Raw genomic sequence first — 69,277 nt, forward strand, 5'->3', positions numbered from 1 at the left:
AGTGGGGGGCGCCTGGGTGGCTCAGTCAGTTAAGCATCTGACTCTTGGTTTCGGCTCAGGTCATGACCTCAGGGTTGTAAGACTGAGCTCCAGGTCAGGCTCCCTGCTCGGTGGGAGTCTGCTTTAGATTCTTTCCCTCCCCTTTGGCCCCTCCCCCTGCTTGCACTCACTCTCTCTCTAAAATAAACAAATCTTAAAAAAAAAGGGGGGGGGCAATAAGAAAATTTAAAGAAATATAATCAGAGCATACCTTTTGGCTCTTTGGTGAACAATATTTGTTAGTGATAGAATTATAAACAGTGATATCGTTATACCAGAAGGATGAGAGATAGAGAGTACAAGAGAGCTAAATCCTCAACCATTATTTCAGGATGTCAATAGGTAATATCTAATGTTGATACATCAAGGAATAGGTAAAGGAGCTCATTACTTAGAAAATAGCTGAAAAATTTAAAAATGGTTGCCTCCAGAGAACAGGAAAGGAGGGTGAAGCTGGAGACTGCTGCTTCTCATTACAAGCCCTTCAGTGCTATTTAATTATTTTTAGTTAGCACGAGACTTAGTGTCAGAAGTTTTCCTGAGCATCTGCCCTGTGTTAAGTATTTTACACACATTCAAACCTCATGCAAACCTCACAAGAACAAATACTTCTCTGGTGCTTCTCTGTGCCAGTATTAAGCACTTCACATTTATTAACAAATTCAGTCTTTGCAATAACTTTATGAAGTGGTTAATTTTATTTTCCTCCTTTAACATAGGAGGACACTGATACACAGAGGGCAAGAAACTTGCCTGAGATCACACAGCTGAGAGTGGCGGTGCTGGGATCTGAGCCCAGGGAACCTAGCCCCTAACCTCTGCATCCTGCGTGCCTTCTCACAAAGCCAAGGCACAGATATCTCAACTTTGGAGATGAGGGAATGTGGGGAAGACAAAGCCACTTTCCTAAGATCACAAAGACAGTGTGATGTGGGACCTGGTTTGACCATGAGTTAGATTAACCTTAACACCTATGCTTGGGCTCTCTGTGGCATCGTGCGAACCTGTGTTTAAACAAATGCTATTGTTCACCACTGCTATTCAACATGGTGCTGGAAGTTGTAGCCAGTATGAGAAGGTAAGAAAAGAAAATTAAAAATATACTAATCAAACAAGAAATAAAATGGTCTATATTTGCAGATGACATGATGCTCTACACAGAAAATCCCAAGGAGTCCACACACACACACACACACACACACACACACACACACAAACCCAACAACTAGAATTAATAAATAAGTTCAGTAAGGTCAGAGGATACAAGACAAACATACAAAAATCAATTGTATTTCTAGGTACTCACAATGAACACATGGAAACCAAAATTAAAAATATAGTATCATTTACAATTGCTCAAAAAATGAAACAGGTATAAATCTAAATCTAAAAATAGTATGTACAGAAATTATATGCTGAAAACCATGAAATCAAAGACCTAAGTAAACAGAGGGACACACCATGTACATGAATTAGAAGACTCAGTATAAAATACAGATGTCAGTTCTCCCCAAAGTAATACACAAGTTTGACATAATTCCTGTTTGGTCTTTTGTGTTGTCTGTTTTGCTAAATCTGGCAACACTACCATGGTGCCTGCCCTCATGGAGTTTATAATCTAGTTGAAGGAGAAGACAAAAAGTCTTCAAGCAACAAAATAATAAATAAAGGAAAAACGGCTCTATGAGACAGAATATAGGAGACTGACCGTAGAGAAGGATAGTCAGAGAATGCCTTTCTGCCACAGTGACATGCGGAGTCATGAAGTGTATGGAGTCTATAAAGTAAGGATGATCAAAGGAAAAGAACAGAGCAAGGGCTCTAATGTGGGGGATGAGTCTGGAGTGTTCCAAGAATTAGAAGAAGGGCAGTGCAGCTGGAAAAAGTGAGCAAGACAGAAGAATGACTGAAGGGAGAAGTCTGGAGGGAAAAGTAGGAGTCAAATCCCACAGGACCCTGAAGAGACACAATAAGGTACTTCACACTTGGAAAACAATTGAGGAGGAATAAAGTGATCTGATTCACATTTTTCAAAGATCACTCTGTGCAGAACGCTTTGGAGAGGAGCAAGGATGAAGGCAAACAAACAAACAACACAAAAAACTGGGTTGAAGACCACTGTAAGAAATAATACAGGGAAGAGAAAATGGTGGTGGCTTTGGCTAGGGTGGTGGCAATTAAAGAGAAAGGTATGGGTGGATTTTGGAAGTAGAGTCAGCAGGGCCTACTAATGGATTGGGGAAAAAAAGAGGACAAGGGAAAGTGGGGGAATCAATCAGTTGACCAGTTGAGAGAACAATGATGCTGTTTGCTAAGATGGTAAGATCACAGGAGACATGGCTAAGCAGAGGAGAGGACGTGGGAAATCAAGCTTTCAGTGTTGGACATATTAAGACTGAAACTGCTGATGGACAACCAAGTAAAAATGCCAAGGAAGCTCTCTGCCCAAAGGAGATGTGTGGGATAGAGGTTGAAAAAGGCATCTTTAGTATATACATCAGTGGCTCTTGACGCTGAGTATTCAATAATTTGCCCATAGAGCTTTTTAAATGTACTGCTGCCCACACCCTACCACCAAATATATATATATCACTTTACACCCATCTGATTAGTTTTATACGTAAAAGTCAGAAAATTACAAGCACTGAAAAGACGTAGGGAACACAACCCTCAGAAATCACCGGTGGGAGGTGAAGTTTTGCTCAATGAATCCAGAAAGCAAGGCAATGGCATCTAGAAATCTTTAAAAAATGTTCATGTCCAGGAATTTCACTGCTAGGTATAGTCCATAGAGGAACTTCTCTTGCTTGTGTACAAGGAGACATATACAAGGATATTTCCCTTTGGCAACAGGAAAAAAAGGGGGGGGGACTACTTAAATGTCTATTATCAGGGAATGGATAAATAAAAAATGGTATAGTCATACTATAGAATACTATCCAGCAGTTAAAATCAATAAACTAGATCAATGTATACTATCGTAAATAGATCTCAAATATATAGAAGTCAACCAAAAAAAGGCAAATTTGCACAATGATACATAAAGTATGATGTCACTGACTGAGAGACATGATTTTTAGAAGTACGGGTTCTGGAACTAGTGCAGAAAGGAGAGGGGATATATTTGGGACCAGAGCAATCTTTGATCTTTTGTTCAAACTCAGCATTTGGTTTAAACTCTCCCCACTTCTTTCTGACACTATTCTTACCACTGCCTTCCTATTTTCTCTTCCAATGCCTTCTCTCTCTCTCCCTCCTTGTCTGTCTGTCCCTCCCCCCCTCTCTCCTAGAATCCTCTAATCTAGGGTCAATGAGTGGGTTTCAGAGAAACTATAAACCCCCTGACATTCTAAGTAAAATTTTGCATTTATGAGTATTTTTCCCGGGGAATGGGTCCATAGCTTTCATCAGATTCTCAGAGAAGTCAGCATCCCATAAGAAGATGAAAATTCAAGAGTAAAAAATTTTCGTAGAATACATGTAGCTCCAATACAGTTTCCTTGGTCTATCTTGCTCTGGGAGTAAGAATTATTTCTCATCAGAAGAAAAAAAATAAAAGAGAGAAAATGTAAAGTGATTTGTTCTGACCCTGTTTCCACTAGCCCTGTGCCCTGGGATAAAGTGCCCTGTCTTTGGAAACATAAACATCTCTATCCTTCCTGCGTGCAAGGCCTCCCATCCATCATTCCAGTCAGGCTCTGGGCAGCAGAGGCCAGCTTTCTTTGCTGCCATTCATGACCCTCTCCATCAGATGTCAGGGTCTGGCTCTGGCCAGCTTGTTGACAACTATGAAGATTTTTCTAACCCAGTCAAACAGCCACCGCACCATCGGAGCTTTCCAGAGCTGGAGAAACTACAAGAGACTAGGAAGGGACAACCAGTTTTGTATAGGATGCTCCCACACAGTGCCCAAACCCACAGGTCGAGGGACCTACAGGGGCTCCGCAAGGCCTGGAGACCCTGGGATCTAAGTGGGCTTCTCTGTAACCCAGCATCATAGAGTCCCATAGTACTATGCTCTAAACTCATAAAGCAACAGGGAAAACCACTGAGATGGGAACAATTAACACACACACCTGGGGTCAGCAGAGGGGCAGCCAGGCAGCTCTGTGGATCTTGGCTGGGCTTGTTCACATGTCCGGGTGTCAGCTGGCTGTCAGCTGATCTGGACTGCCTCTGCTGGGTCCTTTCAGCAAGGTATAAGAGACAGCAAGTGCTGAGCCGATTTGAAGCCTTTGCTTACATCACATCTGCAAATACCCCATTGACTAAAGCAAGTCACAGGGCTGAGCCCAGAGTCAAGGGCAGCGCTGATCACCCTCCTCACAGTGGGCAGGCATTGCAAGCCAGGGGAGAGCCTGTATCTAGAGGTCAGGCTCTGCCTCTTACCAGGGATATCTTCTAAATTCTGAGCAAATAATATGCTACTTTCTCACCTATCTGGTTAATGAAATCTTTTTTCTTTTAATGTGGTAATATAGAGTCCACAACGAGTTGGAGAAATAGGTACCTTAACATACTATTGGTGGGATATTACCTTTTTAAAGGACAATTGTATCATATTTTTCATGGTAGATTGCAAAAATGGCCTGAAATTCTTCTCCTGCCCTTTTCGATGTGACTTCGCAACTCCTCCCGCCAAGAATGTGGGTTAGTCATATGACTTGCTTAGGCCAAAGGAATGATAGCAAATGTGACACACAGCAGTTTTAATAGCACTTGTACATTGGGAATTGCCAATTCCACTGTGCTTGGAAGCCACTATGTGATGAGCCCGAGCCAGCCAGCCTGCTATGGGATGAGAGGCCATGTGGAGGAAAATCAAGGTGCCTCAGTGGACTCGTGTGGACAGACACAAGTCCAGCCGAGATCAGCCACGCCTGGCCTAGAACAGAAAAACCACCCAGCAGAGCCTGGCCCAAATAGCCAAATCCCAGAATTCCAGAATGGGCAGATAAAAGATGCTAATTCATTTCATCATATTCTCCTAAGGGTGCCTTCCAGAAGTAGAGTCATCATGAAGCTTCATTCAACTATCATGTGTAAGATTGTTCTAAGCACTGACGATATATCAATGAAAAGAAGATGAAAAATGTTCCTGTCCTCATGAAGCTTGCATTCTAGGGTTAATAATAACGAAGTACAATATGTTGTCTGAGCAAGAGTAATAAGCACTCTGGGGAGCAATAATAACATGTCACCATGTTCCAGGCACCATTTAAATGAGGGGAGGGGGGACTGAGAGGGGATGAGCTATTACACAGAAAGCCAGAGAAGGTTACATTTGAATAACAATCTGAAGGAGGTGAGGGAATGAGCTTCCTTGATATCTATAGGAAAAGTCTTCTGGGGAGAGGGAACAGCAAGGGCAAAGGTAGGCTTGCAAAAATGGGCTAGAGTCAGGGCAGAGGGCAAGATTCGAGGTCAGAGATGTGAAAGGTGTGAGGCAGGGATGGGCTGTGTAGGTCTAATAGGTGCTATCAGGAGTCTTTTGTAAACTCCTGTACACTTCTCATTTTTTTAACCAAGTGTGTGTGTGTTCCTTTCAAAACAATAATTTTAAAGAACTATATAGAGCAAAAACAAATAGTGATCCTGAGCCGCACTCCCAGATTCCAATATTAATGGACCCTACATGCATTTTATCATAATCCTTGGCCATGCATTCTTAGAACTCCAGGAAGCCTGCAGGAGAGTCCTGTCATTTTTGGGCACAGGCTGCCCTCTGCTGTTAGCTTTTGGACTGGCACCCACAAGAATCGCTTCAAGGAGCAGGATCACTGTCCCAGTGGAAAAAAAACAACCCATTCACAGAAGCCCCCGGCTTCCTTACCAGGAAGCCTGACTATGTCAGAAAGCCCTTGAAAGACAGGCTAGGAGAAGATATCTCCCAATCTTTACACATTCATTTTCCATCCATATATTTAACTTCTTAAAGGACTCAAAATGTACCCACTTGTTCATTGAATCCTCTGCAAACCCCCATGGGGCAAGCTGTGTTTTTGTAGGTGAGAGAATGGAGACTGGGGGGCTGTGAAACATGCACTCCGTCTCATTAGCCAGTGCATGGTAAAACCAGGTTGAAAGTCAGGGCCTCCCAAACCCCCTTCCAGTCTGGCTGAAACCCAACACAAGGTAGGTGGCTTGCTCAAAGTCACAAAGGTGAATCAGAGGGACGCCTGGGTGGCTCAGTTGGTTGAGCGTCTGGCTCTTAATTTCGGCTCCGGTCATGAGGTCAGGATCGTGAGATGGAGCCCCACATAGGGCTCCATGCTCAGCAGGGAAGTGTGCTTAAGATTCTCTCTTGCTCTCCCTCTGCCCCGCCCCCTCACTCATGCACGCTTTCTCTCAAATAAGTAAATAAATCTTTGAAAGAAAAACAAACAAATGTGAAGCAGCAAATCCAGGATAAAAATCTGTGAGTTGTTATCACCACAACCAAGACTCCCCCTTGTGGTCCCTCCTGCCCTGCTCTGCATCCCCATCTGATTCTCTCCCCTCCCAACCTCCACTCAGGAAGGATATATGGATAGCTGAGGGTTGGATGGTGGACTCGAGGCCAAGGATGACACAAAGGAAACGGGGAATAGATAAACATGAGCCATCCTCGTGGATGCCAGATGGGACAGATAAGAGTGGGTGGGTTCATCAATGCTGAGGAACTGTGTTAAGCCCCCGTCGAACACAGACACCAGTGGGAGAAAGAAAATGAGGAACTGACTGAGAGTAACTGGAACTGACTGAGAAAAGCTAGAATTAAAAGAATTTAGTTCAAATTGACTAAGATTACTTTCCCACCTTCCACACAGTGGGACTCAGAATAGAAACCAAGCTGGGGTATCAAAATCAAAGGAGGTGACGTGTTTGCACACTGGAGGGTTGTAGCCTGAGAAATGTGTGCCCACTAAAGATAAGAGAAACAGCACTGAAGTTGAACTCAAAAGACCTCATTCCAGTCCTGCCTTTCCCACTGAGATGGAGGTGGTTTAAGACAAATCCCTTAACCTTGCAGTTTTGGCTTCTTTGACATTCACGACAGCTCTCCAGGGGGGCTCTGCTGAGGATCCAGGAAGGGGTCTGCTGAGGATCCATGAAGCAGGGAATGTAACCCTGCCTGAAAACACGATACATTGTGACAAGCCACCAAACGGCAAATATGACCCTTCTCAAAAAAAAAAAATAAAATAAATCACATGACCCCACTCTAAAGTAGGTGGTAACCAAAGGACTTTTTTGTTTACTAAAAGCAAGCTATTTGTATCCTTCTAAACTGGTCTCTGGCAAATGTGAAACCAGTAGTGATAAATGGCTGTGGTTTACAAGTTTGGATACAAAAGCTAGGAGGGATCTAACTTGTCAGATCTTGAGATAGAGGAAGAGAGGACAATTCTCAAGGAAGGTGAAGGAGAGAGGGTGGCTGGAGCCTGATGCTCTGGAAGCTTAGGCCAAAGAGAAACAACTTGGAGACACGTTGCGGAAAGCATTTTTTGAAGTTGTGTGTGTATGAAGTGTCGTGCAAAACTCTCTGTTGTTTCCCTACGAAATCTTCAGTAAGATCTGCATTGCTTACTAATGCTTAGGGAAGTGCAATTTCTCTTTCAGGGGATGTAAAGAAACCCCAAGTCCGGCTTTAACTGTATCACAAGGTGAAAACTGAAGTGATCCATAAGGAGAAGCCAATATACAGACTGTGGGGACATCCTTGGCCTCAGGAAGTTCAAAACTACAGAGAATGGGACATCTTTATTGCAGAAATCATTAAAATTTAATCTGATAAATATGCTAAAGACTATTCTAGAAATACACACAAAGTATTATATATACACACTGGAGGGAGTAACTAGCTCTACCTGAGAAATCCAGGAACATTTCACAAGGTAAAATGTTAGTTGGACAGATGGAGAAGTAGAGGAAATCATCCTGTTAGAGCTAACAGAATCTGTCTCAAAATGGTCATGTCTCTCTTGACTGCTCTGGATAACACAGAAAAAGAGGGCAGAATCTTAGGAAAGTGTATTGGCTGAAGTGAATGAATAGGCAATAAATTAGAGCACTAAAAAAGAAAATACAGGGGGCGCCTGGGTGGCTCAGTTGGTTAAGCGACTGCCTTCGGCTCAGGTTATGATCCTGGAGTCCTGGGATGGAGTCCCGGGATGGAGTCCCGGGATCGAGTCCCGGGATGGAGTCCGGGGATCGAGTCCCGGGATCGAGTCCCGCATCGGGCTCCCTGCTCGGCAGGGAGTCTGCTTCTCCCTCTGACCCTCCTCCCTCTCATGCTCTCTGTCTCTCATTCTCTCTCTCTCAAATAAATAAATAAAATCTTTTAAAAAAAAGAAAATACAGATGAAAAAAGAAATCATGATCCACATAACTATGAGATTAGATTAACAACATGAAGATTTTACAGTGAAAAGGTTTATGTTGATAATGACAAAGTTACAACCCACATGAAGATTTAAACATCATAAATGTTTATTTACCGGGGGCATCTGGGTGGCACAGTTGGTTGAGTGTCTGAATCTTGATTTCGGCTCAGGTCATGATCTCAGGGTCATGAGATCAAGCCCTGTCAGGCTCTGCGCTCAGCGGGGCGTCTGCTTGAGATTCTCTCTCTCCCTCTCTCTGCCCTTCTCCCCCTCCCCCAAATAAATTAATTTTTAAAAAACAAGCTTTGATTCTTTTGATTGGGAGAATGGTATTTAGACACCATGATATGGGTACTAGGTATGTTCATTGTTAGTTACTGGGGTGTCATTACTTCAGAGATAGACAAACAGACATATACACAGTACATCTATTTCTAGCATTTATCTACCAATATTTAAAACCATGACTTCACACTGATGGATCCAATCCCAATCCAACACCACTGGGTGTATTCTAGCCTTTCCTTCTTCCACATTTTCCCCTTTTCTAACAGTGAGAAACTTATCTCTCATTATCCACAATCCATTTCTTTATTAAGATAAACATAAAATAGTTTCAGAACTGTTAATATTTTAAAAACCAGAGATTTTGGGGTGCATGGGTGGCTCAGTCAGTTAAACATCTGACTCCTGATTTCGGCTCAGGTCATGATCTCAGGGTCGTGGGATAGAGCCCCGCGTGGGGCTACATGCTGGGTGTGGAGCCTGCTTAAGATTCTTTCTCTCCCTCCCCCCAGCCCCTCCCCCCAGCTCATGTGTTCGCTCACGCGCTCTCAAAAATAAATAAATAAATAATTTTTTAAAAACAGATATTTTGAGGAGTTCTGTTTCTGAAACATAAAAAGTTTTTTTTTTTATTTAATAAAAACAGAGGAAAAGGAGAGCCCAAAATACACACTGAAGAAAGGTCCCACAGGTATAAAAACAGATTTTTCCAGCAGACTGACAAGAAACCCCAAGTTCACAGATGAGAACTCTCATCCCTGTTCAAGCCGAAAGAGAATCTCACATTCAAATGCTGGTTTAGCAGATCCTAAAATTTTCAGTTCAAAATTATTTTGCCTCATGAATTTGAAACTACTGGTCACATTGTCTTCCAGGGGCTTCCAGATTTATCTTTCCTACCTCCTAACTTTTCTCTCATAGTATCTTTTCTTTCCTTTTTGTTCTTTTTATGCAGCATGCTGGGACAAACCATCACAGATGTTATGTTCAATGGTGTCTTTTCAATGATTTAATGTATCTTGAATTTTTTATAGCAGTGTGCTCTTTTTAAGATCTTTAATGGTTGCTTCTCATGTCAGCCTGTAAAATGTTTTTTGAATGTTATTTCTTGTCTAATGACTATTAAAATATGAGTTTTGCTTATCTTAAGGTCTTTCTTTTCCATATTTCTTATTTTCCCATTTCCTTGTGTCTTGATTTTTCAGTTTATTCAAATTGCTCCCAACCTCTTAATAATGTTATTTCCCAAATATCTGGTGATTCCGAAGGTGTCTTTATCTTTCAGCTGACAAAAAGAATAACCTAGAAGCTCCAAGAAATTCTAAGAAATAAAAAATGTAAAACCAGTTACCCATAGAAGAAAAAAATATTCCTATCATCCGACTATTTAACATTGAATATCAGAAGGCAGAAAAGCAATGTCTGTGAACTTCCAAAAGAAAATTATGTGGAATCTAGACTTTAAGCTCTAGTCCAGCCTAAGAAGAAAACCAGTGCCATGAAAGAAATAGCACCAATTTCATGAAAGAGGAAAAAAAAACCCTAAAAATAATTAGTTGAAGAAGTAAAAGAAAACATTAAAATCATTTAATTGATAGTTTCAGAAATATTCTATAAGAGTGGTGCCTGGGTGGCTTAGTCGGTTAAGCGACCAACTCTTGATTTTGGCTCAGGGGGTAATCTCAGCATAGTGAGAGGGAGCCCCGAGTCCAAGTCCAGCTCTGTGCTCAACAGGGAGTCTGCAGTGCCCCTCTGCCACTCCCCCACTCTCTCTCTCTCTCAAATAATAAATAAATCTTTAAAAAATATATACCCAACAAGAAATCACTTACATTAAAAAGTCACGTTAAAAAAAATTAGTAATTTAATTACTTAGAAATTTTAAAAAACAGGACGCCTGGGTGGCTCAGTCAGTTAAGCATCTGCCTTCGGCTCAGGTCATGATCCCGGGGTCCTGGGATCGAGTCCGACGTTGGGCTCCCTGCTCAGCGGGGAGCCTGCTTATCCCTCTGCCTGCAGCTTCCCCTGTTTGTGCTCTTTCTCCCTCTCTCTGGGGGTCCTGGGGCAGATGTCTTTACGTATAAAGAAAGTGGAGTTAGGAATCTCAGTCGGAAATACGATCAATCTTAGAAAAGTCACAAAGACATGCTTCTTGGGTTGTGGGCAGGGGAGGAGGTGGGGAAGGAAATTAGAAATTCCAGGACAAATAAATAATTTTTTTTTTTAAAGAAATTTTTAAAACTGGGGCACCTGGCTGGCTCATTCAGAAGAGCATGGAGCTCTTGATGTCAGGGCCATGAGTTCAAAGCCCCACACGTAGAGAGGACTTAAAAATAAATTAACTTTAAAAAAAAAAAGATTTTAAAAACCATGCTTGCTATCATTTAGGATATCTCAATATAAGGACAGCATAACATCATGGAGTAAAGTCTGAATTTATGATCTCAGAGATCAAGCTGAGAGACTCCCAGAATGAATCACAAAAGGACCAAAAGATTGAAAGTCTAAGGTAAACCCAGTTCAGAGAAATAGAGAATAAATATAGAGATTCCACCATTGGTCTATCAGTAGCTCGAGAAGGAAGGAACAGAGAGAACAGAGGGGATAAAATAAGAAAGGAAATAATGTGAGAAAATGTTCTGCCAGGTGGAAAAATATAAATCTATGAATAGCCAAACTATGCACAAAATGTAACAAAGTTATTTTTTCAGACATTTAAGAATTTAGAAAACTGACCTCTTATAAAGCCGGGGGCGTGGGAGGGTGGCAATGGGGAGGGGCAGAGGGAAAGAGAGAAAGAATCTGAAGCCGACTCCATGCTGAGCATGGAGGCCAATGTGGGGCTCAATCTCAGGACGCTGAGATCACAACCTGAGCCAAAATCAAGAGTCAGAAGCTTAACCGACTGAGCCACCCAGGTGCCCCTCAGAGTACAAGAAGGGGAACTCCTGGCCATCTGTGCAGCACCTCGTTTACACCCAAGCTGGGCGTCCTAGGAGTTCTGGGGCAGATGTCTTTACATATAAAGAAAGTGGAGTTAGGAATCTCAGTCGGAAATACGATCAATCTTAGAGAAGTCACAAAGACATGCTTCTTGGGTTGTGGGCAGGGGAGGAGGTGGGGAAGGAAATTAGAAATTCCAGGACCAAAAAAAAGCCATATAAGAAAGTTAGGATCAAATTTGAAGCCAACTAAAGTGTGAGGCGATTCTGAGCAACTGATTCTGAGGATTCTATGTGTCTGTTGCACCCTGATACCCTGGAACACTAAGCTTCGAGCCTGCAGTTTCACAACATAAGATTGTGTTTTCTCTTCAATTTGTCCTATCATACCTACTTGGCTCTGCAATGAAAGATATTTATGTTATCATAACATTATAAGTGGTGTTTATTCATTTTCAATTTCTGTGCTAAACCTATTAGCAAAATGTAAATGTTATCAACGTTGCGATACACAGAATTTGGGAGGCAGACGGAAGTAAAAAATTGTTAAGAGCACTACCTTTGCACAGCTTTGATAGTACCAAGAGATACTGTCTAAAGATAACAGAAGAAGAAATTAAATTTTAAAGATCATATTTATAGGAATGATCGCTACAAGAACTACAAATAAAAAGGTAGCTAGTTAGATTTGGGGGTGGGATTTTAAATAAGATCATTCCTTAACTTTCAAAATCGAGCATCAATAAATACTGCCTGTGTATGATAAACAAAAAAGTAAAAGTATAAAATTATTAAGTTAAGAAAGCAACAACTAGAATACTTAAAAAGGGAAATGGTTAAGGAGCGCCAGGGTGGCTCAGTCGTTAAGCATCTGCCTTCGGCTCAGGTCGTGATCCCAGGGTCCTGGGATCGAGCCCCACATCGGGCTCCCTCCCCGGCGGGAAGCCTGCTCTCCCTCTCCCACTCCCGCTGCTTGTGTTCCTCCTCTCTCTATCTCTGTCAAATAAATAAATAAAATCTTAAAAAAAAAAAAAAAGGGAAATGGTTAAAAAATAGATTATTCTGGGGAGTGGAATGAGAGGTGGAAGTGAAAGACTTTCGCTTTTCCTGTTATGCCTTTCTGTATTGCTCAGCTTTTTTTCTCATATTTGTGTTCTAATTTAGTAATGATTTTTTAATGTGTTAAAATATTAGGGCAACCACTGAAAAATGGAGTAAGAACTATAATTTCCAAAACCCAATATGGAAAAAATGAACCAAAGAAACTCAATCAATGTAACAATATGCAGGAGAAAGGGGGGGGGGGGGGCGGCAGGCAAAGAACAAGGAATTACAATAAATAGAAAATATAAAACAGGATGGAAAAAAAGGGAAGCAAAACTCTTAAAAGGTAAATTGATCAAAAGGTAAATCTATTGCACTAAAGGAGAGAAATACATTAATTTAAGAAATAAATTTACAAAGGGTTTGGATATATTATGTATGCCATGTTAACAGCAATAAAATTAAATTGGGAATTCAGGGAGGCCCTTAGGAGAAGAGGGAACAGAGGGTTGTATTTGTATATTCTTGGGGCCACAGGAGTGAGGTGAGCAGAAATCATAACTGAGTCCAGCCAAGTACAGCAGGGAGTCTCCTGTGACTGAATGGGGCCAGCCCATGTCCGACCACTCCATTAAAGAGTGTTACTGTCTCTGAATTGTGTCCTCTCCCAAACCACATTTTCAAGCCCTAGAGCCCAGGACCTCAGAATGTGGCTGTATTTGGAGATGGGGGTCTTTAAAGGGGTGAATAAGTTAAAATGAGGTCATTAAGGTAACCCTAATCCAATATAGCTGGTGTCCTTGTAAGAAAAGGAAGACCATGTGAAGATGCAAGGAGACAGGACTCTCAGAAGAAACCAACTCTGCCAGCACCTTGATCTCAGACTCCAGAGCCATGAAAACATAAATATCTGTTGTTTAAGCCCCTCAGTCTATGGTAAGTTTGTTAGGGCAGCCCTAGCAAACTGATACAGAGGGTCTCCTCTTCTTGTTAATGATACTACAATTACAGAAGTCACATGCCAATAAAGTGGAGAGAATAAACAGTGATTATAGGCAGAACTGTATATGGGTCTATCCACTTCGGCAGAGGGTCTGGGGCATAGTTTGGGAGGTTTTTGTGCTGTTAGCAAAGGATAGGAGTGGGAGATGGGCTTGGAATTGGGCTGAGGTTGTAGCCCTGTTTATCTTTCACTGACACGGTCATAACTTAGGTAGCAAATGCTGGTAAAGCCAGGTTGCCTAATTCTGTTACCTGATGGCCACTGATCAGTGGCAGGCAACACCAGCACAAGTAAAAATCTGGGCTCAGTCTCCTGATGTGTTTGTGAACTGGCTTTCTAGCAGTCAGACAGTTCTCTTATTTGCTTTTCTTATCCCTTGCTGTCACTAGGAAAGACTGGGCCTGATTTTAAAATTCGGACAATGGAAGGGAGTCAACAAACTACATCAGTAATCTCCAATTAAAAGACAAAGACTCAAAGTAAGGAGAGGCTAATCAATGGACCAGAATAGAGTCCAGCAAGACTTACACATATTCAATCCACTCATTTTCAACAAAGGTGCCAAGTCAATGCAAAAGAAAGAGAATTTTTAACAAATGATGCTGGAACAAATGAACAGCCATACAGGAAAAAAATATAAAAGAATCTCCACCTCTGCCTCACTGCATATGTAAAAATGAATTTGAAATGGACCATACACCAAAATGCAAAAGGCACAAAGCCCCACCTTCTTAAAAGGTGAAATACTTGAACAGAAACTTCACGTGCCAATATGCACATGAAAAGTGCTCACTGTCATTAGGGAAAAGGAAAAGACAGAGACTCTTTAAGTCCTGCTACCCAGCTATGGGCTGTCCATTCCTAAAACAAAAATATCTCCCTTAAAAAACTGGGGGAAATAAAAGAGATGGAAAGCAAGCACGCTCATTCATCATTAAGAATGCTAATTGGCACAGTTTTTTGGAGAGCAATTAGGCAGAATTTAACATCATATTACCTGCAAAGTAAAATGCATGCTTTGACCCAGCACTATCGATTGTAGGGATAATCTAAAGAAAACTCCTCCAACACCCCCACACACAAAGGCACATTTACAAAAGTGTTTGCTGCAGATTTTTATGGAAGAGTAAAAATTTGGAAACTCCGTAAAATGCCCACTAGTATGGGGAGCGGTTGAGTAACTTATGGTGCCTCCACTGTTCATGTGATGGATGTAATCGTTAAAATAACAAGGCAGACCTGTATTTACCGACATGGAGAGATCTCTGAGATATATAGACCTATTCCTAAGTGAAAAAAGGAAGTCACCAAACAATGCAAATGGTTCTATTTACATCATTAGAGACTTACACAAAGGTGAACGTTTTTGTAAGTAAAGGCAAAGGTAAATTTCAGGAAGGATACACCTGGGAACCTAAGAGTGTTTGCCTCTGTGCACATAAGGTGTAAGGATACTCGCCATCACTTTTTACTCGATATGAACTGTTTATAACTGGGATGAGTTTACCTGTTATCCACGTAATTAAAAAAAATAATAAAAGCTGCTTTTTAAAGTACCGAATATTAATTATCAATGAAACTAACATGTATAGGGTGGTTTTGCCCCAAATTCTGCTAAAAGCCTTACATACATTATCTCACTAATCCTGCAAAATGGGCACTTATGCTCATTACTTAAAGAAGTGGAAGCTTAGAAGGTTTTAGGGGCACTCAGTGGCACCTTAAAATCATCTGAGGAGCGTTTCTGTTTCGGTTTTTTTTTAATTCTGATGGTTGGACGTCATCTTGGATCCACAGGACCAGAATCTCCGTAGGAGGGGCCCAAGCATCGGCAGTTTGCAAAAGCTCCAAGAGGTGATTCTAATGTGCAGCCAGTGTGGAGAGCCAATGGTTGACATCATTCTCACTGCTAGGTCACATTGCTAGCAAATGATACAGCATGGCAACACTGCCCCTTCCAACACAGAGAATTACAGGTATAGACAGATGTAGACGTAGACGGTCCAGGCATAGGTCTAGGTGCAGGTATAGATACAGATACAAAGATGATTAGACGTAGGCATACATATACATATTGAATATATCTATTCTTTCAATTACGGATGAAGAGCACCTCGAGTATAAAATGCACTGTGCATTGTCCTCTGTTCCTGCTCCTTCCGGTTCGCCCATCCTCTGTGTCTGCCTTCTGCAGTGGTCACCGAAACTCCTGAGGGGTGATACGTGAAATATTTAACAGTCAGACAGCACAGGCACTGACCCATCAGAATGGACCCTGGACTTAAAACCAGAGCAGGATTCAGGCTTTCACCATTTGGTCACTGGCTCCTGAAGAGGTGAAAGTTTTCCCCAGGGAAAGCAGCTGTGAAATGCCACTCAGCAGGCTCAAAACAGTAGCTGTTTACTAACCGGTATGGAAATAGTTCCCCATTTTAACAACCACTCCAGTAGTGCCAGCGTCTAGCTGTGCACAGACCGAGGTCTGAATGGTGGTGGTGGTGTTGGTGGTGGTGCTGAGGGTTTTTCAAAGGTTGTTCTCAGACGGTCTGCCTGCCAGGCAACTATTTCAACTACTTCCACCCAAAGACTTGCTTCTTGAGCACTGGGAGGAAAAGAACAAGGCTGGCAAACAGTCTGTGATCCACACTGGGCTGCCCCCACCAGCTGTTGTGTGCCTGGCAGCCCCCTGCTCCCAGCCCCTCTCATTCCCAGCTCCAAGGGGGTCTGTCACTTCGCTGATTACTGCCATGTTTCCGTCCTGAAGTGGCAGCTCCAGTTGTGTTTCCCAGATAATTTCCAAGATGCTAATTGCCACCTGCTGATTTCCTGTAAACACTGCACTTTACACATGTGATTAATCAGAAAGCTGTGGACGTTCTGAAGGAGCGTGTGTGCCTGCGTGTGTGTGCGCGCCCGTTTCATTACTGTGGTGAATTTAAATCACAGGCGATGTTTGCTCACAAAGCCGTATTAGCGAAACGGCAGGGAAAACAAAATTACAAAACACCATAAACTGCAAGTTCACAGACTGTGTAAACAATTCGAGTCAGTCCGACAACTCGCTGAGTCAGTTCTGGAACAGAGCAGCAGGCACGGAGCATCTCCAAAGGAGACTTGGAATCATAGGTGCTTGTGTTTCTCGGAGAAACCAAAACTAAAAACATTTTCAAATCCTCAGTCTTCCACTGACTACTCGTAAGATCTGTACAAAGTACCTGAACCTTCAAGCTGCCCTTCCCTCATCTGTCAATCAAATGGAGGTAACTTCTAAGTCATCCAAGATAACACAGAAAATACTTATTTTGCATATTAGTCAGAATTGTTTGGGTTGTTAGTGACAGAAATTTAATTCAAAGTGGCTTAAGCAAAGCAAGAAATGGAATGGCTCAAAAAATAAAGACCAGGGGCTCTGACTTCAGGTGCTGTTGGATCTAGATGCTCAAATAATGACTTCGGAACTCTATGACACCCTCCCCATTTGGGGTCCTGCTTTCCTCTGTGTGGGCCTCTTTCTCAAGCAGACTCTATTTATGGCAAGCTGCTACACTAACCAACAGCTCCACACATATATCTTATCTTCCCAACAACCCTAGAGAACTGGTATGGACAGCACCTCCCTTGGAAAATGACCCACTAGCCCATTCTCAAATCACACAGTTTGGGTGTGGTCAAGTACGTACTTACTTAGACCCTACTCAAACTCCAGAGATAGGCACAGAACCAGACACATACATGAAGACACAGCTGGACCTCTGGCCTCAAAACCAAACAAGACAGCTCGAAGGATAGCCAGTCTCACTTGACAGTATTTGTAAAGGGAAAAATCAGGGGTTCGGACATCAGGATCTGAGTTCCAGGACTGATACTCAGTCTTCCATCTCCAAGGCTGTCATTCAGAATAGGAGAGAGAGAGAGTCTCCAAGATATACAAAAACTAAAGGAATTTGTGAACACTAAACCAGCCCTGCAAGAAATATTAAAGGGGACCCTTTGAGCAGAGCGAGACACCAAAAGTAACAAATACCAGAAAGGAACAGAGACAATCTACAGGAAGAGCGACTTTACAGGTAATACAATGGCACTAATTTCATATCTTTCTATAATTACTCTGAATATAAATGGACTAAATGCTCCAGTCAAAAGACATAGGGTATCAGAATGGATAAAAAACAAGACCCATCAATATGCTGCTTACAAGAGACTCATTTCAGACCCAAAGACAACTCCAGATTGAAAGTGAGGGGGTGGAGAACCATTTATCATGCTAATGAACATTAAAAGAAAGCTGGAGTAGCCATCCTCGTATCAGACAAACTAGATTTTCTTTTTATTCTATTTTTTAGAGATTTTATTTATTTATTTGAGAGAGAGAACAAAATATGGGAGGGGCAGAGGGACAAGCAGACTCCCCGCTGAGCAGGGAGCCCGATGTGGGGCTTGATCCCAGGACCCTGGGATCATGACCTGAGCTGAAGGCAGACACTTAACCAACTGAGCCACCCAGGCGCCCCAGACAAACTAGATTTTAAACTAAAGACTGTAATAAGAGATGAAGGACACTGTATCCAATATATGACAATTCTATGACTGATTTTCCCCATTTTACTCTTAATACTTTGAGTAAAAGGATTATGTCTTATACTTATCCCACTAGTGCCTAGCATGGTGCCTCATAGATATACAGAAAAAATTGTTGACTACTAAATATTCATATATAGTTGAAATTTTTTCATTATTGTATTGCTCAGTGGAGTGAAAGGAACTGGAACATTTTAACAGTTGTTATTCTGTCAGCTGATCTGACCGTCATTAATTAACCAGTGGGAGAGGTGATTTTTAATTTGTGAAAAGGAAAACTATTTCACCTAGTTATGGCTTGGTTAATAAATCATATTTGAAAATACTGTGTCCACAATAGGCACACCAATATACTCAACCTTTTCATGTCCACTTTTCAATTTTTAAAGAAATGGATAAAATTTTCAGGGCATTAAAGAAATGAGAAGTAACTGGCATTACTAGGAAATTCTCTAGCTTGGATTTTTTTTTAACGTAGCATAGGCATAGATAGCACTTCTTGGATCTATTTAATGTATAGTTAATGTTTACTTTTGTGGTAACCTTACTTTTGGCCAATGGTATTTAAAGCAAGCTATAACCCGTGGTTGCCGGCCAAAGGGCTTGTGGATCGGCACCATGGACAGAGGAATGGCGTGGAAAAAGTCACTCTACGGCAGCTTGTACAACGACAAATGTGATATCAGATAGATATACTACCAAGGAAAGGCTGTGTGAACATTCCGCTGGGGATCATTTGAAGACAGTGGCTCTGGATTTGGGTCAACTCAGAGGACAGAGTCTTAAGAAAATAACCACCCCTCCAAGAAGTCTCCAAGTAGTATGATCTGCCTCATACTTTGGATTTTATTGACCTCTATTGATTCACTATTTTTTCCACAATCTGATCTTCTGTTCTCAAGTCACCAACATTTTCACCCCAAAATAAATGTAAACACCTAATTAGAAAATGTGGAGGACATCTGTTCTTTTTACCATCCAGCATCTATGACCCTTTCTTCTTTGCAAACCACCTTTCAAAAAAATAACTGTTTTTAAAAGATGGTATCAAGGAATTCTTGATGCTAACAGGAAGCTTTTGATGGTATTGAAGTTATGTTTAAAACAAGAGTCCCTGTCTTTTAGCAATACCTTCTGATAGTTACAAATGAATAAATGTGATGTCTGGGATTTGCTTCAAAATATCCAGGATTGGGGAGTGGGTAGAGATATAGGGAGGATAAAATTGGCCATGAGTTGCTAATTGTTAAAACTGGAAGAGGAGAACATGAGAGTTAATTCTACTTCTTTGTATTTGATGGGGCACCTGGGTGGCTCAGTCGGTTAAGCCTCAGACTCTTGATCTCAGCTCAGATCTTCATCTCACAGTGGTGAATTCAAGCCTCACACTGGGCTCCACACTGACAATGGAGCCTACTTAAAAAAAAAAAAAAAAAATACTGGTGTGTGTTACTGAGAGGCCACCAAACAAAAACAAAACAAAAAACAACAAACTACTCCTAAAGATCTTATGATCCTACATCTGAGAGATAATGAACATGCCCCAGTACCCTCTGCTCCAAGAGGAACTTGAGGAGGTTAGGCTATAACTTTCCCATGCAGGTGAGATTTTGTCTTTTGGAAGTGCATGTGATGGAATAGGAAGTTCAGATGTCTATGGATGATCACTTTCTTGAGGAGCGAGATGTTTCAGGAAAACAGTTTCTAAGAAACGAAACTTTTCATGCACCACCTGACAAGAAGCGGCTGGGGCAGCCTAGAATTGCAGGAACTGAGGCTGAGTGTGGGAAGTGATTGTGATGGTGGGCCCAAAGTCAATACACTAAAGCTCTAAATCAGAACAAAAGCAAAACAAAAAGACACTGTTTAAATATAAATGGGCTAGATAAGTAGACGAAACCAAGATATAATGCCAAGCACATTAGGATGGAGAGGAGCTAAAATATGAAGAGGGTGGAGAGGTACAAAAGAAAGACACACCTAAATATTTGGGGGGGGGGGGACATTAAGGACTTTTCACTGCAATAGCCATGTCAGAAGCAAATGAGGAGCCAAAAGAGAGAGTGAGGGATAAAACGAGAAAAGGAATGTAAAAGTGCTTCAAAATCTGTGAAACTGTGCACACATGGCAAGAACTGCTCAGAGGCTATGGGCAGCAGATGGGGTTGAGTGCCTACTCAGTGAAGTACTGCTGTAAGCACCCGGCACATGTGGCTTAAAAAAAAAAAAAAAAAAAAAAGTCCTGCTTCATTGAGCTAGTATTCTGGTGGGGGAAACAAATAGATGTATTTGCCAAGTGTTTGAATTCCACCTGGCTGTTTCATTTAGGCAGAAAATGTGGCCTCCAGCTTGCTGCAGTCCCCACCATTCCCTACTGTCTTATACTCTGCCTACTTCACTCATTTATGTTACCTGCCTGAGCTCTGCAGGCTTGTGAGTTTGTGACCTGTACTCTCCCGTCCCTGAGCTGCTTGTGACGCCGGCCTCTCCTAAAACCACCAAATGGCCCAATGAGCACATAAAAGACCCTTTTCTTATCTGAATCTGAATCCCGAGTTGCCATTAACCTGAAGTTACCCTGGGTGGTTACATCACCTCACTGAGATCTCAATGTTCTCAACTGTAAAGTGGAGGCAACCATATCTGCTTTACAGGACTTCTGTGAGGACTAGACATTGCCTAACCAGCTCTTACTCCTCCTTGGGATCTCATCCTTAGCAATACTTCTTAAAGAAACCTACCCAGACCTCCTGACTAGGTCAAATCCCTCTAATATACGTAGATCCTCCCACCACGTTCCTCTTCTGGGGAGTACCTGTGGGAGTTACAATTGTACCTTAGCTTATTTGATTATTTGATTAATGCCTGCCCCTCCCAGCAGACTTGGAAGTGCAAGTGGCACGGATCCCACTTTTGCTCACCACCTATCATCACACCTGGCACAAAATAGATGCTCAAAAAATACTAAAGAGAAGGAAAAGTAAACTGTGCAAGACAAGCCCTGGCATACATTGGGTGCCCCACAGATTCTCTCTGACCCTCCCTCACCTAATGCCTGTCACATAAACGACACTCCTAGCTTCTGGGCAGCTAGAATTTGTAGATTGAGTTTTATCGAAGACTTCTGCTGAGAAAGAAGTCACTAAGCTTTCTTTTCTAATAGGCCACCTACTCCTAGAACGGGGATTTTTGTTTTGCCCACTGATGTATGCTAAGTGCCTAAAACACTGCCTGGCACCTCATCAATAAAGGGGTGGGTGGGCGGGCGGGCAGGCATCGCTCTGAGTTTCACAGAAGTCGGGAGGCAAGGACAGCTCCTCCAAGCAACCACCGTGGCGGGTGGCGAGGGAGGAGCGGGGACTCTGGGCCCAGACCCCCCTGGTTCACGTTCTGCCACATCAACTTCCCCAGAGCTAGGGCAGCAGGACCCCCAGACGACGGGGCGTCCCCTCGCCCGCCCTGGAGTACGGGATGGAGCCAAGCACAAGTGCTCCCACGGAGGAGGGGAGGGTGGGGAACAGCTGGGGCGCCCTCGCGCCTTCCCTGGGGACCTGGACGGGGCTGCCCCAGGTGCTCCCACACCGGGGGTCAGACAAGGCGCCCCCGCGCCGCCCCTGGGGGCCTGGGTGGGACCGCCCCAGGTGCTCCCCCACAGGAGGTAACCAACAGGGCACACCCGCGCCGCCCCAGGTGCTCTCTCACCTGAGGGACGGATGGGGCGGCCCCGCGCCCCCCTAAGGGACGGGACGGGGTCGCCCAGGTGCTCCCACAGGAAGACACCGGGGCCCGAACCCCTCCGCGAGGGCAGCAGTCCGCGACAGTCGCCGCCCTCAGAGGATGCCCCGGAGATGTCCACACCTCTGCGACAGACCCCTCCGCCAGGCAAAGGAGTCCCCGCTCCCACTGCCTTTTCCGCTACAGAAAGGCCTTTGCGCCGCCTCCCCAGTAGTGTCCTTCACCTCAGAGACGTCTCCCCGCCTCCCAGACTCCACGGCTGAGGGAAGCCTCCCACTCTCCTTTTCCACACTGTTCCATCTTCTCCCGCAAAATGTCTGCTCGGCCTCCGACTGTGTCCCTCCGCCCCGCGAAGCTTCTCCGCGCCCCTCCTCACTCCTAAAGTCCCTCAGCGGCGAGTCGCTGCGCTGCGCGTCTCGCGAGAGTCCACCACGCAGCCCTCTTCCCCAGCCCCTCGCCCGCGAGGAAGCCTCCCGGACCCCGCGGCGCGCGGTCGCGGGCGGCGCATGCGTGGCCGCGGCTCCCAGCACCCCCCGCGCAGTCCGCGGGCGGAGCGGGACAGGCCGCGCGCGCGGGGCCGACAGCCGCCCTGTGCGAGGCCTCGCTGGGTCCCCGCGGCTTCTCTCCTCTCAGGGGCGGAACCGCCTCGCGGCCTTTCCTCGGCGTGCGGAGGTTTCCTGAGGACGGCCGGGACCGCCTTGGGCCCAGAAGAGCCCGGCGCTGGCCTCGGACACCGCCGGCCCCACAGGCCACCCGCAGCGGCCTGGGCGCGCCTCCCAGGCCGAGCCTCGCACCCGGAACCCCAAACCCCCGGCCGGGCGGGGCCTGCACATCCGGCCCCACCCACCCGGGGCCTCGCCTCCCCGGAGCCCAGCCCCCTCCCGGCCCGACGTCCGCCCCCGCCCACCCCTCCTTCTGTCCCCCCTGATTTTCTCCCGGTTCCCTGGCCTTGCTCCTTCGGACATTGCACTAAAAGAGATGCGCCCTGGAAAACCACATCTTGTTTGGAGAAGAGCCCGGGTTTGGGACCTTAGGGTACAAATTCTCCTTTTCCAGCGCCTAGGATAGATTTGATTAATGAGCCCGGAGTACCCTGTGCCTGCTGACACTGCCGTTTTCCACTTCCCTGCCCTCCCACACTTCCAAAATCATTAAGCAGGGAGCTCTCGGAGGTTTATGAGTCTACTTTGAGCTAGACGTGAGTTTGACCCCCGGGTTGGAGCATGGCTGTATCCCTGGACCCTCAGATCGACGCTCCCCTGGAGGTTGAGGAATGCTTAATAATGAAGGTGGAAAAGGACCCCGAGTGGGCAGCGGAACCCACTCTGGAAGGATCGGAGAGCTCTGAGTCCGAGACCTTTCGCAAATGCTTCAGGCAATTCTGTTACGAGGATGTGACTGGACCCCATGAAGCTTTCAGTAAACTCTGGGAACTTTGCTGCCGGTGGCTGAAGCCAGAAATGCGTTCCAAGGAGCAGATCCTTGAGCTGCTGGTGATTGAACAGTTTCTCACCATTTTACCGAAGAAGATTCAGGCGTGGGCACAGAAGCAGTGTCCGGAAAGTGGAGAGGAGGCGGTGGCCCTGGTAATACATTTGGAGAAAGAGACTGGAAGACTAAGACAGCAGGTGAGAGAGGATTTTCCAAATTGTTGTATTTAGAAAGAAGGAGATGGGTAAGGTGGGGGCGGCGGGGGGCGGGGGAGACAGGCATGCCTTGCAGATAGGGCTTATTATGGAGGGAGAAATGGTACTAATGAGAGACCTTTAAAGTGAATCAACTTAAAAGAGGATCGGAATTGCATATTAAATAGGAAAAAAAAAATCTTGCTTGAAATAGTATTTTGCAAATGAAGTTAAACATTATGCATCGACGTATTTGTTCACGTCTTTGGCATAATGTTTCCCAAAAATTATATGAGAGAACAATGCATTATGCTTTGCCGGGTTGGACTCTTGCAGCCTGATTCTAAAGAGGGCTATTTTTGCAAAGAAAGAAAGCACAAACTTCATCAGTTATCCCAGGGCCCTCTCTAGTCCTTTAATATTCTAATGTGTATCTTCTGAGGTGCCCTCATGCCATCATCCTTGTCACTGTTCTCTAGTTTAACCACCAGATCTTCGTCCGTCAGTGGCATTTCATGGTCTTCTAGTTGTTTTCAACAGCCCTTTCATTAACCTCATGAAATCCTGCAAGATTTGCAAGATTTGCAGTTTCACCTTGCACGGGATTTGCATTCGTATAAAGATTTGACTATCAGCAGGCTGCTGTGTTGGTCAGGGATAGACAGTACATGTGGAAATTAATTTTATATTTTCAGTTCACTAGTGAATTTATTTTGCTGCTCTCTGAACCTAAGAGATGTGAGGACTCAGTATCTATTCTAATACTAAGGAGGCTGTGTATTTTACTCCTGATAGATTTTCCCCCCTCTGTATACTAATGAAGAGCACTCTCCTGTTCCCTTATCCCTAGACTTCTGGACAGTACTATTTACCCAATGCCCTTGGAGACTCCACTTGGCATGGAGTGAAATTTTCATTCCTTCTCATATCTCCTGTCCTTCTCTGATATCTTTCTGGGGGAAGTTTGGTCTTCATCGGGCCCTGTTTTCCTCCCTCTTTCCATTATGGCATTGGCTTTATTTCCCAGGTTAGCAGTCCTGTGCCCTCAGAGAAGCAGGTCCCACTGGGAGCAGCATGGGAGGTAACGGACTTTCAGCCAGAGCAGGTGGAGACTCAACCCAGGGTGGTGTCTCTGGAGGAAGCTGGAAGCCTCCACTCAGGACATGAGGAGCAGCTGAACCGAAAGAGAGAGCATTGGCCTTTACCCAGGAATGGTAAGAACTCAGAGCATTCCCAGTGCAGAGACAATTGCACAAGTATTTTGTAACCCTAACTCCATGACTTGCTCACAGTAAGATCCCCTCAATACGTATTTGAAAATAAATGGAATATTTGGGGAGCAAGTGTTCATTTGCTTCAAGAGTTGGGAATATGTGCAGCATAAGTAAAAGGCATCTGGGAAGATGGACTCTGGGAAAACTTAGTTTGCCCGGACTGGCCTCAAGGTCATGCCGTGAAATTTAAGAATCTCCCATTCCATAACCAGCTTGTGTTTTTTCAGTCCTGCCATGTGTGCATGTGTCTGTGTTCTTGGCTGACTATAAACAACTTTAAAAACTGTTTGGAAAGAGAAACAAGATATTTACTTTATATATTTTTTAAGATTTTATTTATTTACTTGAGAGAGAGAGAGAGAGAAAACACAGAGGGAGAGTGAGAGGGAGAAGCAAACTCCTCATTAAGCAGGGAGCCCGATGCGGGGCTCCATCCCCGGACCCTGGGATCATGACCTGCGCCAAAGGCAGACGCTCAACCAAGTGAGCCACCCAGGTACCCCAAGATATTTACTTTAAAAAATTGGCTCACAAGTGAAGCATCACAGAAGTAGCATATGAAAGTGGTAAACAATAAGATTTCACAGAGGAGGGAGCACAGGCTTCCTAGCTGCCCTGGACATTAGTAAGTCATGTAAGAGGAAATCGAACACCCTGTCTTTCCCCGTCCACTGTTATCTCTTCATCCCCGCAGTCTGGTGTCAGGCTGAGAGAGAGGGATGGGATGATCACTGGACCTACAGCAGAAGGCTTGGGTTTATATCTTCCTGTCTCTGTACCTCTGTCTGTCTGTCCTTAGGCAAGTAATATGGAAAGGAGCATTAACGCACAGAGGTTAAGCGATTAGGCCTTAGAGACAGACAGCCCGGACACAAAACCTAGCTCTGCCATCCATTATCTGTGTGGCCTTGGTTAGGTTACTTCTCAAACTTTCCATTCTGTCATTTGTAAAAGGAAAATAATAAGGTTGTTAGTGTTGGTTAAAGGAGGCAGCGTAAAGGGACCAGCACATATGGTGGTCAATAAATGTTAGTTCCCTTTCTCCCATAATGGCACAATTATTTTTAAACTTCCAATCTCAGACAGATTTTACACAACCCCTCACCAAGTGGCAGGATTCACTACTATGTACCCAACCTCCTTATCTTTCCTGAAATTCATATTGTGATAGAATTCATTGCAAATATTAATGTTTTCTGGATTTCAGAGTTCCCCTGGATCACATGCTCTCAGTTACTTTGGCTGATAAGCTTACTCCAATAAATGTATGGTGTTTCTGGATTTGCCATCCAGGGATTCACAACGTGGAAAAGTGTGTTCTGTTGAGGTGCTTAGCGGGACAGTGCCACTGTGGTGTGCCATTCTCCCTGCTCAGGAGCACACTGCTTCTGTAACAGCTTGCTGAGAAACAGACACTGAACAGTATCTGCGCTTTTCACCGTTTTTTGTAAGCGTGAAAATCCTTTTTTTGGATTTCTTTTAGTTAGCGAAAATAGGTACTAATGTATGCCTTTTGTAAAAACAAAGTGGCATAACAGGAACTTTCGAAAAGCAGGGAATATCTGTAATATGTTTCCACGGAAGTGATTCAGGTTGCTTCTTTAGAAAGTGGTGGAACAAGCTCTTGAATTCTTGATCACAGTAATATTCATTCTGGAAGTTTTCCCTAGATAGAGGGTTCCAGAGTAGAAGTTAGACCACAGACTGTGCCATATATACGTGTATATATCTTCCTCCTACCTTTTGAGGAAGTGTACTGTATTTGCCTGTCGTTTCCAGGACTATGTATCTACGTGTGCTAACTTCTTTAGCATATTAAAGCGTTGATGAACTCATCCTAGAGATTGCGAACTGATAACTCACATGCCAAGTCAGACTTGTGTTTTACCTACAAAGGGTTTTTGGTTTGGGAGTTTTATTCATTTGTTCGTTTTTAGTTCTCAAGGTTTAAGATTTTTAAGATTTTATGCAAAAGTCCAGATTTCTGGCTTCTCCTGAAAATATCAGAAGCTCTAATGATAGCAGGCCCATTGTCTCACAATGAAGCATTAAGTGGAAGTGGGCATTGGCAATATACCCTTTCAGTGGTGTATGTGCTCTCCAGTTCCCCCATTCCTTACCTGGCCCCCTTCATGATGCACTTTGCCTGCTAACTCCCTGCAAGCATTCACGTTTGTGAGCCCTGTTTCAGGGTACCATGGTTTCGGGCATTGTTCTGAAATCATTGATGAAATGATCAATTTATATTTGCTGGGTTTTTTTTTTTATGCATGCTCATTTCTTAAAAGGAGAAGCTGCATGAATTAAAGATCCAGAGCCCAGAGCCCTGATTGTTTCTTTCTCTTCTTACAGCTCTGCCTTCTCCCTGGGTTCCCGCCCCTGCTAATGAATGGAACAGCGTGGATCAGGAAGTAACCACCACACGACTACCTATTGTGTCTCAGGTACATTGTAAATCTTCTCTCTGCCTTCCTAGGGTATTCAGTCCCAAGGATTTCCTGTGCCTTCACTGTCCTCAAACTTTTATACTCCCTCCAAGAGACTGTTCCCCCCTGACTCCTTTTGCAGGGAAGACTGGACCCAGCCGTCTGACTAATGAGACTCCTTGCTGAATCATCCCTCTTATGATTCTTTATAATATCTTCTTCATTTGGCACATCATACACACTTGGCTCCCTGATTTTAATTCTTCTTTGGGGCCCTTCTGTGTTTCCTCCATGATCATTCATCCTTTGAAGACCCATGTGGTTATCTTGGTAGTCATTGCTGTTAGTGTTGTTACAGGGACCAGTGAAAGATGTCCACATGGCGAGAGGTTTTTCCTACAAAAAGAGCGTACATCAGATTCCCGCTCACAGAGACCTGTACCGGGATATTAGGAAAGAGAGTGTTGGGAACATGGTCTCCCTGGGTAAGGATTCTTTCCCTTTTCACATAAAAGATTTGGGGATTTTTGATATCTTTATTTCTACTGATGATACAATAGCTGTAAGTGTCACCACCTAAAGGACCTCATGGGTTGTCTAGTCGTTTCTGTGGCCAGCTCACCAGACCTAGTAATCACTTGTCCATGCTCTCTTCCTCACTCCTTCCTCTCTTCCAGTTTAAAATATATACGTGTTCTTCTCACTTAGGGATGAAAACATTGGTGAGGTGTTATATACGACTGTCATGTTCATACCACTTAAATATAAGCTTACACATATGTACCTACTAGACTAAAAGCTCCGTGAAGTCACAAGGTCTTTGTATGATTTGTTCTTATTTAACTGCAGTAACCCAACACTTTGCACACAGCTGGACCCATGGGTGGGTGGCCAGCAAATAATTGTTGGATGGATGGAAATCCTACAGATGGAAGGAAGAAAGTAATTTCAATACAATAACCTTGGTAGTGTGTTGTGAATGATTTAAATAGCACAGATTCACAGGCACACATAACCACTGATGTATCACTTTACAAGCAGACTTCTGAAAGATTTGTCATCTGCATTAGGAGTGGGCGTAAGTTCGTTCATACGTAAGCTAAAAGTCAAAGACTACTTTTTAATAAAATTACAGGCCTAAAATGTGTACAAACTCACACTAGAGAGGCTGTAAACATGTGGTAGTAGGGTAGCCACTAGACACACAGGGCAATTTAAATTTATACAATTAAATAAAGTTAAAAATTCAGTTCTGGGTGCCTGGGTGGCTCAGTTGTTAAGCGTCTGCCCTCGGCTCAGGTCATGATCCCAGGGTCCTGGGATCAAGCCCCGCATCGGGCTCCCTGCTCAGTGGAGAGCCTGCTTCTCCCTCTCCCACTCCCCCTGCTTGTGTTCCCTCTCTCGCTGGGTCTGTCAAATAAATAAATAAAATCTTAAAAAAAAAAAATTCAGTTCCTCAGTGACTGTAGCCACCGTCAGGATATTTGATAGCTGTATTGGACAGCACAGTTATAGAACATTGCCGTCATCCCAGAAAGTTCTGTTGGACAACACTACATATAAAGTATAGAGATGATAAAATGGGCCATGCCAGACTCAGCAAATAAAGATACACCAACGATTATTTATAATTAGAAAGCAATTAAAGCAGCTGAAATCAATGACCAGTGTAGAGTGGCACCAATGACACAGTGGTAGCAAGGCGGTCACCCCAGAGCAGCGGGCATCCCCGCTGTCTGCCTAGGTTTGCACGTGCAGGCCCTTCCTGGCGCGACCTCAGCTCCCACGGCATCTGGACCCAGGAGTGTGCTGCGTGAGAGTCCTGAGTCAGGTGTGCCCCTGGTGGGATGGGATCATCCCTGGAGAATTCAGATTTAGCCCAGCACCTTCACACATGCAGTCAACCCTTGAACAAGACAGTTTGAACTGCGTAGGTCCACTTCTACATGGATTTTTTTTCAGTAAATACGTACAGAAATGTGAATATATTTTCTCTTCCTTATGATTTTCTTAATTTTCTTTTCTCTAACTTATTTTATTATGGGCATACAGTATGTGATATATATAACACACGAAATACATGTTAATCGACCATGTTGTTGGTAAGGCTTCCGGTCAACAGTAGGCTATTAGTAGTTAAGTTTTGGGGGAGTCAGAAGTTATACACGGATCTTCAGCTGTGCAGGGTTGGTTTCCTTATGCCCCACTTTGTTCAAGGGTCGACTGTGATGACATGTAGAAAGACCCAGGTCCAGAGACACCTGCCCCAGTCCTTTATCATAGGTTGTAAACTGATGGCTTATGGGCTGAATCTAGTCTATACACATATTTTGGCCTTGCACAGCATTTTAATTTACTATTAGTTTGTAAATCTGGATATCCTGTATCTCTTGAAAAATCAAACGTCAGACACCATGGGCCCACCTCCTCACATAGCAGTGATTGGCCAGAGCTGAACCCAGGAGTTCATGCTGAACTGCTGCGTTTCTCACTCATTTGCACTGCCTGCCTGGTCCTTATAGATATTCGAGCTTTCATTAACCCTACACTTTCCTCGCTCATGTAAAAATAAAGAACAAATCTCCATCCCCAGGGTTCTTTCAGAAAGGATTTGATGTGATGCTCCTTCTCTTGACAATTCTGTGAAGTTTCTGTGTGTGTGTTATCTAGAGAAGAAAACCAAATTTTATTACATACCTGTTGAGCATTGGATACTTTACAGACGATCATTTATTTAATATTCCTGGCATTTCTGTGAATAGAGGCCAGCATTCCTTAGGCAACCAAAGCTCAGAGATTAAGAAATTTCCCCCTGGTCCAAAAGTAAAGCAGGGTTTAGTGGGGTCAGGGTTCACATGTAAGACATGTTGATCTCCACAGCGCTGTGAGGCAACAGACTATCCATGTGCTTCCCTGTCCTTCGTCTCTTTCCTATTAACCTTGCCACGTGTATCCCCAAATTCTTGACGTATCTCTCCTAGCCCCAGTGTGCACACGCACATGTGTTGGGGTGGGGGTGGGAGTATGTGGGGACCAAATACAAGCACACTTGGTTCTATAAGTAACAAATACTGGTTACAGCAGATGCTGAACCCAATACAATGTTAGACGCTGAGAGGGAATCAAAGGTAATAGAATGTATCTTACCCTTAAAGGTCTTCCCTTAAGAACTAGCCAGAGAAAGAAGTGGTATATACCTGAGAACTAACATGATAACGTAAGTTTAGTAGATGATGGTGCCAAAGAAGAGAGGTGTAAGGATAACTGTAACGATACCAGAGGTAGTAAGAATGCCTGTGCTGTGCTCTGTCATGGTTGAGGAAGGCTCTAGAAGAGAGAGGTATTGGACAAGACCTTTCAAGGATAGGTGTAAACGAGCGTCCAGGAGGGCAGCAGATGAGGGCACGCAGCTCTGACCTCTGGTTTCGCATGAAATGTGTTTCTCTTCCGTAGGAAGTACCATGTCTGTGTCTAACAAGATTGCCCGGTTGGAGCAAAGAAAGGAGCCATGGACCTTAGGTCTACACTCTTCGAACAAAAGGAATATTATTCTACGCAGCCACCACGTCAAGGAGAAGCCGGTTCGTGCTGCTCAGATCCCGGTGCGCAGTGTGGGGAGAATGTGGGCTGAGCAGCAGCACTGGGGTTTAGACGATGAGAAGATAGCAGGCGTGCATTGGAGCTATGAGGAAACGAAGACTTTCCTCGCCATTCTCAAGGAGTCTCGCTTTTATGAGACACTGCAGGCTTGTCCCCGAAACAGCCAGGTGTACGGGGCTGTGGCCGAGTGGCTGCGTGAGTGTGGCTTCCTCCGAACGCCAGAACAGTGTCGGACCAAGTTCAAAAGCCTCCAGAAGAGCTATCGGAAGGTGAGAAATGGCCACGTGCTGGAACCCTGTGCCTTCTTTGAGGACATGGACGCTCTGTTGAACCCTGCAGCCCATGCTTCATCTGCTGATAAGCCAAAGGAGATTCTCTCTCTCCCCAGACTAAAGAGAGTTGATATCAGTGCTAAAGAACAGATCAGTTTGGTGGAGGAGGAAGACGCCGCAGAAGAATCTGATGGTGATGAAATGGGCATTGAATTTATCCGGAAGTCTGAGATTCGTGGTGCCCCTGTCTTGTTTCAGAACCTGAGTGGTAAGAATTGTGCTCTTTGCTTCGGGTATGAAAATGGATGATAGGGGCTTGTGGTAAAAGGACTAAGTAGACCAGAGGCCGCCAAACCTGGGGAGTGCTGTCGTGAGCGCCTTGCCACTAACCACTGAACGTACTCTCGGGTGTTTGCTGCTGCCCCTGGTGCAGTCTGAGTAATGGCCGTGAAGGTTCTTTCTCAGGCTAGAGCACAGCATGGATTTGAATATTTGCAGCCTGTGGAAGGAAGGTAAATAGAGTCAAAGGACTCTGGAGAGCCCACATCTGAGGATTGGTATAAAGCAGCCTGTTGTGTCAGATTGTAATAAGGCAAAGATACATTGTTATACTGTCTAGGATAACCAGTAAAAGAATATATAACGAAAGTAAAAAATTGTAGGGGCACCTGGGTGGCTCAGATGGTGGCTCAGATGGTTAAGCGTCCGCCTTTGGCTCGGGTCACGATCTCCAGGTCCTGGGATGGTGTCCCACATTGGACTCCCAGCTCAGTGGGGAGCCTGCTTCTCCCTCTGTCTCTCCCCCTGCTTGTACTCTGTCTCTCTCTTTCTCTCTTAAATAAATCTTTAAAAACAAAATTGTAGAAGAAGACAAGAAAGGAGAGAAAAAGGAACGCAAAGTAGATGAGTCCAATGGGAAAAAAAAGTAAGATGGTAGACATACATCCAAATATGTCATTAGTTACAAACTTAAAAGACTATCAGTCATTTAAAGAAAACAATGAAATATTGCTTACAAGAGATACATATTTAAGTATATGACACAGAGACTTTGAAATTAAAAGACAGAAAAAGATACACTGCATACGATATAAATGAAAGCTTGTGTTGAAATTAGGGATGCGCAGAACTAACCTGGCAGTTAACAACTGGGTGACAGTAGACCCATCCTGTAAATACTTTGAGCTTCAGTTTTTTCATCAGTAAAACGCGACTGAGGATTCCAGGATTGTTAGTGTTAAATGAGGTAATAGATAAAAATTGGGGAAGGCATTCTGCAGATGTTAAACATCTCAGTTCTTCATAATATGCATAAAAAAAGGATAGGCAAGGCAAAATGAGAGACTTTATTCTGGTGAAATGCAGTGAGACATTGCCAGGTATTACTATTTTTAGGAAAGTTTCTCCACTCCACCTTATGAAAAGATGGCAAGTTCTAGGGGTGCCTGGGTGGCTCCATCAGTTAGTGTCTGCCTTTGGCTCAGATCATGATCTCAGGGTCCTGGGATTGATCTCCACATTGGGCTCCTTGCTCAGTGGGGAGCCTGCTTCTCCCTCTACCTCTGCCCCCCACTTGTGCTTCCTCCCTCTCTCTCAAGCAAATAAATAAAATCTTTTTTAAAAAAGATGGTAAGTTCTTAGAGTGGAAAAATAAATCAGGCTAGGAGAGCTGGGGTGCACTCATGACTGCATCTATTCAAAAGAGACAGCTCAGGAAAACATGGGGAAGATGCATCGTGCATGTACAGGTGTTCCCCAGTCTGGAAATCCGTAGACAGGAGGGCAGTTCCAAGTGCGGGAATGCAGGGCTAACCGTGGAGGAGAGCGTGGGGTAAGACCGAGCATAGAAGTGACTTCTTCCTACTTACAAAACACACATAAAGCATAGTTTAACAAACTGTATGCAGACATGTCCTGAAAAGTTTGATTCTGCCATAGAAGCAGAACATCTGTTCATCTTGCAAGTCATTTCATCTCTCACAGTAGAGGACTCAGTGATCTCAAAAATGACTCTGGATGTAGTTCTGCTCTTTAAGGAAGACTGGTTAAAAGAGTGTCCTAGTCTGTTAGTTTTAACCATTTTGGGTTTTTTGGTTTTTTTGTTTTTTTAAAGATTTTATTAATTTATTTGACAGAGAGCACAAGTAGGCAGAGCAGCAGGGAGAGGGAGAAGCAGGCTCTCTACTGAGCAGGCAGTCCGATGCGGGGCTCAATCCCAGGACCTGAGCCGAAGGCAGATACTTTAACCAACTGAGGCACCCAGGTGTCCCTAGTTTTAACCATTTTAAAAAGACCGCTGAATCCTTGGTTAATCGCCATAACAATGGCAGATCTGAGGGACTACGTTCTTACTCTACCAAATAAACTTTGAGATCAGTTTAACAATTTGAGTTTAAAAATCCTATCAGGATGTTAACTTTATAGATTCATTTGAGAGTTGATATCTGTACAACTTGAGTCTTTCTATCCAGAAACATAGTGTCTCTCCATTTTTTCTAGTTCATTTATGTCTTTCAGTAAATTATAGATTTTTTTATATAGACCCTCTCATTTTTTGCACATCTTCTCCCCCGGCGTATCATAGTTCCTGTTGCCACCATGAAGGGGATCTGTTTTCTTTTACCCCTCATGTTTCGAGGCTGCAGACGTTTTTTCTTATGTCTTTGTATTTTTTCCTTCCATGGCAGGTGTGCACTGGGGGTACGAGGAAACCAAGACTTTTCTTGATATCCTCCGTGAGACTCGGTTTTACGAAGCTCTCCAAGCCTGTCATCGGAAAAGCAAGCTGTATGGGGCCGTGGCGGAACAGCTTCGGGAGTGTGGCTTCCTCCGGACCCCGGAACAGTGCCGGACCAAGTTCAAAAGCCTCCAGAAGAGCTACCGCAAAGTGAAAAATGGTCACGTGCTGGAGTCCTGCGCATTCTACAAGGAGATGGATGCCCTGATAAACGCTCGGGCCTCCGCTCCTTCCACCACCACTCCAGAAGAAGTCCCATCACCCTCAGGGCAAGAAGGAGAGGATGTTGAGATTGAACCCCAGGAATCGACAGGCTGGGAGCCTGAGGAGGCCTTGCAAGAGGCGATAATAGAAGATTCCGGCAGCGAGAGAATGAGTGAGGAGGAAATTGTGCAAGAGTCAGAATTCCAGGGGCCTCCGGGTCTACTGCAAAGACCAAGTGGTAAGGACTATCGAGGGGGAAGTGTGATTTACTCAAGAATCAGTAACTCTGGGCATATTGCTCATCAGTCTGTTCATTAAACAGGCATTTGAGGGGCCCTGTGCTATGTGAGGAACAGGGGATCTAGCAATGAGTAAATCAAAGCCTCTTTCTCATGGCGCTTCATTCAAGGAGGGACCTGGCATTCTAGTGATGCAGTCTTTGAGACCTCAGCCTCGGATTTTGTCTGTATGGGTCAGTGTTTCATAGCGCCTGCAAATTCCGTGGGGAAGAAGAACTTGCAATTATACATGAGAAAAAAGTCAGAGGAAGGAGGTGTGTCCATAGGCTCAAGACACAAACGTCTCAGTCCTTCGTGACATGCATGAGGAAAAGGACAGGCAGGGGCAAAATGAGAGAGAGACTTGACTCTGGTTCTCCGCCCCACCTGCTCATTTCCCATGGACTGCCGGCGCCCTGTGGGCATCTGTTCCCACGGCAGCCCAGACTTAAAATTGTTAAAACTAAAATCACTGTCTTCTTTCCCATACCTTGGCTCTTCCCTGTGTCCTCCCACATCCAGACTTAAAACTTCAGAGGCACTTTTGATGCTTTCTCTCTCATTATTTACATCCAAGCAGAGACTGCTTTTTTCCCAACTGTGGTAGAACTTCCATCTGTCCCCTCTTTAGTTACCACAGCTGCTACCTGTGGTGAGAAAGGTTCAGCCTTTCTCTGTCTCTTCCCTAGACTTTTGTAAAAGTCTCCAGACCAGGTTTCCCCATCAGTCTTGTATTAAGGTTCCACAGCCATCCTCAGTCTGAGCTCATCTTATCTTTCTGTCCTTACCTCTTACTGTTTTCCTTCCAGCACTCTGCTCACTCAAAACAAACACTAGAGAAGAGGCATACATATGCTTCCTGCTAGTGTTTATATGGGAAATTAGTTTGAAGGCTGAAATCATTAAGTTCTCTATAACCCATGTTTTGATTCCAGGAAACAAAATCTTTTGGTACCATCCCTTGTGAATCTCATTTTTTAAGTTGAGCTGCAGACCTGACACTAAATTGTCAGACTCTATCTGAGCCAACCACAAGGCTGTGATTTCCTCCAAATCCCAGGACCATGTTGGACCCAATGAGAACACTTCAGAAGAACTGCTAAATGAAAGATGGCATTATTGGGGCTTTCACTTAACTTAATGGACTGATTGACGGCTGCTCTCCTCTCCCAACCCACGCCACAGCCACCCCACTTGGGATTGGAGGGCAGAGGGATATCAGCAATTTCAGCTCAGTGTATGCAAGGACAGGGATGTGGAAACTGGCAAGTAGAAACAAGGCAGCGTAGCAAAATGCTTAAGAACAAGGGTTTGGGGACCAAACAAACTTGGATGAAATAATACAATGTCGAGAATTGGATTCAAAATAATCTGGGTAGAGGGAGCAGAAAGTGGGTGGGAATAGAGGTGAAACTAGATTGGCCATGAGGAGATCATCACTAATGCGGGCTGAGTGGTTTGTGGAAACTCATTTTACATACTGTTGTAGCCTCTGCTTTTCTGTATGTTTGAATTTTCCATAATAAAAAGTTCACCAAAAACCACACAGTTAGTAAGTGACCAGGATGGAATCAGAACCAGAGCTCTGTGATTCCAAAGCCTGTCGGTCCAAAAGACCTCCTGGAAAAGCTGGTATCCAGGATGCCCCTTGCAGTGGGCATGGGACATAGATGAGAGAGTGAGGGAAAGGTAATTCCAGTGGGGAGTGGTGAGAGTTAAGTTGAACCCAGGTATGTGTGTGAGACAGCTGGAAAAAACAGGGCCAAGGAAATTTGAGGAGAAGAAAGAAATAGCCTTGGGTAGGATATGATCAGATATTGATGAACGTGGAAGTCCATTAAGGAATTGGAACGTGATCACTAGAATCTGCTCAACATCGGTACGGTGTGTTTTAGCGCAGATGTGAAATTTTGAAAGCAGGGTGAGTAGGAGTAGAACTTCAGGGAGAAAGCTAAGTTCGTCCCCCATTACTCAGGACCTGGATGGGGAGTAACGGCTTGGATTTCAGTGCCATTCAGAAAACATTTCTAAAGGCCTGCTTTGTACTAGGTATTACTGGCTGTTCGTGGAGCTGAATGAAAATAAGGCATAATGAATCAGAGAAGGGTAACAGGACCCGAGAGGTCAGAGAAGTACGCAGGCACCCTAACGCAGACGAGTCGCGGGTTGTTTATGTTAATACATAATACAGGACTGGTCTGGAATTTTTATCGTCTTTTTTTTTTCCTTTCAGATTTTGAAATTGGAGGTAGTATCAAGGAGGATACAACCCAGGTAATATATAAGGACTTGGAGCAGCATAGGGCATTAATAGAAAAGTCTAAAAGGGTCATTTCCCAGAACGCTGATCCAGGTAAATACCGTAAAAGGGAATGCATCTCAGGAAGACAGTGGGAAACCCTTCAAGGCTTCAGACAGGGAAAGCTGACGTCTCAGCCGAGAGATTTAGGGAAAGCTGTAGTGCATCCGAGGCCTTTCGTGGGGAAGAGACCCTATCGACTGCTCAAATACGGAGAAAGCTTTGGAAGGAATGCTCGTCTTATGTGCCGGATGACCCACCAGAAGGAACATCCTTATAAATGCAGTGTCTGTGGGAAGTGCTTTGGTAGAAGCAGGAGCCTAATCAGACATCAAAGAATCCACACCGGAGAAAAACCTTTTAAATGTCTTGACTGTGGGAAAAGCTTTAATGACTCCTCCAACTTTGGTGCCCACCAGAGAATCCACACTGGGGAGAAACCCTACAGGTGTGGGGAATGTGGAAAATGCTTTAGTCAGAGCTCGAGTCTTATCATACATCAAAGAACCCACACTGGAGAGAAGCCCTATCAGTGTGGAGAGTGCGGGAAGAGCTTTACCAACAGCTCCCATTTCAGTGCCCACCGCAGGGTGCACACTGGCGAGAACCCCTACAAATGTGTGGACTGTGAAAAGAGTTTCAATAACTGTACAAGATTTCGAGAGCATCGGAGGATACATACTGGAGAGAAGCCCTACGGCTGTGCCCAATGTGGCAAACGTTTCAGTAAGAGTTCTGTCCTCACCAAACATCGGGAAGTTCATTCAAGAGAAAAGCTTCTGCCACACCCACCATCCACGTATTCCCCCGAGAACCCACCTAAGGGAAAGACTGATGAATTCAGGAAAACTTTTTGACGTTGACCTCTTCTCCTCCTACGTGCCCTGTTAGCCATTTTTCCCCACCCTCACCCTTGGAAGCGGTCTTTTCTTAGCTATGAAGTGTAATTCCCAAGACAAACTTGAGAATATAAATCAACTAAGAGTCCGCCTCGTGTTCTCACCTCCGCCTCTAACTTTACCAGTCTGTTCCTCTCAACTTCTCCCTTAGCAAAGTGGAGAAGACTGTCCTGTCTGGGTTCCTTCGGTATGTCGAGGCCTCTGCCGTGGGACTGCCAAGTCCAGCATCGTTCAAGGTCCCTCCATGTAGCTGAGAGTTGTTTTCAAGCAGACCCAACATGCTGGAAGTTTCCTGTTTTCCTCCACGTGGGAGCCCGGATGCAACTTGATCCCAGATTTCTTGTTGGAGTAGAACTTTCAGGAGTCTGGTCAGGATGACACCACATGCATCTTGGTTTTGAAGATAAAAGGGAGATTGAGATTTTACAGCTTCCTTGAGAAGTCTGTTGCACTATACGCTTTTGTGTCACGTCGATCCCCACAGCTAGGGTGAGTCCCTGTATTGTCCCTGAAGCCACGTTACTAATGCCTCGCCCTCCATAGAGATGAGAAGCAACTGATCACCCACCATGCCGACCTTTTCTGGACCTGAAGACCGAAACCCCCTTGTCTGCTGCTAAGGTAATCCAGTTCCTCTTACCATTTCTCGAAAGTCCTACACTTACCTCTTAGGTGTTCTGGGTGCTCTTGTCTGACTCTCCTGAACTACCAGGCCCTCCCCAGATTAAATAGGATGCATGCCCGTGGTGTGTCTCATTAAAAGAAAGTAGAATCTTAGACACTTTCTACCCTACCACTGCTCTGGTTCTTACCTAGAACATGACTGGCATGTTGGCATATTTTATGCCTCCCAACCCCACACTTCAGTATAATGTTATATAATAATAGTTTTCTCAAACTTTAAGGGGGTAGGGAAGAAATGTGGTAGAAACTGGAAACCTTCACTATTTCTAAGACCAGTTGGACTCCTTAGGCCTGCTCTAGATCAGATAGCTGCTCATTCAGACCACCACCTCCAGGGCTGTTTGTTAAATACAATCAGCCTTTTCTGAGGCTTCTAGTCCCTGTTGATAGGATCACCCACCTAACAGTAGAGCCCAGAGTAATTTATATAACTCTATAGCTTACTGAGTGAAAGTGGAAAGATTTACAGAAACTTCCAATCTAGAACACTATTGTCGTTTTCCTCATTTACCTATTTGTCCGAAAAACCTCTTTAATAATCCCCTAGCACTAACCCAACAGGTATTGAAGGAAGAGTAAAAATGGGGAGGGGAAAGGCAGGGAGGTAGTTAATTCATTTCTGGAAGTTACAGATGAAACCACAGAACCTGGTCTTCCAAGGCTGGTTGCTCCAGGATGAGACCAGTGACATTTATGCCCTTACTACGTAGGTAACCGGGGGCGGCTTTGCTTTGGGGAGGGGAAGTCCCAAGTTCGGTGGAAGGACAGCCAGAGTCAGGGCTGTGTGGAGATTCTTTTGATCTGATCTCTCCTCTCCTTTGTCAGATGTTCTTGTATTTGAAGACATCTGGAGATATTTTTCCTTTGAGGATGTTTGAATCTTTCGAAGCCGGTTCAGCAGAGTTCCAAGGAGGGCAGGCAGTGTAGAAAGAAATCCAATTCACAGTGCCAGAATAGGGTGTGGCCTGCTGGAAGGCAGGTGACTCAGGTACACATTGATACATGTTTCCGATTTACATTCGTTGGAGATGTTACGACTGTTCCCACCTCTGTAGGTTGATTTCCTACGTGTGCTCTGAATCACAGGCTTCTAATGGTTAAGTGCAGTGTCATGTCGTTAGTGTGCCTAGCACAGTGAGATGCGTGCGGTGCCCGTGGGCATGTCTTTGTATTGTGTCGATGTTCTGGAATTCCAGCCCTAGAGAAGATGCCCATGAATAGAAATCACCACTTAGTAAGACGTACACAGGATGGATAATTATATGGAAGCATGATTCAGGAAAGTAGATGATTTATTCCTAAGTATGTATTAAGTACTGTTCCGTGTAAGGCCGTGCTCCAGGCACTGAGGGCGGGCGAACACAGAGAGACGCGGTGGCCCGGCTCGGGGAGCTGGCAGCGAGACAGAGGAGGTACTGCAGCAAAGGTAATTAATGCCCATTCCCTTTGCGTCACTTGCAAAAGGTCAGTGACTCCACCGTGAGAAAATCACGTTCTTCTGAATTGCCTCAAACTGTGTACCTCTGCCTCTCCCGACGTCCCCAATGGCAGGAAAGGTGCAGGACCCATTCCATCTCGGGTGGAACAGACCGAGTCTGTGTGAGTTTCATTCCTCTGGGGCCGCACAAAGGTGGAGCCCGGGTTCCCCTGCCTGCGTTCCTAGTGGTAAACGGGCTGTCTGGATGTGGGCTAAGTTGCCTTCACGAACTCTGTCTCTGTGCTGAAGAAATAGAAGGTCCTGCCCACCATCTTAGACCAAGACAACTTGCATCTTGTCTTTTCTCAACTGGAGCATGAAAGTCAGAATGAATAATGTGTCTTTTATATCACATAGCATTGCCTTTATGAAGATCCATAGGAAAAGGTTTTTCTCTGGGTCTCGGTACCAGGGAAAGCTCTGATCCTAAACAGGAAAAAAAAAAAAAGGATTACAAACACTGTGATTTTTATAACTTACTGCTTTTCTGTCTTTGTTCTGGCTGCTGGAAAGCTCAACAAAACATACCAGGCCACCTCAACCAACTACCTAAAACCTCTATTTGTTTAATCCTATCTGATTTCTTTGAAATTTACCCCAAATCCTATTTTTTAAAAGCAGTATGAACAACTGGACATTTTATTCTCTGACATCTTACCCAGGGCACTTTGGAAACTGGCTTGTATTCCCTGCCTACACTTGCTTTGTTACCCCCACAAATACCTCCAGTTCGTACCAGTGATTTTATTACACATACAACCTGATGTGTTCATAAATCGTCTTTAAAGAAGGAAACTTCACACATTCGCTTAAACCGCTCAGGGCGGCCTGCCCTGGGGGCGCGAGCATTAGACCAGAAGCCAAAAGGAACACATTTCAATCTTGCCGCCATCACTGAGCGTTGTTTGACAAACCTCAGCCTCTCTGGGCTGGTGTTCCTTATCGGGAGAGACGTTGAACTTGATTGCCAAGAACGCTCTGGCTCTAATGTTTAGTGAGACTGCAGGGCGCGGAGTAGATGAGGAAGAGGATGCATGTATATGCATCTATAATGCATATAAGACCAGGTAGCTAGCCTGGCCTGCCCCGGCAGGTGGCATCCAGGCCACACTGAACCCACTTCACACTTTAGGAAGAGGGAGGCCGTGAGCAGCCCGGGAGCTCACGCAGTGATGAGAAAAGACACGTGTTCACCAGCAGGCAGCCCCTGGGGCTCCTTGGTAGCCGACAGCAGGTAGCTGCAGTGAAGAAAGCCCTGATGTGAGGTCTGGTGCCCAGTGATGAACGGGACTCTGCTAGGAAGGAGCCGGGGAAGCCCCAGATGCAAGGCATGTGTGAGCAGCTTATGTGGCCCTTAGGTTTGGCCTCTGAGTGCATTCCAGGTATAAATGTATGTCTGTTCATTGTTTTGTACTCACGTTCACTTAGATGTCTTCTTGAAAACTTGTCTGTGAAATAAATGTCGAAAATAAATGACTCCTGTGGTTTTTGCCATAATTTGAAGGAGGTGTTCCATTAAAGGAAAAGAGAACTTATCCAAGAGGTCATAAAAGCAGATCCCAGTGGCTCTGTAAAGAGAGTCTCAGTATGATCCCAGCTCCCTGCTCTCCCCACACCTCCCAGGACCCTTCATGCGTCTCCAGCTGCCTGCCTGTAGCCTTGGAGAGCTGTCTCTGCCACCGTGCCCAGCAACGGCTCTGACTCTAGGGTGGAGTTCACCCTGGATGCACGGAGCTTGTGTGTTCTGGGTGAGGCCCCTACCCATAGCCTTTCCTGGTGGTTTGAACCAGTCTCGACAATGTCCCCAAAGAGACAGTGTGGCTTTGGATTTACTGTTTCAGTTCAGAGTCCCAGTGGCTTCCATTTCGCCCTTGTTCCCCTAACAGTGTCAACTCCACGGGTCAGAGAGTCAAGTGGAGGCTTGGCCACTCGGCAAGGATGTATTTCCAGCTAAACTGGCAGGTGCCGTAGGAAGACCCAGCGGATGGGTTCAGAGAGCCGTTCACCTGAAGGTGGGGGAGACTGCGCGTCCCTCACCTGGGCTTTACAGGCCTCCGCTCTGCACAGCTGGCCACAGCGGTACCCAGCATCCTCAAAAATTACAACTGCCCAGGGTCCATGTCGAAGAGGGGCCGGAAACGTTCCAGGTTTTCTGTGAGTTTTAAATGGTCACAGCCTTGGGGGAAGAAGTGCGGCATTCTCTCAGCATTGTCCCAGATTACCTGGCCTCCATTCCCTCACCGACATTTCGGTCTGTGAACTGACTCACATCTGGGAATTGGATGAGAGACTTTAAACCTCTAAGGGAAAAACAAGTGTTTAAGGGCTACAAATTTTCAATTCCTATAAGCCAGTTGCATCAATTAGACTTTAAGGGAGGAGTAAGAATGTTTTCGTGTTTAAGAACTAAAAGGAATGCAGCTGGGGGACGAGAAACATCATTTCTTGGATCCTCCATCTGTCCTCTGAAAGAAGAGTCAAAGTGCCTGTCTGTATTACTTTCCTGGGGCTGCTGTACAAATTACCCCAAACTGGGTGACTTAACAGAAATTTATTCCCCCCCAGTTCTGAAATCAGGGCGTCAGCAAGACCATGCTCCCTCCAAGGCTGTAGGGGAAAACCTTCCTAGCTCCTAGCTCTTGGGGACTCCTGGTCCTGGCAGGTGGCTCCGTGACTCCAGTCCGCCCCATCCTTCTCCGCAGGCCTTCTTTTCTGCGTCTCTTTGTCCTTCTCTGTTCCTTCTAAGGACTCCCATTGGATTTCGGGCCTGCCCTAACCCAGCGTGATCTCACCTTGATTGCTCCTTACCTTAATTACATTGCCAAGACCTTATTTCCACATACAGTCACATTCTGAGGTTCCGGGTGGACATGGATGTGGGAGGACACTATTCAACCCCCTGTGCTGCTTTAGAGGGTCGTTGTGGGGAATCAACAAGATAATGCATATAAAGCAGTCTGCATAGTGCCAAGCACATAACAAATAATCCGCGTTAGCTGTACACGTGTGTGTGGGTGCACGCATGTATATGTATGTGTGTATACACATGCATATGAGTGCATACATGCGTGTATATGTGTGTGCATGCATGTATGTATATATAACTATTTTGTTATTTACTAGATTTACCAAAACCTTATTTCATTACTTACTTAGCCAAATGAAACAGTAACCTTTAACACTTTCCACTCTTTGTAAATGTTCTAATTTGCTTCTTTCTGTTTTTTTTTTTTTTTTCATATTTCCTCCCTTTGTATTTTTCTTCTTTTTTTTTTTTAGGTTTATTATGGTTATTATTATTTATTTCCTTTCCTCCAAAAGTTGCTCCGGCTGTTTGGGCATGTAGCATGTAGCACGTCTGCTTTCTCACCAGGCAGCCTTGAAACATACTGGTGATTTTCTCTAGTGAGCATTTTCCTCTTTAAGCAAGGATTGAAAAATCCTTCCCTATTTGTGATATTTGTATCTTGCATCCAAAGACCACTGTCTCTCCAGACCCATGTTATGCCACATTATCAATTTCCTCGGGAGATCCTTGCCCCTCTGGCCTGCCCCCATCTCCACCCTCACCCCAGCGGAGTGCCCTGAGTGGGCTGGCCCATATCCTAGGTAGTGCTGGGCACTACCTCAGACCCTGGACTCTGTGTTGGGCTTTTCAGCAGGACCCTGCAGACTGTGATCAGAGATGGACTCTGAGCTCCTGGCAGAGGTCCAAGATGGGTCTGGCTGAGTGGGAGATGGGCTCTGGGGTGGCCTGCATCCGAAGTACCTACCTTGGCACTGGACTCTAAGCCAGGGCCCAGCTAACTAGACTCTAGGCCGTTAAGGCCCAACCTGGACTTTTGCTTCCTCCCCCGCAGTGCTCATTTCTGAAGCAAAAAGCAAGTCCACGCCAAAGGAAATGCTGGACTATTTATTGCAAAGCTAGATTGGCAGCTCAGGAAGCAAAGAAACAGAGCCCGGCAGGCCCTTCTGTAACAGAGGAGTCTGGGGCCAGAAGAAGGAGAAAGAAAGTGGGTGGGGGAAATGAATTCATATGTAAACAGCCACCTCTTCCAACTGCTCTTCTGCCCTGGGAGCTTCCCGGTCAAGAAAAACCCCTCTGTTGTGTGGTGCCGGGCCAGGCAGGGCTGGCAATGCGCTCCCCAGGCTGAGGTCTCTGATGAGCACGAAGAAATCTGGAGAACCTAGAGCATCCTCAGAACTTGGCAGCGGTGTGTCATCTGGGAGGCCAGGCGCCCGTGCGGGGGAAGCGGGTGGGCGGCTGCTCTGGGCCTCTGCCCCAGCAGGAAATGCAGGAGGTGGCCTGTCTGTAACCCGGGTGGGTCCTCAGAAGCCACCTGGGCCGCAGGAAAGCCTCCAGCTCAGTGTCACCGTCCCTTCAGTATTAGGCGGGTTTTCCCATCTCCAATGAAGAGCCTACAGAAAAGATGGCCCCATGAGGTCTCCGAGCCTCCAAGGGGAGAGACCCAGCCCTTCACCGAAGGTCTCCAGGCCCAGAATTCTCCAGAGAGATGCTTTCCTGAGCCTTTCCAGCCTCAATAGTCAAATCCCCTTGGGGAAAGGGAGAAACTCCTTCCTGTTTGTGTTCCAACTCTTTCCCTAAAGATGCTCATCTCTGCCATTCCCAAAGCAACAGACAGAGAATTATCAGGCTAAGCCAGGACTGTGGATGAGCAATGATGGCAGACACTTCACACCAGGCCAGCCCAGCGACAGTGCTCTCCCAGACTGTGGGAGGAAGGTCCAACTGGTACCAGATCCAGACCCTAATCCCCATATGACCAGAAGCAGAAAAGAAAGGACGCTACAGACCTTGGAGGCTCAGAAGACAAGAGTTCAGGAAGAAGGAGTCACGTAGATATGATCCTTCTGCTAATACCGCACGATGCCAGGGAGCACTGGTTACACTGTCGTTCATGTGAATGGCACGTGCTAGCAGGCATACTCTCGGGGGCACCATGTACACGGTTTTCTGTGTGGATGGGGCCCCCTGGAGTTGTACGACACCCTGTGAGGAACCACTCCTCCCCCACCCTTGGTACACATGGTTGTGCAGGGAAGGCTGACCTTGCCCCGACCCCAGACACAGCCAATAAGCATGTCTGACCCCCACGGCTCCAGTGATGGATTCAGAGGGGGACATGACCCAAGCTGGGCCAATGCAAACCAGTGAACATCAGACCCCGGACTTTTGCTAGAGCCCTTGCTCTAGTTCCTCTGGAGCTTTTAAGCTGCTGGGATATAAGCCTAGAGTTCCTGGTGAGCATCTCGGCCTCTCCTGGAGAGCCTCTCAGAACATGAGGCCTGCTCAGAGGAGAGCAGAACCCATGGGAAACACCAAGGCCTAAAGACATTGCTTGAGCACCCACCTAAAGCCAGTGCTACCCGTGAACTTTTCACTTAATGTGAGCCAGTAAATTCCCCCTTGTGACATAAAGTGTGTTGAGATGGATTTCTGTCCCTTACAACCAAAGGTCCCAGAGCCATAATCTTTGCCTCTGAAGAAGCCTCCCTTTTCCCTTCTTCAACCCCAAGTGAGATGTTAGCCTTGGGCACTCTGGGAACCATCACCAGGGGCCGATCAGCGGGGCCAGTGACCCGGGGTCACACTCCTACCTGATGAGCACTCCCACAAGCAGGCTGGCCAGGAGCGGGCCCAGCCAGTAGATCCAGTGGAAGTCCCAGTGATTGGCCACCACGGCAGGTCCAAACGCCCGGGCGGGATTCATGCAGGCTCCAGACACGGCACCCCTGCAAACACCCAGCCACATGGTCACCAGGATCCCAGCCAGACCCCCATTCACGTCAAGTTCATTTCCCCAGCTAGGCCACCACCCAGAAGCCCTCTTGAAGTCCGCATATCGTGGGGCTCTAGGGGGATCCCAAAGAAGACACAGGGGAAGAGGCTTATTAGCACCAGGAAGTGAAAGCTTGTCTGTCATCCCCTCCACACCCTTCTAGAAGAATGGCCAGCAGAGAGTGTTCAGTGATCACAGGCAGAGAAGGTGGATCTAGGTTCTTGCAACGTTGAAAAAGCAGTCATCAGCTACGTGAATTTTGGAGTCAAGCTGACCTGGATTCAAAACCCAGCCTGGCTATTTCTAAATGTGTGGCCTTTATTGAACCCCTCCGTGTTTCAGTTGAGGTCAAGGACCCACCTCATAGGCTGTCATCAGGAGTGAATGAGATCATGCAGTTAGGACCCGTGACTCACGTGTAATTCATGACAAGTGTCTCATCTAGCTAACCCAGTTGAGGCCGTTGTTGTGCCACAAGCTTGGGGTCCAGAGTATCCTACGGGGGGGAGGGGGAGGCTGTTCTCCAGGAGCACCTCTCTACTTCTGGTGTCTGTATCCTTGCCCCATTCCTGCAAGCTGGGGTCCTGCAGGTCTCACCAGATCCCACGCCCAGCAGCCACAGTCGAAAGGGCGGGTCGATTGGCTTGCAAATGAACCAATAGCCGCTAAGGGGCAGCAAAGCACCGCTGCAGCTTTACACACCTCGCCCCCTGCTCCCCAGACTCCGCCTCCCAACCGCAGGATGCCGGAGGGGTGCGTGGCCGAGCCAGGAAAGGCTAGACTCTGTTCCGTGTCCAGGAGGAAGGAAGGAGGTGGACATTAGGAAGCGGCTCCCTTGTCCCCTTTACCGGGAGATTTGAGCTCTTGTCCCACGTCTGTCCCTTAATTTGCCACTGTCCACTGTGTCCTCTCTGAGCTCAGTTTCCTCATATACAGAATGGGAGAAATAATCCCTGACCCAACCTTGTCTCCTTAACCCCTTCCCGAGCCCCCTGAGGGGCTCCGCCTCGATGAGTCGGTGGGTGTGGAAGCTCCGTGTGAGTCTGAGGCGAAAGCCTGGCTGCCCACTGGCTGACCAAACAAGCCGACAGAAATGTCTTATTGACGCTACAGAAAATGGAAAACCTCGCATGAGAAGGCAGGTTTCCGGCTTCCCTGGAGTGACGTTGGGAGGGTCACCAGAGGCCCACATTCCGTCCCAGCAACAGCTTACTGGATGGAGGTGCCCAGTGGAGCCTCCTCAGACACCCCAGCCCCCACCGCTCCCCGTTGTCCGCGGATGTCCGCCCGCTTCCTCTGTCTGCATCACCTCCGTGGCCCCTGTTAGCGACCAAGTCTGTGACCCTCAGGTAAGCTCTGCAGACCTGACCTCCTCCAGGGCCAAAGCTTGGCCCACGACTCACCCCGCCAGGATGTCCACGGTGACGGCAAAGCCGATGGAGAACGGAGCCAGAGGGCCCTGCGTCCTCTCGTCGATGGCGCCCATGCATACGGCCAGCGCCAACAGTGCCGTCAGGACGAGCTCCGCCACCACCGCCCCCGCCACCTGCCCCGGCTCCTGGACTGTCACAAAGGCCGCCCCGGACGCGTTCCAGAACTTCTCTTCAGGACTCACTGCCTGTGGAGAGAAGCGGCTCAGCCTCCCCGTGGGGGCAGGAGCCGAGGGGAGGGGCCTCGAAGCGCAAGCCCCCAGCCGTTAGAGCAGCACGGTCTGTCCAGTCCGCTCCAGTTTCTGCTGGGTGGCGCAGTGAGGGCCCCTGGGCTTCTCTGAGCCTCCTTTTGCTCATCCGTAAAATGGGCTCAGTGGCTGCAGGTGTTGTGGGCCCGAAGCTTATGTAACTAGATGACCCTCTTTGAGAAAAGGAATACAAAAATACCTTACTCAACAAACTCTGCAAACACCTATGGCCAGATGAACCCACTGCCAGGCCCCCGTCAGGCCCCTTGGAAGGGGTGAGGGAGCCCTGATGCTGAAGCGCCATTAGCTTCCCAGGTAACGAGCCTCAGGGGTCATCCCAGCACCTGGAGGGGGAAGGCGGCAGAGCAAGCTTCTGGACCCCGGACCTAAATCTGGACTCCACTGCTCACCAGCGCTGCTGAACTCAGGTCAAGGACACACTTCGCGGTGCCTGTGTTTCCTCCTCCATAAAGTGGGGGCGCTGATGATCAGAGCTCCCAGCTCGGGCGCTGAGAACTGACTGCGGCTTCTTGGGACATCACGGCGAGATTTAAGGAATCAAGATGTGCAAACTGCTTCGCAGGAAGGGTGTGCTCCGTGACCAGAGCTTCTGCCCTGCACTGCTCGCCACCGTGTGGGCCAGGTGTGCAAGAGGCCTGGCCTGCGGGGGGCCTGGGAGCTGCTCTCCGCGGAGGACCAGAGCGGGAAAGTCCAGCCCCCACTCTGCACATGGGGGAGCGGGGGTCTCAGAGGCAGACACGGGGAGACCAGGGCAGGGGGGACAGCAAACAGGGACTCAAGACCAAATCTGCAATGGGCCAGTGCTTGGAGCTACAGACCAAAGCCCAGCCAGGCTGACAGGCACCCCCTCACCCCCCACCCCCCACCCTATGCCCCCTAACACATGTGCCCACAAGGCCTACATCTTAAAGGGCCCTTGGTTGGATTGAGACTTAGCAGCAACAGGGAAGAAAGAAAAAGAAGGGAAGGAGGGAGGAAGGAAGTGAAGGACGGAGGAAAGGGGTCCATCCGTGCAGTCACATGTGGAAGTATTAAACTGTGGCGGGGAGGAGGAGCTAGCCGTCCTGGTGGGAGGGAAGGTTCCAGACATAAACTGAATATTATCTCCCGTCACAGGTAGAGGGACTCTGTTTAAAGGCAGGCAACCTGGAGAACACTTGGAAAAGTTAGTCCGGGAGTTTCTCAAGGAGAGTAACTCTCAGTTTGTAGGTAGGTAGGTAGGTAGGTAGGAAGGGAGGGAGGAAGGAACAAGTAAATGAACTTGTAAATGAATGAATGAATGAGTGAATGAATGAATGAAAACACACTAGAAACATTATCCAAAGCCATTCTAAAGCCAGAAATGGTCTCAGGAAGAGAAACTTCAAGCCCCAAATTCTGCTTCCTGGTCTGTCCAGGGAAGGGCTGTGTCCAGATATGGACAGAACAGGGTATGTTTAGAGAAAACCAAAGGCCCCCTTCTCGGGAGAAAAGGATGCACCCAGTCCCGCTGGAGGAAAATCCCACGGGAAAAGAGCTGGGCACCTCTGACTCCCTGCTCCCCTCACCACACTTCACCAGCCCAGCCCCCATGGGGATTACCCACCTTGGCCAAAGCGGCCCCGATCAGCCCCCCGCACAGCTGGGAGATCCAGTAGGGAAGGAGCATCACCAGGTTGAGGCCTCCAATCAGCATGGCTGCCAGGGACACCGCAGGGTTGAAGTGTCCACCACTGTCACCCGCAAAAGCAGAAGGAAGCCTTGAGACCAAGGTCTGGGCCGGCCCCCGAGAGAATGTGCCAGCCGGCCCCCAAGCCTGGCCTTGCAGTGCCAGAATGAGTCCAGGACCTTGCCAGAGTAGAAAACAGGCACCAGATCTCACCCATTTTCCCGGAGGTGCCAGGTGGTGGGGCGAGGGATGTGGGGGAGAGCCGGGGAGGAGACAGCAGCCTCCTTCCTGTCCTACACCCAGACCCCACGGTGCCCAGAGAAAGAACATGGTGGGTGACCATCCCTCAACTCCTTCCAGACTCACTCAGAGCTCCAGCCCTTGAAAGATGCAGCCACCAGTCAGAATGAGACCCCCAAGTCCAGATTAGTAGACAGAAAGAGGTATCCTGGCCTCCCCTTAAAAAGAGCTCCCGAAAGCTGAACTCTGCTTTTCTCCAGGCTGGAGTAAAACCCCCTCCCAATGTCAACCACACAGCGACCGAGCGCTTGGTGCGGGCTAAGCTCTCTCTGTCACGTAATTCCCACGCTGCCCGCCTGGGGCTTGCCTCCCGGCTCTGCCACTTACTGACCATGCAACCTTGGACAAGTCACGTGGCCTTTTGAGGTTACACCGGGAAAATGGGGATAATAATAGCAACTACCCCCAGGGGGTGTTATGAGGATTCACTGAGTTCCTATGTAGAAAGTGCTTAGAACAGTGCCTGGCACTTGGCTAGCATTGAATATGTGTGGGCTTGAGAAAAAAAACTATAAAAAAAAAAAAAAACAAGGGGGCGCCTGGGTGGCTCAGTTGGTTAAACGACTGCCTTCGGCTCAGGTCATGATCCCAGGGTCCTGGGATCGAGCCCCGCGTCGGGCTCCCTGCTCCGCGGGAAGCCTGCTTCTCCCTCTCCCACTCCCCCTGCTTGTGTTCCCTCTCTCGCTGTGTCTCTGTCAAATAAATAAATAAAATCTTTAAAAAAAACAAAAACAAAAACAAAAACACCTCTCTTCTTCCCCTGTTATTTGGGATTTGGAGAGGGACTTACCCAAAGCCACAGAGCCCATAAGCTGCAGAGGCAGGATTCGAACTCGGGCAGTCTGACTCCCCAGCGCACACTCCCATCTACAGTGCACTTGGAAGCCCGAGTACCCGCCCAGGGTCCCCACCGATAGCCTTGCTCCCCACCCCCCGCTGCCCAGGTTAGCCCAGACTGATGGCTGGTAGCTCGTCTCACCTGATATTCCCCAGTGTGGCGATGATGAGGCCCAGGGCCAGCCCGTGTGCCAAGGCCGGCTGCAGCAGCCCCGTGTCCGTCCCGTTCTCGATGACCGACAGGCAGCCGATGAAGATGAAGAGGGCAGAGCCCAGCAGTTCCACCAGACAGGGCTGCAGGAACCGCTCGTACCAGGACCCACGACACCTGCCCCCCATGCTTGGCGCCTTCGCCTTGCCACCGCCAAATTCAGGGTCACACATAGACATAGCTGCCTGTGGTAGGAAAAAGGGAGAGTGGGCACGGGTGGGAGGAGAGCCCAGAAAGAAGCCCCCAGTGCCACAGCCTTGAATCGATTCTCAGCACTCCCTTGCACGGCCCAGTGACAGAGGCAGCAGGGAGCTCACCTCTGCAGACATCAGGGCCAAAGCAACCTGGAGCCTGCTCGTGCCTGAGCTGGCTGGGAAACCCACACCTGCGCTACTGGACCCTCTTATCTCCGGGACCAGGGCTGCTGATCTGCTTCAGGCTCTGGCTCTTTTAAAGGGCTGCAGAGGCTCCCCGAGGGTGCCAAGAAAGCAATAAAGCGGGGGTGGGAGGTGGCCCTGGGGCCCAGCAGAGGAAACATATTTTTTTTATCTCAAATGGGCAGGGCAGGGAATGGTCAAGGATTGCTGAGCTTTCTGCCAATGAGCAAAAGTCACAGGCTTAGCCGCATCACCTGGAGAGCACTCCAAGCCTTCCCCAGCAGGGCCCAGCACCCTCAGCTCCCTGAGGTCACCATCAGGGTCCACCAGCATGTGGGTAGGAGGAGGGCTCCAGTGAGTTGGGACCGCGTGTGTGGGGAATAATGGCAAACTCATCTTCAGTGATTTTTTTTTTTTAAGATTTTATTTATTTGCGACAGAGACAATGAAAGACAGAGAGCATGAGAGGGAGGAGGGTCAGAGGGAGAAGCAGACTCCCTGCCCAGCAGGGAGCCCGATGCGGGACTCGATCCCGGGACTCCAGGATCACGACCTGAGCCGAAGGCAGTCGCTTAACCAACTGAGCCACCCAGGCGCCCCTCTTCAGTGATTTTTTCCACGGATTCCCTCGGACATCTCCTCGTAGCTCAACAACTGCACTCAGTCACCCTCAAAGGCTGATCCAGGACTGAGTGTGTGGATGGATGACCGTCCCCCGATGGTCAGAGGCAGCCAAGGCGACACCATGCACCATGGGATAGCCTGTGGGCTTTGGAAACAGGCTGCCTGGATCTCAGTCCCAATTCTGCCGTCAGCTGGTCGTGGAAACTTTCCACTGTGGATGGTGTAAGAGTACTAGCGATGTGGGGTCGTTGTGTGGTTTGAATGAGTTAATATAACAAAGAGCTTACAACAGTGCCAGACACACGATCAACACAACACCAGCATCTACTGATTAAGAATACAGATTTATGTTTATATATTTATATTTATTGAGCAATTTCTACATGCCTTCTACCTGCCAGGCACTGGGCTAAGTCCCTTCTATGTAGTATCTCATTTAAACATTACAGCAACCCTGTGAGGTGGGTACTATTATTATAGCATGTTATACACAGGGAAGTGGAAATTCAGGAAAGTTATGTTTCCCAGGGTCACTTCGGTTTTGTGATTGCAAAACTGGTGGGCTAAGTCACAAAGGACAAATACTGCATGAGGTCCCTGGAGCAGTAAGATTCATAGAGATAGAAAGTAGATGGTGGTTGACAGGGGTGGGGGTGGGGCAGAGGGGACTGGGGACTTGTTTTTTAATGGATGCAGAGTTTCAGTTTGGGAAGATGAAGAAGTTCTACAGATGGATGGTTGCACTACTTAATGACACTGAACTATACACTTAAAAGTGGTTGAAATGGTAAATTTTATATTGTGTGTATTTAACCACAATTGGGGGGAAAAAATAACTTGTGGGTTAAGCCACTGCAGTCTACCGCCTTTCTAAGATGGATGGATGCATGGATGCATGGATGGGTGGATGGATGGATGATGGATGGAAAGAAAGAGGGAAGGAAGCAAGGAGGGAAAGAAGGAAGAAAGGAAGGGAAGGACAAAGGGAAGGATGGGGGAGGGTCGGAGGAAGGAAAGAAGAGGAGAGAGATGGGTTTCTTTATTCGTCCATTCAACAAATATTTAAATACCTACCATGAACTAGTTCTAAGAGCTAACTGGAAATGTAGCAATGAATAAGGCAGGCGAAGATTCTTTCAGTGCTCATAACTATTATCTGAGTGTTTTTCTGTACAGATAGAGATGCATAGAGAAATAGGTCAGCGATAAAAGAATTTAATGAAAATGCCTACATATCCAACACTGTGCTAAGCCCCCCGCATCTATTCACAACAACCCTGTGATTTCTTATCCCTATCTTCAGATGATAAAATCAAGGCACAGAGAAGTTGAAGAAATTGCCCAAGGTTGTATAGATAAAAAGTATTTGTTTCAGGACAGAGAAGATGCATCAAGGGTATGACAGTTTGCTGAAAGCTCTTTTCAGCTGGAGGCTCCAGAATGCAGCCCCTCTTTTGAATATCTGCACATTTCGGAAAGTTTAGGGTTGATTATCTTAAGACCCGTACCCTCCCTCCTCTGTGCCCACTGCACACCATACATGATGTCTCTTACACCCTTCCTCCAGTGTCCTTGCAAATGGCAACACGAGACAACTGTCCAATTTTCTGCTTCCCCCATCTTCTTCACGCTTTGCCCCAGTCCTGCCAAGAGCTGCTTCCAGAACATTTCTCTCCTGGTTTCACCCAGGCCTCCATCAGTTCTTGCTTAGTCTCTTGAAAAAAAAAAAATCAAATGGTCATGATACACCGGCCAGGGGCTAGGCCCCGCCCTGGACACCTCACGTGCACTCCGTCGATTAATATTTACAATCATCTAGTATCTTCCCCATTTCACAGGAGGCAGGAACTCCCAGCTGGGCCTGCTATAACTCCTCATCACCTAGCTCATCACCCTAGCTTCACCCAATTTTAATCTGTTCCTCCCATACTGGAACCAGGAGGGCACAGTTGGGCACTTTGGTCCAGGTGGGGAGTCAGGCTTCTCTCCTTTCGCCTGCTGGCTTCTCTCTCAGCCTCAGTGTTTTCTTCTGGAAAAGTGAGCTAATATGAGACAGTGCACTGAGCACAGGGCCCAATTCAGAGCAGGTGCCCCATCAATAATCCCTATTATTATGGTCTGTCAGAGTACCTATTTATCAGAGTAGGCTAACCCGTGCAACAAAAAAACCAACGTTTTGATGGCTTCACATAATACGAATTGATTCATTGCTGACATAATAGTTCATAGCAGGCCCTTTATGACATGGTGACTCGGGGATCCAGGCCACTGCCACCTTAGGGACTCACCATCTAAGTCACCAGCCAGCAGATGGGGAAAGAGAGGACATGGGGGTTGTTCGGGATGCTTTTATGAGCTAGGCCTAAAGTGGCAAATAGCACTTTCATCCATATTTGATTGACTAGAATTCAGTCCTGTGGCTTCGCCCGACCACAAAGGAGTCTGGGAGGGGCGCCTGGGTGGCTCCGTCGGTTAAGGATCTGCCTTCGGCTCAGGTCATGGTCCCAGGGTCCTGGGATTGAGCCCCACATCGGGCGCCCTGCTCAGCAGGAAGCCTGCTTCTCCCTCTCCCACTCCCCCTGCTTGTGTTCCCTCTCTAGCCGCATCTCTTTCTGTCAAATAAATAAATAAAACCTTAAAAAAAAAAAAAAAAGAGTCTGGGAAATGTAGTCTGTGTGCCCAGGAGGCAAAAGAAAGGCGTTTCGTGAGCACCGGAAATTTCTGCCACAGGGCAGTTGTTGTTGCTCCCCAAACTGTCCACCTAATCACGTCCCTCCCTGCATCAAAACCTGTCAGCCCTTCCTGTGGCTTTCAAGGCAAAACCAAACTCCTAGAGCCAGCCACAGAGACTGTGAGTCCTGATGTGGGAAACAAAGGCAGAAGAGAAATTATTAAATTTCCTGACAACCTACAGCCCACTGACAAGTCCTTAAAACAGGCAGAGTGACATTCCTCTAGGAGCTCTGCTGCCTCAATGTTGATACTTCTCTCGGGGCAAAAGGCAATCCTAGCCTGACCCCCAGGACCCTGTAAGTCTACTTTAACATACAAAAATTCCTTTGGAAACTTCCTTTATCTCTACCCCCCAAGATGCACGTTGGCAATCATCCCCCAAGCATATGACCCACTGATACACATCTGAAGGGTCTCATGACTGAGTTTTTACCAAACAGTAATAAATGACCTTTTCCCAACAATAGCTAGCCCCCTCAAGATCCTGGAAAACTTGTTTCCAAAATACCTGGGAGGCTTGCACTATCCCTAAACCCCTCCCAACTTGAAAGTATATAATGGGCCGCTCCTCATGACCCCCGTACAGCAGCTCTTTCTGCCCACGGGTCCTGTCCTTGTGCTTTAATAAAACCACCTTTTTGCACCAAAGATGTCTCAGGAATTCTTTCTTGGCCGTCGACCTCGGACCCTATCTTTCCTATATCAAGTCCAACCCCTGACTCATCTCCTGCCACATGAACCCTAAACAATGTGTCAGATAAGCCAGGCGCCCGCACCCCTCCCTGCGCATGCTGTTCCCCATATTCGGAGTCCTGTTTTGCCCCCTGGGCCAGCTTCTACTCCGCACTCAAATCTCAGGCATCCACCCTCCCTGACCCCTGGGCCAACTAGATGTCAGTCCTTGAGACATGCCCTCCCTCGCCCGAGCCAGGGCTGGTCTCAGTAGCACCAAAACCAGCGGTTCTCCAGGGGAAAACTGAATGTCATTCGGCAAAACAACGTGTTTCTACAACTCAGGATTTCTTGCCTGGCCTGATGTCCCCATACACAATGCCCTGGTCTCCCCAAACCATTAAAATAACTGGTGGGCTAGGGAGATAGTGTCTTCTTAAGAACTTGTTTGGCTTGGCCAACTTTTCAGGCTTCCAATCCCGGGTCTGGTTGACATGACTGAGGCCTAATTTTTAATCCCTGTTTAGATCCCTGTTTAGTTCAAGATGTCTCTGCAACTGTAGGTACCTGTCTGCCATCCACCACCAGGTCCAGATGGAGTATAAAAGCAGGTCTATTTTATCCCGTCGCACTGCCCTTCCTTCCTTTCTTACTTTGATAGCTGCATTGTGGTGCAAGAATATGATGCTGGCTCCACAGCAGCCATCTTAAGACCATGAGGTACAACTTGCCAAAAGGGTGGATCTTTGATGATACCACCAAGCCCCCAGAGTAAGTCCAAGATCAACTACTTCATTCAGGCTTTCTTGTTAAATAAACCTGCACTTCCCAGATTGTGTACCGGGGCACCCCAGAGAGCTGCACTGAACTCACAGAGGGACTACAGGGTATTATAAAAATTTCAAGGGAAATATAGTGATGCTCAGTATCTGTCAGACACCATGTGAATGACTAGCTCAAGGTTGTTCAAAGTCGTAATATTAAATAGCCCTACATTCCTTCCAATAACCTTATGTCTTTGCAAAGCTGGTTTTATGGGGGTTGCCATAGTAAAAAGTTAAGTACCACATAAAAATCAATGTGGAAGAGGAAAGGTAGGTGGTAGTGTCCAGTCCAATTTCAAGGTCTGGGAAATTGTGCGGTGCCCAGAGGTACCCACATCCCACCTGTAGCATTTAAGAATGGAAGTTATTTAAGAACTCAGTTCAACTGAGTTATTTATAGTCATTTGAGAATGAAATTAAAATAGAAGTAAAATGGTTTTCCTTTCAATATATGTGTATTATTTTTTTTCAAATGGCTACAACTAAGTTGTTCAGACATAAATATGATGTTTTTTGGACCTAACTATTTATTTAATAAATAGGACTATTAGGTCTTCCTTTTGGCCCAGGAACGGCGTGAACCAAGAAAATTTGGGAGCCTCTGAAATAAACAATGTATGTCCTGTTTCAGGAACTGGGAGTTGAGTTTCATATCACTTGTAGCAGAGAATATTTCCAGCTGATACACTCCCTCCCAAAATCCTGGCCAAACTAGGCTTTCAACTTAATAATTTCTTCCTGAAACCGGCCACTATTTGTAATGCAGATGTTTCACAATTCAGGCTGATCCTGAGATGGACAGTCACAGAAACTTAAGAGCAGAACCTCTCAGCTTTTTCTGAAGCTGTGACTTTCTTTCTCTCAAAATCACCGCGCTGCCGTTTGCAGCATATGGTTACTTGGAGCTCAGGGCAACTTACTTGTTGGAAAAAGTCTAGTCTGCTCCTCCTTCTCTCTGCTGAGCGGGGGGTTTCATTGGAACCTGAGCCTGTTCTTTCCCCATAGCAGCCACCAGCACCCTATTTTCTCCCCTGCAGTGTCCACTTCAAATATTGATGTCTTTTTAAAAGATTTTATTTATTTATTTGAGAGAGAGAGCAAACAGGGAGTCAGAGAGGGAGAAGGAGACTTCCCGCTGAGCAGGGAACCCAGCTTGGGGCTCGATCCCATAACCCGGAGATCATGACCTGAGCTGAAACCAAGAGTTGAGTCTTAACTGACTGAGCCACCCAGACGCCCCCAGATATTGATGTCTTCTGAATCACTGGTAACCAGACATGGACATGTCGGTTACTTAGAACCCTTTATAACCAGGAGGGCATTGGACTAAGCAGCCTACTCAGTCTCATCGGTAAGCATTCATTTGTCACCATCTGTTTATGTTGAACAATAATTAAAATGGTAGAATAACAGCCACCATTTACTAACGACCTCCTGTGAGCTGGCACCAAGAGCTTAATCCACACGCACGATCTCGTCTTTTTTTGCTTCCACTGTTATCCTTTTGTCTGCTATCCAAATTAAATAACTCTACAGGAGAGGAAAGCCAAATGGCCAGCAAACATGAAAAGACAATCACTTTAATAGCCAGAAAAAAAAAAAAAAAAAAAAACACCACAATTCAACTGAAAGCAACAGAACAGGAATTTTTTAAAAACTGATTAACATCCAAAGCTGACAGGGCGGGGGGGGGGGGGGGGGGGGGGAATAGAACAGTTCCCGCATTGCTGGTAGAAATGTGAATGGCTACAGTATTTTGTAACACAATCTTGCAATATTTACCAAATATTTAAATTCACAGACCCAGCAAGCCTCATATTTGAAAACCGATCCTATAAAAGAAAAGCTCCAATAAGTAGGAGTATATGTACAGGGATATTGATTTCATCCTTGTTTATTGTAGAAAACTCTGGGAACTCCCTGAAAGATCATAATTATGAAAACCGTTGAACTAAGTAGGAAATATCTTCCCCAGAACGCATGTCTCTTTTTAGTGTCCGGAACATTCCATAGTTCTATATACCCTCAAGCCTCTGGATGGTCTGTTTCCTTTACCCACAACTGCTTCCTGAATCTGGCAAAATCTTACTCATCCTTCAAGTCTGAAAAAAGAGATAATAATGTTTGTAAAGGGAGTAAGAAAGTCTCATGGAAAATGTAAATCATGTAGGCTGGCTAACAATTAGATGAGTGTCACGAAGTGGAAGAAACCAGAGACAAAAGAGCACACGTCATACAATGTGAAGTTCAAAAGTAAGCAAAGGACGGGGCACATGGAGATTTCCAGGATGCTGCCCATCTTCTGTCTCTTGATCTGGATGCTCCCAACAGGGTGAGTTCACCTTAGGAAATTCACTGAGCTGTTACAGTGTGTGTGGTTTTCTGCATGTATATTACACTTCAATAAAAAGTTACAAATAAACCAGTCTGTGTTTAGGAAGTTACCTTCTGGACAAAACCAGGAGGAAATCTGCAGTCAATCTGGGGTCCCTAGAAGAGAGCACCGAATTCAGTCTCCAGTTCGTGGGCTGCCACATTTTATGCCTATAAAATATGAGAATATGCGCATTTAGAAATCGCCTTTTAAAAAAAATCAGAAGGCTTCACTACACCTTTTATTATTCCAGTAATTGAAATTGTGGTCAATAACGACAAAGTTTAGGGGTTAACGAGCCCTATCCCAGATGTCATAGGGAGCATTTAGCAAACATGACCCTGTTGACTCCTCACTCTTCATGGCAATCTTGTGAGGCAGGTCCTGTCCTCATTTGGTGGACGAGGAAATCAAAAGTTCAAAGACCTGGCAACTCACTGAAGGTCTTAAGTCACTGGGCTCAGAGTCAGTTGCTAACTGGAGCGCCTATGCTTTTCATCTCAGGACACCTGGGTGGCTCAGTCTTTAAACGTCTGCCTTCGGCTCAGGTCATGATCTCAGGGTCCTGGGATGGAGCCCTGAGTTGGGCTCCCTGCTCAGCGGGGAGCCTGCTTCTCCCTCTCCCTCTGCTCCCCACACTTGTGCTCTCTCTCTCACTCTCTCTCTTGCTCTATCTCAAATAAATAAATATTTTTTTTTTAAAAAAAGAGGTAAACTATCTCAAAACAGAAACCAGAAGTATCTTTTGGATTTTTAAAACTTATTTCTTAAACAGCTTTACTGAGGTATAGCTGATGGACAATAAATTACACGTATTTAAAGTATACAGTTGATGTTTTGATGTATGTATCTACCCATGAGACCATCATCACAATGAACGTATGTATCGTCCCCCAAAGTTCCCTTGTGACCCTGTTCTTGTCTCTAGGCAATCACAAATCTGTTTTCTGACACTATAAATAAGTATGGGTTTTCCAGAATTTTCCATAAGTGAAATCAACCAGTATACGCTCTTTTTCATCTGGCTTCTTTTTCTGGCTGTATTTATTTTAGATTCATTCACATTCTAGCATGTACGGAGTCCTCTTCCTCTGGTTGCTGTGGAATGTTCCATTGTACGGTTTATACCACAACCTCCTTACCCACTCCCCTGCGGATGGACATGGTCCAGTTTTGGGATGCTGCCAATAAAGCTGTTATGAACATTTTTGTAACAAGTCTTTTGGTGACGTGTGCTTTCATTTCTCTTGAGTGAGTTCCTCAGAGAGGAATAGTGAGTGTGAGTTTAACTTCTAAGAAACTGCCAAGCTGTTTTCTGGAATGGATGTACATTCCCACCTGTAGTGTATGAGCCTTCCGGTGCCTCCTTATTCTCACCAACAGTGGGTATGACCAGTCTTTTGGAATTTAGACATTCTAATTTGCACTAATTATGACTCATTTTGTTGAACATTTTTTTTCATGTGCCTATTTGCCACCAACATGTCTTTGTTGAAATGTCTGTTCGAATCTTGAAAGCCCATATTTTAAAATTTTGGTTCCTTGTTTTATTGTTATTTAGTTTTGGGAATACTCTGGATACAAATCCTTTCTCTACTTTACGCAATATTTTCTCCTGGTCTGAGGCTCGTCTTAAGCATTAAAAATTTACCATTTTAACCATTTGTAAGTGTACATTTCAGTGGTATTAAGTGCATTCACATTATTGTGCAGCCATCAGGACTAGCCATCTATAGAATTTTTTCATCTTCTCAGACCAAAACTCTTTACCCAGTAAACAATAACGCCATGCTCCCTGCTCCCCCAGCCCCTGACAACAAGCATTCCACCTTCTGTCTCTATGAATGTGACTACCCCAGGTACCTTATATAAGTGGAATCATATAGAATCTGCCTTTTCATGTCTGACTTAGCTCACTTAGCATGATGTCCTCAAGGTGCATCTATGTTGTAGCAGGTGTTAGAACCTCCTTCTTTTAATTTTTTTATTTTTTATTTTTTTAAGATTTTATTTATTTATTTGAGAGAGAGAATGAGAGAGAGAGAGAGAGAGGGTGAGAGGGAGGAGGGTCAGAGGGAGAAGCAGACTCCCTGCCGAGCAGAGAGCCCGATGCGGGACTTGATCCTGAGACTCCAGGATCATGACCTGAGCCGAAGGCAGTCGCTTAACCAACTGAGCCACCCAGGCGCCCAAGAACCTCCTTCTTTTTAAAGACTGTATAATATTCCATTGTATGGATAGACCACAGTTTGTTTATCCTAGTTCATCCATGGATGGATGTTTGGGTTGTTTCCACCTTATGGTTATTGTGAATAATGCTACTATGAATATGGATATAATAATGCTTTCTTGATTGCTCACCAAAAAAAAAAATAATAACCTTTTTCCTTAAAATTACAGAAGTTGCCTTTTTCCTCTGTATCAGTGGTTGGCTTCCCTAACATCTCTCTCTCTCTCTCACTTGCTCTCTCACCTCTCTGCCCCTGTAATGGATATCTGGCATTAGCATCTGCTTAAGAGCTAATTCCTCTTTCTTTTGGTGACAGCCTCTTTATTTTCCTGGGGGAAACCACAGGTCTTCCATTGGCTCTCAGTTTACATGATTTTGGCAGAGCTGGTAGCCTCCCTCCACCATTCTGCTCCCCAACCTGTCCTCTCCACCCTTCCAAGGGCTGGACAACCACCTGGGTCCAGCCAAGCAGACACTCCAAGCCCCAGGTCATCTTGACTGGCTCAGGGATGAACTTATGCTCCACATGACCATGAACGTGCAATTCTGGGCATTTTTTTCTGGAGCTTTTTGGGAATGAGACATGCTCTTTCTCTGGAGTTGCTGGGGGCGGGGATGGGGGCAAGACACAAGGAGCCACCAGCATCGGTCTTTGCCACCGTGAGGGATGAGCCTGAAGAGAATGGAAAGCACACAGAGGCAAAGAGAACGAACTGGGAGAACAAGGTGGGTGACATCTTTATTATGCCCATCCGCGCCCCCACCCAACCCCCAAATCAGCCATGCTGGACTTTCCCTGGCCTTTTCAGGTCTTCTTTCCTCAGCCAGTTGGAGCTGGGTTTCTTTCCCTTACACAAAAGAAAGAAACAAAGAATCCACTAAACACACTCTCTTTTCTTCCACAGCTTTCATTTCAGAATCCTGAAATCTGAGCAAGCAAAACTGTCCTTGGTGTTTCAGGACCACAGACAATTGCTGGTAGGTGAGGGGCAGGGCAACTCCTTAGTCCTGGGGTGGCCACCTTTCTACCCAGAATAGAGGTGATTAAGAGATAATCTCTCATGAACTCTACAGTTAAATCAGGGATATGTATCAGACACATAAATAACTGTTACATAAGGCAAAATGTGAGAGCAAAAGTCACCTTCAGATGAACTACCATGGCAAACGTTTATGGCTGCCACCATGATGACTGGCCCCCAGACCGTCAGACACCTTGTGCCCTCTGTCACGATGCCAGAAATTCTGACAGTAAGAGCAAACATTTGCATTCCCAATCATCCTCTCTGGGAGTGCAAATACCTCGGTGAGAGTTAAGTATCCTCAAGGGGAAGGGAAAGGTGGCGAGACCAAGTGGGACCCCAGCCAGCAGCCCAATGGAGAGGGCTCAAAAGACATGGCAACCTCTGGTTGGAGCTACAAGGTCGTGCCCACGGCTGGGCCAGGACTTTCTGGGCTGGAACAAGAATGGAAGTCAAGTGGCACTGGACTGTAACGGGCACAGGACCCCGGGAGCAGTGGGGTAGGGGTGGACAGGAACAAAGCCAAGGTCAAGGACTCAGCTAAGTGTACTCTGCAGTCAGGCACTGGCTTGTTCAATAAAAAAACAGAAACTGGAGGTGTCAGTGTGAGATGGGGAGGGAGTTTAAGTTAAGACCACAGGTGTGAAGGTCCTTGGATAGCAATGGCTAACCCCAGACACAGTGGATTCCTGCCTTCTTCCTCAAGTCACACCAACAACGGTGTGAGGCAGGTGTTCTAACTATTAGCCCATTTTACAGAAGAGAGAGCTGAGGCCCATGGAGGGGGAAGGGCCGTTCTCGGGCCCGCACACCTGTGAACTCTGGAGCTGGAATTCAGCCAAGACTGCATCCAAATTGGTGCCTTTTTTACTCTTTAAACTTGGTAAAATGTCATCCTATGATTTTTTTTTTTTTTTTACTCCTTAGGTTTGGCGACTCATTGTGCAAATTATTTTCTGTCTGGAATGGTGGTCACACATATGTACAGATAAAGTACAAAGGCACAGCACTGGTAGAGTTATATTTCTCAGTTCTAAATAACTGTCCTTCTGCTCAGGGGAAACACAAACAATCCTATCAACCCGAATAATAAGAATTTTATCTTTGATATACAGATTGTTATCAGTTTAAAAATTTCCAGTTAAAGATAAAGCATACCTTGTATTTCAAGGAATTCTTCACTTAAGCCCAGGAGTGAATAAATTGCTAGAATCAAAATACTCAGTTCCTTGATACCTTGTGAGGTTTTTTTTTTTTAATGAGTCCTTTTAGGCTCAATTTATGCATGGAAATTTATATTGGGGTTCAAAATCATGGATTAAAGATGTCTAAATAGGGGCACCTGGGTGGCTCAGTTGATTAAGCAACTGCCTTCAATCATGATCCCAGGGTCCTGGGATCGAGCCCCGCATTGGGCTCCCTGCTCCTCGGGGATCCTGCTTCTCCCTCTCCCACTACCTGCCACTCCCCCTGCTTGTGCTCTCTCTGTCAAATAAATAAATAAAATCTTTAAAAAAAAAAAAAAAAAGATGTCTGGGGCGCCTGGGTGGCTCAGTCATTGCGTGTCTGCCTTTGGCTTAGGTCATGATCTCAGGGTCCTGGGATCAAGCCCCACATCGGGCTCCCTGTTCAGCCAGGAGCCTGCTTCTCCCTCTCCCACTCCCCTCTGCTTGTGTTCCCTCTCTCACTGTGTCTCTCTCTGTCAAATAAATAAATAAAATCTTTAAAAAAAAAAAAAAGAGGTCTAAATAGTGTTAGGAAAACTGGCTATCCTTATTCAAAAAATAAATAAATAAAGGTGAATCTCGGGGCGCCTGGGTGGCTCAGTTGGTTAAGTGACTGCCTTCGGCTCAGGTCATGATCCTGGAGTCCCTGGATCGAGTCCCGCGTCGGGCTCCCTGCTCGGCGGGGAGCCTGCTTCTCCCTCTGACCCTCCCCCCTCTCATATGCTCTCTCTCTCTCATTCTCTCTGTCTCAAATAAATAAATAAAATCTTTAAAAAAATAAAGGTGAATCTCTGCTTCATTTTGAACCTGAAAATAAATTCTAAATAAACCTAAGGTTAAAATGTAAAAGAAAGACCATAAAAAGGCACTAAAATAAAACATAGGCAAATGCTTTCATAATCATAAAAGGGGAGAGGCATGGCACACATACTAGACACATTTTACTATATAGTAAAAGGGTCTATCAGCCTAACCAGATAAAATGTAGGACTTCTAAAACAGAAAGGAAAAATGATTACCAGAAACAAGAAAAATGAAAAACTGGGGGGAAAAATATTGCACATAATTATACAGTATTCCTCTCCCTACTATGTAAAGAGTTCTTACAAATCAATGTGAAAAAAATCACAGAGAAAAATGGGCAAAAAGCACAAACAGGGAATTTGTAAATAATAAATTCACAATAATATGTGAAAAGACAGTCATAGTAAGTGTAAGAACATCAGTGTGATACCATTTTTTTCCACTTACTGGACTGACAAATTAGAAGTTTGATAATATCCAGTGTTGATAAGTACATGGTAAAACAGGCTCTCTTGTACATAATTGATGAGAATGTAAATATAAATGAGAATATTTTGACAATATGTATCACAGAGTAAAATATCATATGCTCCAACCTATCAATTCTATTTCTAGGAATTTACCCTTTGGGAGTAAATAGATAAATATGAAAGGATTTACACACATTGTTGCCTGCCACATTATTTATCATAGCAAATTAATATGGAAGCCATATAAATGTGTATTAACAGAAGACTCCTTAAGTAAGTAGTTATTTTAAATGATGATGTGTACTTGAGTCTGGCAACCTATGGCCTATGGCCCAGCTCTGGCTGGTTGCCTGTTATTTTATTGACTAAAAGCTAAGAAGATTTTCATATTTTAAAGGGTTATCAAACCTCTGTAATATCCTCTTGACCCACAAAGTCAAAAATATTAATTATTTGGCCCTTTATTTTATTTTATTTATTTATTTTTAAAGATTTTATTTATTTATTTGAGAGAGAGAGAATGAGAGACAGAGAGCACGAGAGGGGGGAGGGTCAGAGGCAGAAGCAGACTCCCCGCCGAGCAGGGAGCCCGATGCGGGACTCGATCCCGGGACTCCAGGATCATGACCTGAGCCGAAGGCAGTCGCCTAACCAACTGAGCCACCCAGGCGCCCTCCATTAAGTTTTAATACCACTGATACACTACCTTTATTTATGTACTTCAGTGCCTTGGAAATGGATGCCTTGCAAGTATCCTTGGGGTTCCCCTGGGAGTGTTCTGTGACTCCGGAGGAAACGTGTGCCCCTTTGAAGTACACTGCTCCTGCCAAGTGGCAGTGTTCTTTCCTCAACCATCCAGACTCTCTTATGGCCCGGAAGTCTCTACGCGCCCTCTCTCTCACCACCTCTACCCTAGGTCCCACTCACCTCCATCCCCAGCACTTCCCACAGCACCTCCTGGACTTGCCATGAGATACTGAAATGGCTAAGTTCCTTGTCAGGGGCCACTGCTGGCTGGTGCTCTGCCCCATCAGAGCCCGTGTCTGCCGTGCCCATCGTGAAAACTTTAGAGCCAGCACACAGCCTGGCACCGAATCGGCATCAATGGAAGAACCGAGCAACTGAGACTTGCCTTCTTCCCTACAACCCTCACCCCCCCACACACACCTGTATCGGTTAGCTACTGAGGGGTAACAAACTGTCCTCAAACATACTGACTTAAAACAATAACCATTCGGGCGCCTGGGTGGCTCAGTCGGTTAAGCGGCTGCCTTCGGCTCAGGTCATGATCCTGGAGTCCCGGGATCGAGTCCCATATCGGGCTCCTTGCTCGGCAGGGGGTCTGCTTCTCCCTCTGACCCTCCCCCCTCTCATGTGCTCTATCTCATTCTCTCTCTCAAATAAATAAATAAAAATCTTTAAAAAAAAAAAAAACAAAAAAAAACAATAACCATTCATTTAGCTCACAATTCTGCAAGCCAGAGGGGCAGTTCTTCTAGTCTGGGCTGCCTTGGTGGATCTCATCTGGACTCTCCTGAACATCTGTGATCAGCTGGCGTGTTGGCTGGGGCCTGCGTCTGGGGAGGGCCTCATCTGGGACAGCTCATCTCTGCTCCATGTGGTCTTCCTATCCCACAGGCAAGCTGGCTTATTCACACCTTGGTCACCACAGGGTTCCTCTGCAGCAAGAGAAAGAGAACCCCAGTGCGCGAGCACCTTCAAGTTGCTGCTCGCGTCTTGTTTCTTATCGTCCCATGGGCCAAAGCGAATTGCCTGGCCACTCCCGATTCAAGTCCTAGAGGCTCGGGAAGGCTTTACGACCCTCCTCTGTGATCAGCCACACCGCACTACCCACACCAAAGCAAGAGCTACTGCCCTTCGTGACTTTGTCCTAGACTTGGTTTCCTGCGATGCTCCTTCTAGCAGCTTTCGCCAGGATGTTCCAAGAGCCCCATTCCCTGCCTCTCAATCCCCAAAGACCAGTCCCACCTCTCACTCCCTCAATGGCTCCCATCTCCTTGCGATCTCTAAATTCTCTCCCCTCTGCGCTCTGGAAGCCGTGATCCACCCTTCAGGGTTCAGACCTCCAGCACTCAAACTCATCCACAATTGAGAAACAATGGGTGGGTAAAACCGGAACAATGAGCCTTACCCAGTTCCCAGAACTCTCCCAGGTCACTTGATTACTCCATCACTAAGTTCATAACAAGTTCTCTGTTTGCAGACAGAGCAAGGCGATCTCTCCCCCATTGAGCTTAGCCAGGTTTTGGATCTTGTTCTCCTTCTCTCCAGGGGCTCAGCGGCCATCTGAGGCCCAGCCTGGAGAGGCGCCTCACTTAAGCCCTACTGCATCGTTGCAGGTCCTGCTGCTCCTGCAGCCATCTCCCCTGCCCCTCCCAGCCCACCCACTCCTTGTTCGGATCTTTAAGCTGACAAACATTAAGTAACAGCCTACCAAGTGTCACCATATTCATAACCTACTGGGGTGACCATCATTCAGGATAGTGCCTGAGTTCCCCCCTCAACTGAATTCCAAGCATGTTTACCTAGAGTAGCTATAAATCAAATGCCTTGATAAGGTAGGATTACATCATCCTTCATACCATGACTACTGAGTCATCAGAGCACTCAATTAGCACGGTAATTATATTGGTTTATTTATCTGTTCATCGGCTTCACTCTCAGTGCCTGATACATAGAAGGTGCTTGATAAATACTTGTGCAATGCCTAAGAGTGATGACAAGCTCAGGGAAGGACCATGAAAGGCAAAGGTGCTGAGTTCCAGCAACAGGGGACGTTTACACAGGGTAATGGGGGAGAGCTTTTCTGGGGAGGTGATGTTCCCACTAAGCTTCAAGGGGGAAGGGCTGAGTCAGGAAAGGGAACAGCAGAGGCAGAGTCTGGGCAGGTTAAGGGAAAGAAAGAAGGCAAGGCTGGGAGTGTCAATAGGCAGGAGGAAGATGGCATGGGAGACGGGAGGAGGAGCCAGACCACATAGGGTCTTGGGTCCTGTGGGCCAGGGGAAGGAATTGGATTTCATACCAAGGGGAAGAAGGGTCCTTGGGGCCTTAAAGGGGGGGGGGGTGGTCATGAAATGGTCCGTTTTATATTTGAGGCAACTACCTCGGAATGAAGCTCTGCTCCTTGTACAGGCTCTTATACTTTCTTATGAAGACCTTCGCCCTTCCACCTGGCTGGCTCTTCAAAGCATTTGGATCTGGACCACTTGGTCAATTTGACCCCCAGGTCTTTGCTGAGGGTTCTGACCTCAAACTCACTGCTGGGGAATCTTGTATAAAATGTCCGGCTTTCAAGAACAACGCTTAGGCACATCAGTTCTGCAGGCCTCTCTCACTGTCCCCAGATTGTCCAACTTCTACTCTTGAATTGATCTAGTGTCCCAGAGATGTAGAATTGGACTGCACTGTTTTGGACCCATGGAACTTCAGTATTAAGGCACAGGCGCATGCCAAAGGGTCCTGGGGAAGCAGTTGCACACCCAGAACCCCAGCTTTCACAGAGATCTCACTGAAGATGCTCTGGAGAAGCTTCTTGGGTCTCCATGGAGGAGGAGTTGTGCCTCTCTTGAGTATGGAGGTTGGCTGTGATTTTATGGAAACTGGAGCATGTTTCCATCCCTGTGAGGACTCGGGGAAGTCAGATTTGCAGCCTGCTTCCAGTACCTGTGTGAACAATAAAATACGCACAACTCAGGGCCTTTTGTAATTTGTTGAGCTCATGTTCCACTCCCGTATTTATTTTTGCCTTTTGTGGTGATGTAGTTCTATTAACCCTCTCAATTCCTTTCGTGGAACAAGGAGGGACATAAAAAAGAAAACAAAAAAAATTTAAAAATAAAAAAATTCTTTGCCCATGGCAGGCATTTTATTCATAACCATCTATACCTCCCCCTACTCAAAGAAAGTAAAAAAACTCTAAAATGAAAATATAGTTTGATTCTGCTTTGAACTTCGTAAATTTTGTGATATTATGTAAACATATTCTCTGTGCAGTAGAGCAAACACAATCAGAATGACTCCACACTGGGTGGCTGATGACCTAAAAGCTTTCTAATCTCTTTCTCTCTTGCCCATCTTGGATTACAAAAGCCAGAAATCCAGATATTCTGTGTGCCAGCCCCTATTGCAAGTAGGCCAAGTTCTAGGGTGGCCAGATTTAGCAAATAAAAATAAGGGACACCCAGGTAAATCTGAATTTCAGATAAGCAACACCCAACTTTTTTAATATAAGTATGTTACTTATACTTTAAAAATTCTGTGGTGTTTTCCTGAAATTCAAATTTAACTAGGCACCCTGTATCCTATTTGGCAATCCTACCCGGTGCCTACCATGAGATATAGGGGAAGTATATTGGAGCACATTTGGGAATAATTTTATTCTAGATAAAAAGACAGAGACCACTGAAGAAAAGACCCATCTTTTTTACTACCAGGAATGCAGCTGTGATGCCTGGCAGTCTAGCAGCTACTTTATGATCATAAGGTAACAGAAGATTAAAAGTCAACATCTTGATGAAGACAGAGCATAAAGAGCAAACTGAGGTCTTTAATGATATTCTTCAATATTTTATTACTGAACTGAAAGCATTCTAGATACTCACTGGTGTTTTGGTGGGTTTGAGTTGTTTGTTTTTTGTTTGTTGGTTGCTTGTTGTTAGTAGCCATTTCTGCTACTAAATACTCAAAAGCCTGACTAAGAACTGTAATTTTGGAGAAAAAGAGTCACTCTTCATCACTGACATCTAGGAACAGCCTCAAAGTTAGAAACGATCCAATCTCATAAATGTGGAAATTTATCAGGAATACATGAGTAAATGAGGCAGCAGGGTAACCACACCCTTAAGCAATACTGATGGCAGGGGATTTTCCTGCGCTGTTAGGGGCAGAGATAGAGGGGATACATATAATGCAACAGTCAAAAGCACAAGTTCTAGGGGTGCCTGGGTGGCTCAGTCGGTTAAGCGTCTGCCTTCAGCTCAGGTCATGATCCCGGGGTCCTGGGACCGAGCCCCACATGCGGCTCTCCACTCGGTGGGGAGCCTGCTTCTCCCTGTCCCTCTCCTCCTGCTCTTACTCTCTCTCAAATGAATAAATAAAATCTTAAACAACAACAACAACAACAACAAAGAAAACAAACAAAAAACCAAAAGGACAAGCTCTACGGCCAACCTGCCTGGCTTCAAATCTACTTCTATCATTTATTGGCTGTATGACTTCGGACAAATTACCAAATCTCCATGTGCCCTTATTTCTCCATCTAAAATGAGGATGAAAACAGAACGTGACATAGACATGTTATAAGGACAGGATGAGTTAATACAAGTAAAGCAATTAGAAACACAAATACATAATCTATTAGTGATCCCAGATAGCATGCAGGCATGCTCCCTCACACGTGGCTGATCATCTAGCCAACGGCGCTCTTCCCTCACCTCTTTGTGTGACATTTCCTCGGGAAAGCTTTCTTGACCAGCCTACAATGGCTAAGCTGCTTCAGTTATGTGAATCTGTGGCTGTCCCACATGTTTGCCACGCTGGATGGCAAGTCATGTTTAACTGTGTCTTCTCAAGATTGGAAGCTCCTGAAGGGCATGTATCATGTCCTGCTGGTCTTTTGTTGAATATAGTAATAAAAGG

At 45.9% G+C, this 69,277-nt stretch overlaps 2 protein-coding genes across 3 annotated transcripts; one reads left to right on the forward strand and one right to left on the reverse strand.

Moving 5' to 3' along the window:
• The first annotated feature begins 22,910 nt into the window (after positions 1–22,910).
• Positions 22,911–40,219, forward strand: ZKSCAN2 (zinc finger with KRAB and SCAN domains 2). 2 transcript variants are annotated; one of them, XR_004676298.1, is made up of 8 exons: positions 22,911–23,620; positions 24,645–24,831; positions 27,244–27,335; positions 27,676–27,802; positions 30,771–31,457; positions 33,877–34,368; positions 36,642–38,227; positions 39,755–40,219. XR_004676298.1 is itself a non-coding variant. In XM_034989042.1 (7 exons), the coding sequence occupies exons 1-7, from the start codon at positions 23,216–23,218 to the stop codon at positions 37,562–37,564; spliced, it is 2,913 nt and encodes a 970-aa protein (XP_034844933.1). In that variant the 5' UTR covers positions 22,911–23,215; the 3' UTR covers positions 37,565–40,219. The 2 variants fall into 2 exon arrangements, 1 of the variants encoding a protein (XP_034844933.1); XM_034989042.1 differs by having other exon boundaries at positions 36,642–40,219.
• A 3,329-nt stretch (positions 40,220–43,548) lies between these two features.
• AQP8 (aquaporin 8) lies at positions 43,549–53,468 on the reverse strand. Its single transcript, XM_034989043.1, has 6 exons — positions 52,819–53,468; positions 50,195–50,448; positions 48,853–48,979; positions 46,972–47,186; positions 45,387–45,521; positions 43,549–44,186 (listed from the first exon to the last, which is right to left on the reverse strand). Exons 1-6 carry the CDS (start codon positions 52,930–52,932, stop codon positions 44,138–44,140), a joined length of 894 nt encoding a protein of 297 aa, XP_034844934.1. The 5' UTR covers positions 52,933–53,468; the 3' UTR covers positions 43,549–44,137.
• Between the last annotated feature and the right edge of the window lie 15,809 nt (positions 53,469–69,277).

The sequence above is a fragment of the Mirounga leonina genome, unplaced genomic scaffold (genome assembly GCF_011800145.1).
Source record: "Mirounga leonina isolate KUSES-001 unplaced genomic scaffold, KU_Mleo_1.0 Mir_454, whole genome shotgun sequence".
NCBI classification, from domain to species: Eukaryota; Metazoa; Chordata; class Mammalia; order Carnivora; family Phocidae; genus Mirounga; species Mirounga leonina.

Bases quoted from the DNA above. Each gene is read 5' to 3' on its own strand.
- ZKSCAN2 (XM_034989042.1), top strand. From the start codon at position 23,216: ATGGCTGTATCCCTGGACCCTCAGATCGACGCTCCCCTGGAGGTTGAG. The intron at 27,336-27,675 runs GTACATTGTAAA...GTGTTGTTACAG, and splicing joins GACTACCTATTGTGTCTCAG to GGACCAGTGAAAGATGTCCA. The intron at 31,458-33,876 runs GTAAGAATTGTG...CTTCCATGGCAG, and splicing joins CTTGTTTCAGAACCTGAGTG to GTGTGCACTGGGGGTACGAG.
- AQP8 (XM_034989043.1), bottom strand. From the start codon at position 52,932: ATGTTCTGGAAGCAGCTCTTGGCAGGACTGGGGCAAAGCGTGAAGAAG. The intron at 50,449-52,818 runs GTAAGAGACATC...TTCCTACCACAG, and splicing joins AAGGACACTGGAGGAAGGGT to GCAGCTATGTCTATGTGTGA. The intron at 48,980-50,194 runs GTGAGACGAGCT...TGCGGGTGACAG, and splicing joins GCCACACTGGGGAATATCAG to TGGTGGACACTTCAACCCTG.